Source organism: Arachis ipaensis, chromosome B6 (genome assembly GCF_059453495.1).
Source record: "Arachis ipaensis isolate K30076 ecotype BB chromosome B6, ASM5945349v1, whole genome shotgun sequence".
Taxonomy (NCBI): Eukaryota; Viridiplantae; Streptophyta; class Magnoliopsida; order Fabales; family Fabaceae; genus Arachis; species Arachis ipaensis.
In genome coordinates this window covers 73,792,806-73,864,894 of record NC_142441.1, presented here as the reverse complement: position 1 = coordinate 73,864,894, position 72,089 = coordinate 73,792,806, and the positions used below count along the sequence as shown (strand labels likewise).

The following is a 72,089-nucleotide window of genomic DNA, read 5'->3' as shown; positions in this document are numbered from 1 at the left end:
CGGGCTGAAATTGAGGAGCTGGAGCAAAAGTCTGATTCAGAGACAGAGAAAGCACTGCAGATGCTGTCCAGATCTGACCTACTTGCATTCGAAAGAGCTTTTCTAGAGCTACAGATGTTAAAATGGAGTGTTCTCAGTGGCTATGGAAAGCTGACTTTCAGAGCTTTCCAGCAATGTGTAATAGTCCATACTTTACTTCAGATTTAAAGGCCCAAAATGGGCGTCTAACACAGCCTTTTGCCTCTTTTCAGGCATCCAACGCCCAAGGAGAAGAGACCAGCGTCCAAATGCCCAAAGAGGACCATCTAGCCAGTGTTCAACACCCTAGAGGCCTCATAGCACGTGGATATCATCAAAGCTTAGCCCACACACTCACCAAGTGGGCCCCAAAAGTGGATTTTAGCACTAAAAAGACTATTTTACCCTTACTTGTCATTTGTTTAGTATTTAAGGGATTAGATTCATGTTATTCGTACACTTTTTACAATCATACACATTATTTTTGTTTACTACCATTGTATTTTCTTTCAGTATGAGTTTTTAAACCTCCTAAGTTGAGGGGAGGAGCCCTACTGAGTCCTATGAATTAATAAAAGTATTACTGTTTCTTCTTCGATCCGTGTTTGATTTATTTCTAAGATGAATACTCGTTCTTCAACATGGCGAATAGGATGACCAGTGACAATCAGCTCTGTTCATCATACTAGGACCGCGTGCTTGACAACCACCAGTGTCTACTTGGGTTCGTGTGAATGTGGCTAGAAAGCGCGAACCGCCAGCTTGATTATGCATCTCTCAAACGGCTAATCCACGACTTCGTTGGAAATTTCTCGAGACACTAGTTCAGCCAATTTCCGGGGAGATTAGGGTCTCTGTGGTAGAGGCTAGAACCCACATAAGCAATATTCTCTGATCCGGAAGATTCGACCTTGTCTGTGACGTTTTGAGTAGAATCACCAGGAGAATAAACTGCTAGAGCTTCACCCTCCGTCAGATTGGATGACCACGACCAATGGCGTTTGATCAGCAGAGGAGATTGATGACCACAGCCCATGGCATTGATCACATATAGCCTGCCATAGAAGAAATCACTCACAAACAAAGAAGACAGTAATACCAGAATTAATTCAGAAAGACAAAGTAACTCCAATCCTTAACCATATTCCTATTTCTAATTCCATTCAATTTACAGAGTATTTTATTTTATTTACATGTCAACTTAGTTTAGATCCCACAAATACAAATTAAGCTAACAACTCTTCTGATTCACCTGACTAAGACCTTCAAGATAACCATAGCTTGCTTCAAACCACAATCCTCGTGGGATCGACCTTGACTTGCTCAGGTATTACTTGGACAACCCAGTGCACTTGCTAGTACAGCTGTACAAAGGTGTGGGGATTCGTGTACCAAGTTTTTGGCACCGTTGCCGGGGATTGTTCGAGTTTGGACAAACTGATGGATTGTCTTGCTCCCTAGATCAGGTAATTTATTTTATTTTGTTGAGTCTTTTATTTTTATTTTCTTCTTCTCTATCTTTCGAAAACTTTAAAAACTTTTTCAAAAATATTTTTCTTTTCTTTGTTTAATCTTTATTCTTAATTTGAGTCTTTTGTGTTTGTTCTTAGTTAAATTTTCGTTATCTTTGAGTCTTTCTTTCTAAAAATTTTTTAAAAATATTTTCTTTGGTTAAATTTTGTGTCAATTTTTAAGTTTAGTGTTTTCTTGTTGTTTTTCTTTTAATTTTCAAAAATTGTGTTTGGTTTTTCAAAAATTTTAAGTTTGGTGTCCTTTATATGTTCTTGTGTTCTTTGAGTTTTTGAATTTTGTTCTTAGTGTTCTTTTTAATCTTCAAGGTGTTCTTGCTTTTCTTTTTGTTTTGATCTTAAAAACTTTTAAGTTTAGTGTTCCTTGGTGTTTTTCTTTAAATTTTCGCATAATAGGGTGTCTTAGATCTAAAAATTTTAAGTTTTGTGTCTTTTACTTGTTTTTTTCTCTCCTCATTAAATTCAAAAATAAAAAATATCTTATTTATCTTTATTTTAATCATATTTTTGAAAACCATAATAAAAAATTCAGATTTTAATTTCAAAATTTTTATCTTATCTTTACTTAGCTTTAAATTTCAAAAATCAAATCTTTTCAAAATCATATCTTTTTTAAAAATCATATCTTTTTTCAAAATCTTATCTTATCTTTTTCAAAATTCAAAATTAAAAATAAAAAATTCAAAATTCAAAGTCCAAATTTCAAATTTCAAAATTCAATTTTTAAATTAAAATTTCAAATTTATGTTTCAAATTTCAAAATTAAATCTTTTTCAAAATCAAATTTCAAATTTGATCTTTCTTTTAAATCTTTTTCAAATCTTTATCTTATCTTGTTTCAATTTCAAAAATTCAAAGTTTAAAATTTCAAAATTTAAAATTCAAATTTCAATTTCAAATTTCAAAATTCAAAAATTTAATTTTCAAATTTTAAATGTTAAATTCAAATCTTTTCTTAATTAATTACTTATTTTCTCTCTCTTCTTTTTCAAAACTTCCTAACTAATTCCCCTTTCTTTTATCTTCGAAAATTCTTCTTCTCTTTCTCTATCTTCTTTTTTCGAATTTCAATAATTAATTTTCAATTCCTTTTAATTAATTAACTTTAATTTTTGAAATTAATAAATAAATAAAATAAAAAAAACAAAAATATTATAATTCTTGTTTATCTCTTCTACTTATATTTCTTCTTCTATGCTCTTTTTCCTTTCTCTTCTTCTACCTTTCTTCATCATGAACCCAAATGGGAATGTTCAGAAGAACTCTGGGATCTTTTACAAATCCCACTGCTGACTTCTATGGAAGAAGTATTAGCATACCTCACATCAGAGCAAGTGGTTTTGAACTCAACTCTCAACTTATTACTCTAGTGCAGTAAAACTGCCAGTATTCTGAGCTTCCTCAAGAAGAACCTACAGAATTCCTGGCAGATTTCTTAAAGATTGCTGACACAGTATACAATAAGGGAGTAGACCAAGATGTCTATAGACTATTGATCTTTCCTTTTGCTGTAAAGGACCAAGCAAAGAAGTGGTTGGATAACCAGCCTAAAGCCAGCTTGAAAACTTGGAAACAATTAGTAGACAGGTTTTAAATCAATATTTCCCTCCAAGAAAGATGACCTAGCTGAGACTGGACTTCCAAGGCTTCAAACAAGGAGATAATGAATCTCTTTATGATGCCTGGGAGGCGTATAGAAGGATGCTAAAGAAATGTCCTACTGAAATGTTTTCAGAATGGGTACAGTTAGACATCTTCTATTATGGACTTTCAGACATAGCTAGAATGACTTTGGACCACTCTGCTAGTGGTTCCATATACATGAGAAAGACCATTGAAGAAGCTCAAGAGCATATTGAGACAGTTGCCATTAATCAACATCTGTACTCATCTGTTGAGACTTCCATAAAAGGAGAGGTTAAGGCAGTGTATACTGAACCTAACCGTCTTGAACAGGATGGCCCATTGACTCAGCAACTGCACGCCCTTGCCCAGCAACTACTGGAATTGCAAGAGGCTTTGTGAGAAACTCAAACTTTGATAAACCCCATTTTTAGGGTTTATCTTGTGTTGAATTTAGAGTGTTTTGTCAACTTTTCTCCCATTTATTCACTAAAATAGCATGGTTTTGTAAATTCTCCTTTAATTGTGTTTAAGAGTGAAAACATGCTTTTTAGGTCTTAAAATAGCTAAATTTAATTCACCTTGATTCCATTAGATGCCTTGATTTGTTTGTTAAGTGATTTCAGGTTTAGGAGGCAAAGATTGGATTGAGGGAATGGAGAAAAAGCATGTAGAAATGGAGAACTCATGAAGAAAGGAAGGAATCGCAAAGTTGTCAATCCTGACCTCTTCGCACTTAATCGATTATTACTTGAGCTACAGAGGTCCAAATACGGCGGTTCTAGTTGCGTTGGAAAGCTAACATCCGGGGCTTCAAAATGATGTAAAATTTGCTATATTTTCCTGGCATTTAGGGATGCGTACGCATGATATACGCATACGCGTGGAATGTTGCACGTGACTCACTAAAGGCAACTCGTGGCCAGCAATTTCTGAAGCATTTTGGGCCAAATCCAACTCATTTCTGATGCTATTTAACCCAAGGATTGAAGAGGGATGAACCAATTAGTTACCAATTAGTTTAGTTTAGTTTTCAAGAGGCTTTAGTTAGTTTCTAGAGAGAGAAGCTCTCTCTTCTCTCTAGAATTAGGATTAGGTTAAGATTAGGATTTCTTAGATCTAGGTTAATTTCATGCTTTGATTTACTTTTTGTTTTTCTACCTCTCCTCTCTCTAGTTTAGCATTTAGTTCTTGTAATTCTCTACTTTTATGTTGATGCACTTTTGTTCTTCTATTTTCTCTTTAATGCAATTCATGTTTTGATTTCCTTTATTGTTGATTTGCTTTATTGTTGTTAATTCCTTTCAATTGAGTAGTGTAGATTTACTTTCCTTGCAATTTACTATGCTTTCCTTTTATGCCTCTCAAGTATTTGATGAAATGCTTGGTTGGATTTTAGTATAGATTTTTCTCCTCTTGTCCTAGGTAGAGTAATTAGTGACTCTTGAGTTATCAAACTCCTTTGTTGATTGATAATTAGAAGTTGCTAATTGACTTGAATGCCACTAAAGCTAGTTTTTTTTTATCATGATTAGGCTAGGACTTGTGGAATCAAGTTAATTCATCCACTTGACTTTCCTTCATAGTTAGAGGTTAACTAAGTGGGAGCAATGGACAATTCTCATCACAATTGAGGAGGATAACTAGGATAGGACTTCTAGTTCTTATACCTTGCCAAGAGCTTTTCTAGTTGTTTGTTTATTTCCTTTGCCATTTACATTTCTTGTCTCTTAACTCAAAAACCCCAAAACATACTTCATAGCCAATAACAAGAACACTTTACTACAATTTCTAGGGAGAACGACCCGATGTTTGAATACTTCAGTTATTTTTATAGGGGTTTGTTACTTGTGACAACCAAATGTTTGTATGAAAGGATTATTTGTTGGTTTAGAAACTATACTTACAACAAGATTTCATTTGTGAAATTCTATACCATCAAAAATCCGTTCATCAAAATGGCGCCGTTGCCGGGGAACTGCAATGGTGTTATGTTATTGGTTATTGTTTATATATGAATATTGTGAATAGCTTTATTCTTGGATTGCTTGTTAGTTTTTGCTAGTTTTAGGACTTTGTTTCATTATTTCTTATTAGCTTTTGTTTTTATTTTCTCTTTTCATTATGAATTCTCACCTTGGCTATGAGTTTGGTTCTAACCATGTTGTAGGAAATGGAAGCAACAATGAGGATGTATATCAAGGATGGGATAATCGAAGGTGGGAGGAGCCATATGCATATGATCAATCTTCATGGCAACAACCTCCCCCAATGTACTATGAACAATAGCCATTCGATGATGCATATCAATCCAATGGCTATGGTGAATCTCCTTGTGACTCTCAAGAACCGCCACCATATGCCTATGAGCCATATCCTCAACATAACCCGCAACCATACTCACAAGCCCCTTTTCACCAACCACCTTTCGAGCCATATGAGCCACATATTGAACCACCACCATCTCAACCTCAATACTTCCAAGAACCACCTCCTCCATACTATTACCAAGATGAACCACCACATCCTTATTACGATGAACCACCTTCCTACTATGAGTCCTTCTTCCAAAATGATGAACCCTTCCATCCACCCCAACCTCCAATGGATGATGTCGTTAATGTTCTTGTTCAAGGACAAGAGGAGATAAAAAGGGAGGTACTAGAATTTACGGCCGTCTTGGCCGAGGTAGTAAACCGATTAGCCTCCCAATGCTTGGACACTCAAGGAACTCCCATGGCAACATGTGGAGAATCAAATGAAGAGCATAGCATGCAGGAGAGATTAGAAAATCTGGTGGAAAATGAGGATTGTTGCTTTGTATTGGAACATTTGGAGGAAGCTTTAATTGTTAATAAAAAGGGAGAAGTGGTTGAAGACTTAGGAGATGCGGAACCCCCATGGGAACACAGCGTTGAAGAAAATCCCTCCAACAAGATTGAAGTTTTTGTTGAGGAGAAATGTGCACAACCTCTAAGGCATATCCCATATGAAGACTTGGACGGGATAGAGCAAGAATCGAGTTCCCTTGACAATGAAGATCAAGCATCAAATCTTAGTGGTGAAGAATCCTTTGAGCTTAAGGAACCTTCTCCTGGTGCATTTGAAAGTGTTGAGGAGGTAAATTTCTCTCATCCCTCTAACTATAATCTTAGTAAGGGAAAAGGCTTAGATAAAATTGTTGGACAAAAGGATTCCATCTGAGGAATCTTGTGAAGAGGTGAAAGTCCCTAGAAATAGAAGGACGGGCATTGAATATGCTTTGTCAAGATCCTTGGAAGCGTCTTTGCCTAGGTTGTCATCTACTCCTTCCTTTGAGTGGGTAAAATTCATTTCTATTAGCTTCATTATCCCACTTGAATATGGCTTGCTTGAAATGAATGGTCAACTTAGGATGCTTTGCGGGATGAAGCGTAAGAGAAAGATGTTTCGTGGTTGGCATTGTAAATCAAGGCTCATTATGGTTGATACATCAAAAATGAAATATAAAGGTTGGAATAGTGCTTAACTCGATGGGTCTAGGAGGATTGTTGGGCATTTCATTGAGAATTCATCTTGCTTGCCACCCGGATGGACTAATAATGATCAACTTCAAGCCGGGTGTGAAAATAAAATGTGGGATCTCAGATTAAAAGAAGAGGATCGCCTTTGGGAGCCCCAAGCTTATGAAGAACTCCATCAAAACATGGTGCAACTCATGAGAAATCTTGGGGCACAATGGAGAACTAAGCATTGGTGGATGTTCAAAGATAGCTTCAGGCACAAGCCACCTTAATGAGGAGCTCCCCATAAGTCCAACTTAAGGACAATAAACAAAAGTACTAGGTGGGAGACACCCCACCATGGTACAACCTTTCCTTTTTTCTCTTTTGAACTTATTGGTAAAATTAGTTTAATTTCATGTTTTGATTGATTTGTTGAGTTTATTTGGCAATTTGTTATGTTAAATAAGTTTTCAAGGTGTTTTGGTAGCTGTTTGGAGGTCTGGAAGGCTTGGTTTGGTGCAAAAACTTAGAAAAATTTTTGAAAAACAGAGCACCATCCACGCGTACGCGTGCTCCAAGCATTTTTGAGCACTGGTGCACGATATTGTGATACATATCCATGGTTTCAAAGGCCTGGTGCTCTGATCTAGTTTTATTGTCTGTCACAACTTCACACAACTAACCAGCAAGTGCACTGGGTCGTCCAAGTAATACCTTACGTGAGTAAGGGTCGAATCCCACGGAGATTGTTGGCTTGAAGCAAGCTATGGTCATCTTGTAAATCTCAGTCAGGCAGATAATAATTGATTATGGAGTTTTCGAAAATAGATAATAAACTAAGGATAGAAATACTTATGTAATTCATTGGCGAGAATTTCAGATAAGCGTGTAGAGATGCTTTCGTTCCTCTGAATCTCTACTTTCCTGCTGTCTTCATCCAATCAGTCTTACTCCTTTCTATGGCTGGCTTTATGCAAGGGCATCACTGTTGTCAGTGGCTACATCCCTTCCTCTTGTGAAAATGGTCCAAGATGCCCTGTCACGGCACGGCGAATCATCTGAGGTTCCCGATCATGCTGGAATAGGATTCACCCTCCTTTTGCGTCTGTCACTACGCCCAGCACTCGCGAGTTTGAAGCTCGTCACAGTCATTCAATCATTGAATCCTACTCGGAATACCACAGACAAGGTTTAGACTTTCCGGATTCTCTTGAATGCCACCATCATTCTAGCTTACACCACGAAGATTCTGATTAAGAGATCTAAGAGATACTCATTCAATCTAATGTAGAACAGAAGTGGTTGTCAGGCACACGTTCATAAGGAATGATGATGATTGTCACGTTCATCACATTCTGGTTGGAGTGCGAATGAATATCTTAGAAGCGAAATAAGATGAATTGAATAGAAAACAGTAGTACTTTGCATTAATCTTTGAGGAACAGCAGAGCTCCACACCTTAATCTATGGAGTGTAGAAACTCTACCGTTGAAAATACATAAGTAATGAAGGAGTTCATTGGTCTCGGCGCCAGAGGGGGACCAGAGTAACCAAGACTTGATCACAGGATCAAAATACAATCCAGGATGTCTAATACAATAGTAAAAAGTTCTATTTATAATAAACTAGCTACTAGGGTTTACAGAAGTAAGTAATTGATGCATAAATCCACTTCCGGGGCCCACTTGGTGTGTGCTTGGGCTGAGCTTGAATGTTACACGTGTAGAGGCTCTTTCTGGAGTTGAACGCCAGGTTGTAACGTATTTCTGGCGTTCAACTCTGGTTTGTGACTTGTTTCTGGCGTTTAACTCCAGACAGCAGCGTAGAACTGGCGTTCAATGCCCTTTTACGTCATCTAAACTCGACCAAAGTATAGACTATTATACATTGCTGGAAAGCCCTGGATGTCTACTTTCCAACGCAATTGGAAGCGCGCCATTTTGAGTTCTGTATCTCCAGAAAATCCATTTTGAGTGCAGGAAGGTCAGAATCCAACAACATCAGCAGTCCTTCTTCAACCTCTGAATCTGATTTTTGCTCAAGTCCCTCAATTTCAGCCAGAAAATACCTGAAATCACAGAAAAATACACAAACTCATAGTAAAGTCCAGAAATGTGAATTTAACATAAAAACTAATGAAAGCATCCCTAAAAGTAACTAGATCCTACTAAAAACATACTAAAACCAATGCCAAAAAGCGTATAAATTATCCGCTCATCACAACACCAAACTTAAATTGTTGCTTGTCCCCAAGCAACTGAAAATCAAATAGGATAAAAAGAAGAGAATATACTATAAATTCCAAACTATCAATGAAACATAGCTTCAATCAGATGAGCGGGACTTGTAGCTTTTTGCCTCTTGAATAGTTTTGGCATCTCACTTTATCCATTGAGGTTCAGAATGATTGGCATCTATAGGAACTCAGAGTTCAGATAGTGTTATTGATTCTCCTAGTTCAGTATGATGATTCTTGAACACAACTTCTTTATGAGTCTTGGCCGTGGCCCTAAGCACTTTGTTTTCCAGTATTACCACCGGATACATAAATGCCACAGACACATAATTGGGTGAACCTTTTCAAATTGTGACTCAGCTTTGCTAAAGTCCCTAATTAGAGGTGTCTAGGGTTCTTAAGCACACTCTTCTTTTGCTTTGGACCTTGACTTTAACCGCTCAGTCTCAAGTTTTCACTTGACACCTACACGCCACAAGCACATGGTTAGGGACAGCTTGGTTTAGCCGCTTAGGCCAGGATTTTATTCCTTTGGGCCCTCCTATCCACTGATGCTCAAAGCCTTGGGATCCTTTTTATTTGCCCTTGCCTTTTGGTTTTAAGGATTATTGGCTTTTTGCTCTTGCCTCTTGGTTTTAAGAGCTTTTGGCTTTTTCTGCTTGCTTTTGCTCGTTTTTTTTTTGCCTATTTTTTTCTCTTTTTTTTCCTACAAGCTTTGTTCTTTGCTGCTTTTTCTTGCTTCCAGAATCATTTTTATGATTTTTCAGATTATCAAATAACATGTCTCCTAATCATCATTCTTTCAAGAGCCAACATATTTAACATTCTTAAACAACAACTTCAAAAGACATATGCACTGTTCAAGCATACATTCAGAAAACAAGAAGCATTGTCACCACATCAATATAATTAAGTTAAGTTCAAGGATAAATTCAAAACTCATGTACTTCTTGTTCTTTTGAATTAAAACATTTTTCATTTAAGAGAGGTGATGGATTCATAGGACATTCATAACTTTAAGGCATAGTTACTAACTACTAATGATCATGTAATGAAGACACAAACATAGATAAGCACATAACATAGAAAACGAAAAACAGAAGAAATAAGAACAAGGAATGAATCCACCTTAGTGATGGTGGCGTTTCCTTCTTGAGGAACCAATGATGTCCTTGAGCTCTTCTATGTCTCTTCCTTGTCTTTGTTGCTCCTCCCTCATTGCTTTTTGATCTTCTCTTATTTCATGAAGGATGATGGAGTGCTCTTGATGTTCCACCCTTAGTTGTCCCATGTTGGAGCTTAATTCTCCTAGGGAGGTGTTGATTTGCTCCCAATAGTTTTGTGGAGGAAAATGCATTTGAGGCATCTCCGGGATCTCATGGTGATGAGCTTCATGCGCCTCTTGAGCTCCATGAATGGGCTCTCTTGCTTGCTCCATCTTTTTCTTAGTGATGGGCTTCTCTTCCTTAATGGAAGTGCCTCCTTCTATGAAAGCTCCAGCTGAGTAACATAGATGGCAAATAAGATGAGGAAAAGCTAGCCTTGACCCAGGAGAGGGCTTTTCGGCTTTTTTGTAGAGTTCATTAGAGATGACTTCATGAACTTTTATTTCCTCTCCAATCATGATGCTATGAATCATGATGGCCCGATCCACAGTAACTTCAGATCGGTTGCTAGTGGAGATGATGGAGCATTGGATGAATTCCAACCATCCTCTAGCCACAGGCCTGAGGTCCAATCTTCTTAGTTGAACCGGCTTGCCTTTGGAGTCAATCTTCCATTGAGCTCCTTCCACACATATGTCCATAAGGACTTGGTCCAACCTTTGATCAAAGTTGACTCTCCTTGTGTAGGGGCGTGCGTTCTCTTCCATGTTTGGCAAGTTGAACGCCAACCTCACATTCTCCGGACTAAAATCTAAGTATTTCCCCCGAACCATTGTAACATAGTTCTTTGGATCCGGGTTCTTACTTTGATCATGGTTCTTGGTGATCCATGCATTGGTATAGAACTCTTGAACCATTAGGATGCCGACTTGTTGGATGGGATTTGTTAGAACTTCCCAACCTCTTCTTTGAATTTCATGTCGGATCTCCGGATACTCATTTCTTTTGAGTTTGAAAGGGACCTCGGGGATCACCTTCTTCTTGGCCACAACATCATAGAAGTGGTCTTGATGGGCTTTGGAGATGAACCTTTCCATCTCCTATGACTCAGAGGTGGAAGCTTTTGTCTTCCCTTTTCCTTTTCTAGAGGATTCTCCGGTCTTAGGTGCCATCAATGGTAATGGAAAAATAAAAAGCTTATGCTTTTACCACACCAAACTTAGAATTTTGCTCGCCCTCGAGCAAGAGAAGAAAGAATTAGATGATGAAGAAGAAGAAAATATGGAAAAGAGGGGGGAGGTGTGTTTCGGCCAAGAAGGGAAAGAGAGGGTTGTGTTGTGTGAAAATGAAGAAGAATGGAAGGCTTTATATAGGGAAGGGAGGGGGGTAAGCTCGGCCATTTAGGGTGGGTTTGGGTGGGAAATTGATTTTGAATTTTGAAGGTAGGTGGAGTTTATGAGGTAGGTTTATGGGGAAGAGTGGATGGATGTGAGTGGTGAAGAGGTGATGGGGAAGAGAGATTGAGGTGATTGGTGAAGGGTTTTGGGGAAGAGTGTTTATAGGATTGTGTGAAAGAGGGGTGAGAAGAAGTGAGTGGAGGTAGGTGGGGATCCTGTGGGGTCCACAGATCCTGAGGTGTTCAAGGATTTACAACCTTGCACCAAATTAGGCATGTAAAATGCCCTTGCACACAACTCTGGGCGTTCAGCGCCAGGTTGGTGCTTGTTATGGGCGTTGAACGCCCATTTGTAGCTTATTTCTGGCGTTGAACGCCAGAACCATGCTTGTTCTCGGTGTTCAGTGCCAGCTCTCCTCCAGGGTGCATTTCTGGCGTTCAAACACCCAGATGCTGCCCATTTCTGGCGTTCAGCGCCAGAAACATGCTCTGTTCTGGCGTTGAACGCCCAAAACATGCTTCTTACTGGCGTTTAAATACCAGTAAGGCCTTCCTCCAGGGTGTGATTTTTTTCTGCTGTTTTTGATTCCATTTTCAATTTTTTTGATTATTTTGTGACTCCACATGATCATGAACCTAAGAAAACATGAAAAACAAAAATAAAATTAGATAAATAAACATTGGGTTGCCTCCCAACAAGCGCTTCTTTAATGTCATTAGCTTGACAGTGGGCTCTCATGGAGCCTCACAGATGTGCAGAGCTTTGTTGAGACCTCCCAACACTAAACTTAGAGTTGGATATGGGGGTTTGACACCAAACTTAGAGTTTGGTTGTGGCCTCCCAACACCAAACTTAGAGTTTGATTGTGGGGGCTTTGGTTGACTCTGCTTTGAGAGAAGATTTTTCTGCTTCCTCTCCATGGATGCAGAGAGAGATCCTTGAGTTGTAAACACAAGGTTGTCCTCATTTAATTGAAGGATCAATTCTCCTCTGTCCACATCAATCACAACTCTTGCTGTGGCTAGGAAAGGTTTTCCTAGGATGATGGATTCATCCTCTTCCTTTCCAGTATCCAGGACTATGAAATCAGCAGGGATGTAAAGGCCTTCAACCTTTACTAACACGTCCTCTACTTGTCCATAAGCCTGTTTTCTTGAATTGTCTGCCATCTCTAATGAGATTTTAGCAGCTTGTACCCCATAGATTCCCCGTTTCTCTATTACAGAGAGGGGCATGAGGTTTATTCCTGAACCAAGGTCACACAGAGCCTTAAAGATCATGGTGCCTATGGTACAAGGTATTAAGAACTTTCCAGGATCCTGTTTCTTCTGAGGCAATGTCAGTTGATCCAGATCCTTTAGTTCATTGGTGAACAAGGGAGGTTCATCTTTCCAAGTCTCAATACCAAATAATTTGGCATTTAGCTTCATGATTGCACCAAGGAACTTGGCAGCTTGCTCTTCAGTAACATCCTCATTCTCTTCAGAAGAGGAATACTCATCAGAGCTCATGAATAGCATAAGGAGGTTCAATGGAATTTCTATGGTCTCTAGATGAGCCTCAGAGTCCTTTGGTTCCTCAGAGGGAAGCTCCTTATTGATCACTGGACGTCCCAGGAGGTCTTCTTCCTTGGGATTCACGTCCTTCTCCTCTCTTGTGGGTTCAGCCATGGTAATTAATTCAATGGCCTTGCACTCTCCTTTTGGATTCTCTTCTGTATTGCTTGGGAGAGTACTAGGAGGGATTTCAGTGATCCTTTTACTCAGCTGGCCCACTTGTGCTTCCAAATTTCTAATGGAAGACCTTGTTTCATTCATGAAACTCACAGTGGCCTTAGATAGATCAGAGACTAAATTTGCTAAGCTAGATGGATTCTGCTCAGAATTCTCTGTCTGTTGCTGAGTGGATGATGGAAAAGGCTTGCTATTGCTAAACCTGTTTCTTCCACCATTATTAAAGCCTTGTTGAGGCCTTTGTTGATCCTTCCATGAGAGATTTGGATGATTTCTCCATGATGGATTATAGGTGTTTCCATAAGGTTCACCTAAGTAATTCACCTCTGCTATTGTAGGGTTCTCAGGATCATAGGCTTCTTCTTCAGAAGTTGCCTCTTGAGTACTGTTGGATGCAGCCTGCATTCCATTCAGACTCTGAGAAATCATATTGACTTGCTGAGTCAATATTTTGTTCTGAGCCAATATGGCATTCAGAGTATCAATTTCAAGAACTCCCTTCTTCATAGGCGTCCCATTACTCACAGGATTCCTCTCAGAAGTGTACATGAACTGGTTATTGGCAACCATGTCAATGAGTTCTTGAGCTTCTGCAGGCGTTTTCTTTAGGTGAATGGATCCACCTGCAGAAGTGTCCAATGACATCTTTGATAGCTCAGATAAACCATCATAGAATATATCCAGGATGGTCCATTCTGAAAGCATGTCAGAGGGACACTTTTTGGTCAGCTGCTTGTATCTTTCCCAAGCTTCATAGAGGGATTCACCTTCTTTCTGTCTGAAAGTTTGAACATCAGCTCTAAGCTTGCTCAGCTTTTGAGGAGGAAAGAACTTGGCTAAGAAAGCCGTGAGCAGCTTATCCCAAGAGTTCAGGCTATCTTTGGGTTGAGAGTCCAACCATATTCTAGCTTTGTCTCTTACAGCAAAAGGGAAAAGCATGAGCCTGTAGACTTCAGGATCTACTCCATTAGTCTTAACAGTATCACAGATATGCAAGAATTCAGTTAAGAACGGAAAAGGATCTTCAGATGGAAGTCCATGAAACTTGCAGTTCTGCTGCATCAGAGAAACTAGCTGAGGTTTCAGCTCAAAATTGTTTGCTCCAATGGTAAGAATGGAGATGCTTCTTCCATGTAAATTGGAATTAGGTGCAGTGAAGTCACCAAGCATTCTCCTTGCATTATTGTTGTTGGGTTCGACTGCCATCTCCTTTACTTGTTCGAAATTTTCAATAAGGTTGTCTCTGGATTATTGTAATTTATCTTCTCTTAGTTTCCTCTTCAGAGTCCCTTCAGGTTCTGGATCAGCTTCAACAAGAATGCCTTTTTCTTTGTCCCTGCTCATAAGAAAGAGAAGAGAAAAAGAAAAGAAGAGGAATCCTCTATGTCACAGTAAAGAGGTTCCTTATTGTTAGTAGAAGAAGAAAAGGAATAGGGGTGAAGATGAGGAGATGTTAGTAGATAAAAAATTAGAAGGAGATGAGAGAGATGGAGAATTTTCGAAAATAATTTTTGAAAAAGAGTTAGTGATTTTCGAAAATAGTTTTTGAAAAAGGTTAGTAGTTTTTTGAAAATTGAAATCAAAAATTAAAATAATTAGTAAATTAAAAGGAAATTTTGAAAAAGAGGGAAGATATTTTCGAAAATTATAGAGAGAGAGTTAGTTAGGTAGTTTTGAAAAAGGTAAGAAACAAACAAACAGTTAGTTAGTTAGTTGAAACAATTTTGAAAAGATAAGAAGTTAGGAAGTTAGAAAAGATATTTTGAAATCAAATTTTTGAAAAAGATAAGATAAGAAGATATTTTTGAAAAGATATGATAGAAATTAGTTTTGAAAAAGATTTGATTTTTAAAATCTCAATTAATGACTTGATTCACAAGAAATCACAAGATATGATTCTAGAACTTAAAGTTTGAATCTTTCTTAACAAGTAAGTAACAAACTTGAAATTTTTGAATCAAAACATTAATTGATGATGTTATTTTCGAAAATAAGATGTAAAATTAAGAAAAAGATTTTTGAAATTTTTTTTTTAAAATTTTCGAAAATAACTAAAAAAAATAAAAAAGAATTGATTTTTGAAAAAGATTTTTGAAAAAGATGGGGGATTTTTAAATTGAAAATTTGATTTGACTCATAAAACAACTAAATTTTAAAATTTTTTGAAAAAGTCAAATCTAATTTTCGAAATTTTAAGGGAGAAAAAGGGAAAGATATTTTTTTTATTTTTGAATTTTTATGATGAAAGAGAAAAATTAAAACATCATTTTCATGTTTTTCTCTTTTATTTTTGAATCAAAACAAGGAATGCATGCAAGAACACTATGAACGTCAAGATGAACACCAAGAACACTATGAAGATCATGATGAACATCAAGAACACATTTTTGAAAATTTTTTTTTATGCAAAGAAAACATGCAAGACACCAAACTTAGAAATCTTTGATGCTTAGACTCTATGGATGCAAAAATGCACATGAGAAACAAGAAAAGACACAAAATAAGAAGACATCAAGATCAAACAAGAAGACTTACCAAGAACAACTTGAAGATCATGAAGAACACTATGAATGCATGAATTTTTTTCGAAAAATGCAAGATGCACATGCAATTGACACCAAACTTATAACATGACTTAAGACTCAAACAAGAAACACAAAAATATTTTTGATTTTTATGATTTTCAAATTTTTTTGTATTTTTTTTTCAAAAATTATTTGAAAAACAAAAATAAGGATTCCAAAAATTTTTAATATGAATTCCAGGAATCTTATACTTTTTAGTCTAAAGCTCCAATCAAAGGATCAGGCATGGCTTAATAGCCAGCCAAGCTTTAGTATGTAACTCAGACATGACACGCCTGACATACCCTATCCAGAAGGATTGGGCATGGCTCCATTGAGGTGATTAGTTGAAGACCAATCCCAAAGCAGTTTGGGTATGGCTTTACAGCCAGATAGGCTTCAACATGCTTCATGAAACACTAGAATTCATTCTTAAAAATTCTGAAGAAAAATATATTTTTGAAAACATTTTTATTTTAAATTTTTTTTTTTCGAAAACAAAGGAGAAATTTTTGAAAATTTTTTTGAAAACAAAATAAGAAGAAAATTACCTAATCTGAGCAACAGGATGAACCGTCAGTTGTCCAAACTCGAACAATCCCCGGCAACGGCGCCAAAAACTTGGTGCACGAAATTGTGATACATATCCATGGCTTCAAAGGCCTGGTGCTCTGATCTAGTTTTATTGTCTATCACAACTTCGCACAACTAACCAGCAAGTGCACTGGGTCGTCCAAGTAATACTTTACGTGAGTAAGGGTCGAATCCCACGGAGATTGTTGGCTTGAAGCAAGCTATGGTCATCTTGTAAATCTCAGTCAGGCGGATAATAATTGATTATGGAGTTTTCGAAAATAGATAATAAACTAAGGATAGAAATACTTATGTAATTCATTGGTGAGAATTTCAGATAAGCGTGTAGAGATGCTTTCGTTCCTCTGAATCTCTACTTTCCCGCTGTCTTCATCCAATCAGTCTTACTCCTTTCTATGGCTGGCTTTATGCAAGGGCATCACTGTTGTCAGTGGCTACATCCCTTCCTCTTGTGAAAATGGTCCAAGATGCCCTGTCACGGCACGGCTAATCATCTGAGGTTCCCGATCATGCTGGAATAGGATTCACCCTCCTTTTGCGTCTGTCACTACGCCCAGCACTCGCGAGTTTGAAGCTCGTCACAGTCATTCAATCATTGAATCCTACTCGGAATACCACAGACAAGGTTTAGAATTTCCGGATTCTCTTGAATGCCGCCATCATTTTAGCTTACACCACGAAGATTCTGATTAAGAGATCTAAGAGATACTCATTCAATCTAATGTAGAACAGAAGTGGTTGTCAGGCACGCGTTCATAAGGAATGATGATGATTGTCACGTTCATCACATTCAGGTTGGAGTGTGAATGAATATCTTAGAAGTGAAATAAGATGAATTGAATAGAAAACAGTAGTACTTTGCATTAATCTTTGAGGAACAGCAGAGCTCCACACCTTAATCTATGGAGTGTAGAAACTCTACCATTGAAAATACATAAGTAATGAAGGAGTTCATTGGTCTCAGCCCCAGAGGGGGACCGGAGTAACCAAGACTTGATCACAGGATCAAAATACAATCCAGGATGTCTAATACAATAGTAAAAAGTTCTATTTATAATAAACTAGCTACTAGGGTTTACAGAAGTAAGTAATTGATGCATAAATCCACTTCCGGGGCCCACTTGGTGTGTGCTTGGGCTGAGCTTGAATGTTACACATGCAGAGGCTCTTTCTGGAGTTGAACGCCAGGTTGTAACGTATTTCTGGCGTTCAACTCTGGTTTGTGACTTGTTTCTGGCGTTTAACTCCAGATAGCAGCGTAGAACTGGCGTTCAACGCCCTTTTATGTCATCTAAACTCGGCCAAAGTATAGACTATTATACATTGCTGGAAAGCCCTGGATGTCTACTTTCCAACGCAATTGGAAGCGCGCCATTTGGAGTTCTGTATCTCCAGAAAATCCATTTTGAGTGCAGGAAGGTCAGAATCCAACAGCATCAGCAGTCCTTCTTCAACCTCTGAATCTGATTTTTGCTCAAGTCCCTCAATTTCAGCCAGAAAATACCTAAAATCACAGAAAAATACACAAACTCATAGTAAAGTCCAGAAATGTGAATTTAACATAAAAACTAATGAAAACATCCCTAAAAGTAACTAGATCATACTAAAAACATACTAAAAACAATGCCAAAAAGCGTATAAATTATCCGCTCATCAAGCACCCACGCACACGTGTCACCCACGCATACGCGTCACCCACGCGTACGCGTGGAGTGCAAATTTTTACCTCCCAGCCAAAAACCCGAGAGTTGCGCCTACATCGCGCGAATATTGTGCCTTTGGCAAGAAGCTACTCACGCGTACGCGTACGCGTCGCTCTCGTAATAAGCCACCCAAGCGTACGCGTGACATACGCGTACGCGTCGCGCCCTATTTCACCATCCACGCATCCGCGTACATGACGCGCACGTGGATGCCCTTCCTTAACTACACTTCTTTTCTCCTCTTCTTTCCATTTCTTTCCATCTTCTTTCTCTCTACCTTTCTTCTTCTCTACTCTTCCTTTCTTACTTTATTCTTTTCCCTCCCTTAAAAAAATGAGTTTTTTCTCATCTTTCATTTTCTTTTGTTTATTGCATTCGCATACCTTTATTCATTGCATTTTAATTTTGTTTTTATACCTTATTCTTATTTTCTTTTTTAAGTTTCTTTTTTTTTAATAATGGTGTTGCATTTTTCTACTCAACTATTGAGAATTTCTTGCATTATTTTGGTGCTTCTTGACTTGTTTGGTATTGATGGGTGATGAAACTTTTAAATCAATGCTTCATCTTTTATGACTCTTGTATCCCTTGTGCATTGATATGAGCTCATATTGTTGTTCATGATCCACTTTTTCTTATTTGAATTTGATGCTCAATATGCTCTTCATGCTTTGATTTTACTCTTGCATCAAGTGTAGTGATATGCCTCAGCTTATATTGTTCTCTCACTCACATGTGTAGCTACCATGTAGATGAGAACCATACTCTTATTTGGTATTAGCCCCCGCCTATGTTCTATTGCTTTGATATCTTTGTTGTAGGCTTAATTTTCTTTCTTTTTCTCTCCTTTTAGGCTGGCCACCCAGAAGGAAAAAGGAAAAAGAAAAAGTTTCTAAATGGGACAACAAACAAGTCGTCCGCATAACCTTTTGAAGAAGCTCATCAGTTGTTTCAACCCGTTGAAATCTCTTAACACACATATCAAGGCATCTAATGGTAATAAGAGAGGATTTAAACATAGGAAACTTAAGGCCAAAGAAGCATGTTTTCAATCAAAGCACATAATTAGGAAGACAAATGTAAAACCATGCAAATAGTATGAATAAGTGGGTAAAGAGTTGATAAAAACCACTCAATTGAGCACAAGATAAACCATAAAATAGTGGTTTATCACCCGTCCACCTTGCTCTTCTTTGCATGCACCGAGAACGGTGCAATCTTCAAGTATGGGGAGGTCGTTCGACCGATCCCCATGGGTAACAATTTCCTTTTCAACACCAATTTTTCAATTTTTGTCTTTGTTAAATTAGTGGTTACATTGCATGATAGGTTGCATGTTAGTTAGAATTTGTACATATTTTTACCACTTCTTTCTTATTAGGACTACTTGGTTAGGGTGATGATTTCTTTTCCAAGAAACTGTTTTAGGGCACCCTACCAATTTGAAAAAAATTTTTGTTGAACTTGCTTGAAAGAATTTATTTTGGAACATGGTTTTTGAGCTAAGAACACAAGCTTGTGAGTTTTGAGCCTAATGGCGTGGTTACATCTTATAACCACTTATTTTCCTTCTTGTGTGTATTATTCTCTTTCTATAATTGTAATCCTTGATTTGTTTGATCCTTTATGTCCATTATTTTGTGTATTCATGCATTTATATGATTGAGGCCATCATTTTATTTAGCTCACTCACCCAAATAGCCTACCTTTTATCAACCTTTGTTAGCCAACTTTGAGCTTACGATTGACCCACTTTGTTCTTAATTTTAGCACATTACAAGCCTTGAAGCGAAAAACAATAAATGTCCTTAATTTGGATCTTTGATTAGCTTAGGCTAGTGTATGTGTGTGTGTCATTCAAGTGTGGGGAAACTTGGGACATTGGTTGAGAGAAAATGGTGTTTTTGTTTTGTATTTCTATATTCGGAAATTTGGTACATACTCATGTGTTAATTAAATGTAAAACCATATGCATTGATGTTCTTGTATATATTTTAGTTTGAAAAGAAAAAAAAAGAGAAAAAATAAATGATAAAGAAAAAAATATATATGAATAAAAAGAAAAAAATATAGAAAAAGAAAAAAAAGCAATAAAGGGGGACAAAATGCCCCAAAGTAAAGATTAATGAAGATCAATGCATATGTGTGGTAATCAAAAGAAAATGCATGAGTATGTGAAAAAGTGAAGAATGGGTAGTTAGGTTTGTTTAGAATTGTATAGGTTGCTATATAAGTTAGATGGGAAGTTTAAGTTAATCAAAGATTCAAATTCTAGTCCATTTAACCATATACAATCCTACCTTGACCCTAGCCCCATTACAACCTATGAAAAGACCTCAGGATGAATGTATGCATGCATGAAATAATTGTTGATTGTTAGATGAAAAATAAATCTTGGAAAGCATGATTAGGGGGAAAATTGAGAGAATCGACCCTATACACTTGAGCGACTAGAGTGCAAACACTTCCGGTGAGGGTTTGATGCTCAATTCCGTGATTTCCGGCTTTCATGAGCGTTCTTCTTGCAAGTTTATTTGAACTTCATTTTTATACTTGAATTGGTAGGATTCATGAATTGTCATATGACCTTAGCCCTACCCGTTTATACATGCTCTTGGAGATTGATTTACTTTTAACCAAGTAGGTAGAATCATTTTGCATTTAGTTACATTCATTTAGATAGGATGCATATAGTTTCTTTGCATTGAATAAATGTTCATACCCCTTTTCTTATCCTTCTTGGTTTAGCATGAGGACATGCTATTGTTTAAGTGTGGGGAGGTTGATAAACCCCATTTTTAGGGTTTATCTTGTGTTGAATTTAGAGGGTTTTGTCAACTTTTCTCCCATTTATTCACTAAAATAGCATGGTTTTGTAGATTCTCCTTCAATTGTGCTTAAGAGTGAAATCATGCTTTTTAGGTCTTAAAATAGCTCAATTGAATTCAGCTTGATTCCATTAGATGCCTTGATTTGTTTGTTAAGTGATTTCAGGTTTAGAAGGCAAAGATTGGATTGAGGAAATGGAGAAAAAGCATGTAGAAATGGAGAACTCATAAAGAAAGGAAGGAATCACAAAGCTATCAATCCTGACCTCTTCGCACTTAATCGATCATTACTTGAGCTACAGAGGTCCAAATGAGGCGGTTCTAGTTGCGTTGGAAAGCTAACATTTGGGGTTTTAAAATGACATAAAATTTTTCATATTTGCCTGGCATTTAAGGATGTGTATGCGTGATGTACGCGTACGCATGGAATGCTGCACGTGACTCACTAAAGGCAACTCGTGGCCAGCAATTTCTGAAGCATTTTGGGTCCAATCCAACTTATTTCTGATGCTATTTAACCCAAGGATTGAAGATGGATGAACCAATTAGTTACCAATTAGTTTATTTTAGTTTTCAAGAGGATTTAGTTAGTTTTTAGAGAGAGAAGATCTCTCTTCTCTCTAGAATTAGGATTAGGTTAAGATTAGAATTTCTTAAATCTAGGTTAATTTCATGCTTTGATTTACTTTTCCTTTATCAATTCTTGTTCCTCTACCTCTCCTCTCTCTAGTTTAGTATTTAGTTCTTGTAATTCTCTACTTTTATGTTGATGCAATTTTGTTCTTCTATTTTCTCTTTAATGCAATTCATGTTTTGATTTCCTTTATTGTTGATTTGCTTTATTGTTGTTAATTCCTTGCAATTGAGTAGTGTAGATTTACTTTCCTTGCAATTTACTATGCTTTCTTTTTATGCCTCTCAAGTATTTGATGAAATGCTTGGTTGGATTTTAGTATAGATTTTTCTCCTCTTGGCCTAGGTAGAGTAATTAGTGACTCTTGAGTTATCAAACTCCTTTGTTGATTGATAATTAGAAGTTGCTAATTGACTTGAATGCCACTAAAGCTAGTTTTTCATCATGATTAGGCTAGGTCTTTTGGAATTAAGTTAATTCATCCACTTGACTTTCCTTCATAGTTAGAGGTTAACTAAGTGGGAGCAATGGATAATTCTCATCACAATTAAGGAGGATAACTAGGATAGGACTTCTAGTTCTCATACCTTGCCAAGAGCTTTTCTAGTTGTTAGTTTATTTCCTTTGCCATTTATATTTCTTGTCTCTTAACTAAAAAACCCCAAAACATACTTCATAGCCAATAACAAGAACACTTTATTGCAATTCCTAGGAAGAATGACCCGAGGTTTGAATACTTCGGTTATTTTTATAGGGGTTTGTTACTTGTGACAACCAAATGTTTGTATGAAAGGATTATTTGTTGGTTTAGAAACTATACTTGCAACGAGATTTCATTTGTGAAATTCTATACCATAAAAAATCCATTCATCAAGCTTCTAACAGGAATGTAGAGGCACAACTGAGTCAAACAAGGCAGCAGTTATCTAAGCAGATAACAAATAAATGCCAGAAAATTCAACTAAGGATTGAGAAAACCTTGAATACCTAACCTCGGAACAACACGAGGTTAGGGAAAGAGCAACTGGCAGAGGATAACCAGGTCTCTGCACAAGATAACTCTGGGAGTTTAAACGCTCAGGGAGGTATCACTCCTGGTGTTGAACGCTAGGAAAGGGCAGAGATTGGGCATTCAAACGCCCAAGGAGGCAGCACCCTTGAGGGGGCAGTGTCCCTGGCATTGAACGCCAGAGAGGGGGCAGCAGGATGGGCGTTGAACGCCCAAGCAAAGGAGGTCAGCCACAGACTGATAATAACCCTCCTAAACAAGCTACTAACCCCCCTTCCAACACACATGGCACTCAGCCTTCATCAACCAAAGTTGATGAGTATAAGGCTAAAATGCCATTTCTTCAGAAGCTCCATCAAGAGGAAAAAGATAAACAATTTGTCCGCTTTGCGGATTATCTCAGAACATTAGAGATCAAGATCCCTTTTGTGGAGGATCTTGAACAGATACCTTCTTATGCTGAGTTTATGAAGGATATTTTGAGTCATAAGAAGGATTGGAGAGAGATAGAGACAGTAGCTCTTACGAAGGAGTACAATGCAGTCATTCAGAGGAACCTTCCTCAAAAATTGCAGAGACACCCTAACACTTTTCTCAGAGGCATAGAAGCGAATCCACAAGAAGAGTGTTTGTCCCTCATTAGTACCAAGGAGGCTGAGCCTCAGATGGTACACACTGTTGAGGAACTAAATAAAGAAAGTACTCAAGAAAAGGCTGGAAGCACATTGTTGCACGCCCCTATAGAGGAGAAGGAACCTCAAGTTTCTTCTCTAGGCGTGCAAGGGAAGCCTATGACTCCCACAGAGCACGTCCTTGCAGAGGTGAAAGAGCCTCAAAAGCCATCTTTCCTAGGCGTGCAAAAAGAACCGGCAGATGAGCAGTTGGCTCATTTCCTAGTAGCCCTTAAGGAGCTGCAAGTCAATATCTCTGTTGCAAAGGTATTGGAAAAAACGAACCCCCTATACGGCCTGTCTAAAAGATATTCCTTTTGAAAAGAAGGACCTAAGGGGAGATGAAATAGAGGTACTTACTGAGAAGTACAGTATCCTAATTCAGAATGAGCTACCAAGGAAGATGCCAGATCCAGGGAACTTTCAGATCCTATGGACTACTGGAAAGATCATTTTTGACAAACCCCTGTATGATCTTGGCTTAAGTTTAAATCTGATACCTTCCACTGAGGTAGAGGCCGAATCTAGAGAGACTGGGAAGGCATTGAACGCCAGTGAGGATGATCTCACTGGGCGTTCAACGCCCAACCTGGCAGCAAGCCTGGCGCTGAATGCCAGTGAGGAAGCCATCACTGGGCGTTCAACGCCCATCCTGGCAGCAGAGCTGGCGTTGAATGCCAGCCAGGGAGCACTGGCTGGGTGTTCAATGCCCAAACAGGTAGGAACTCTGGTGTTGAACGCCAGTGAGGAACCCCTCACTGGGCGTTCAATGCCCAGACAGCCAGGGGAGCTAGCATTGAATGCTAGCAAGGATACCTGATGAGCAGATATTTTATACGCTTTCTAGCATCATTTTCATATAGTTTTTAGTATGTTTTGTTTAGTTTTTATTAAGTTTTTATAGGTTTTAGTGTTAAATTCATATTTTTGGATTCTACTATGAGATTTTATATTTTTGTGTAATTTTAGGTATTTTCTGGATGAAATTGAGGAGCTGGAGTAGAAGTCTGATTCAGAGACAGAGAAAGCACTGCAGATGTTATCCGGATCTGACCTCCTTAAATTCGGAAGAGCTTTTCTGGAGCTAAAGAAGTCCAAATGGAGCGCTCTCAATGGCTATAGAAATCTGACTTCCAGATCTTTCTAGCAATATATAATAGTTCATACTTTACTTCGAATTAGAAAGCCCAAAACTGGCGTCCAACGCCAGCTTCTTGCCCCTTCCAGGCATCCAGCGCCCAAAGAGCAGAGACCAGCATACAAACGCCCAAAGAGGACCCCCTAGCTGGCATTCCATGCCCCAGAGACCTCATAGCACGTGGATCTCATCAAAGCTTAGCCCAAACACTCACTAAGTAGGCCCCAGAAGTGTATTTTAGCACTAAAAAGACTGTTTTACCCTTACTAGTCATCTGTTTAGTATTTAAAGTGTATTTTACATAATCATTCGAACAACATTCTATCATTCAACATATTTTTTAGTTTTACTTTGTGTTTTACATCAGTATGAGTTTCTAAACCTCCTAGGTTGAGAGGAGGAGCCCTGCTAAGTCCTATGAATTAATAAAAGTATTACTGTTTCTTCTTCGATCCGTGTTTGATTAATTCTAAGATGTATATTCGATCTTCATCGTGGTGAATAGGATGATCAGACAATCAGCTCTGATCATCATATTAAGAAGAACGTGCCTGACAAACACCCGCATCTACTTGGGTTTGTGTGAATATATGGCCGAAAAGCACGAGCCAACAACTATGTTTATACATCTCTCGGATGGCTAATCCACGACTTCGTTGGGAACTTCTCGAGACACCAGTTCAGCCAATTTTCGGGGAGATTAGGGTCTCCATGGTATAGGCTAGAATCCATAGAAGCAGCACTCTCTGATTCGGAAGATTCGACCTTATTTGTGGCGTTTTGAGTAGGATCGCCAAGAGAATGAACTGCTAGAGCTTCACCCTCCGTCAGATTAAATGACCACGGACAATGGCATTTGATCTAGAGCAGAGGAGATCAATGACTGTGGGCAATGGCTTTAATCACATATAGCCTGCCATAGAAGAAGATCATTCACAAGCAAAGAAGACAGTAGTACCAGAGTTAATTCAGAAAGACAACGCAACACCAATCCTTAACCCTATTCCTATTACTGACTCTATTTAATTTATAAAGTATTTTCTACCCCTTTTGCTTTCATAGTTTCATGATCATCAAAGTTCAACAACCTTCTAATCTTCCTGACTAAGACCTGCAAGATAACCATAGCTTACTTCAAACCACAATCCTCGTGGGATCGACCCTAACTTGCTCAGATATTACTTAGACGACCTAGTGTACTTTCTGGTACAATAGTACGAAGTTGTAGGGATACGTGCTACCAATACCCCTGCTGGGGGTTCAATGCCCGAAAGGATAGAGGAACTGGCATTTAACATCAGTAAGGGTGTGATAAACCCTATTTGTAGGGTTTATCTTGTGTTGAATTTAGAGCATTTTGATAACCTTTCCTCACATTTATTCAATGAAATAGCATGGTTTTATAACTTCTCCTTTAATTTTGCTTAAGAGTGAAAACATGCTTTCTAGGTCTTAAAATAGCTAAATTTAATTCACCTTGATTCCATTAGGTGCATTGATATGTTTGTTAAGTGATTTCAGGTTTAGGGGGCAAAGATTGGATCAAGAGAATGAAGAAAAAGCATGTAAAAATGGAGAACTCATGAAGAAACGAAGGAATCGCAAAAGCTGTTAAGCCGACCTCTTTGCACTTAATCGACCATAACTTGAGCTACAGAGGTCCAAATGATGCGGTTCTAGTTGCGTTGGAAAGCTATTAGTTTATTTCCTTTGCCATTTACATTTCATGTCTTTTATCTCAAAAACCCCAAAACATACCTCATAACCAATAACAAGAACACTTTATTGCAATTCCTAGGGAGAACGACCCGAGGTTTAAATACTTCGGTTTATAGATTTTAGAAGTTTGTACTTGTGACAAACAAATTTTTGTATGAAAGGATTATTGTTTGGTTTAGAAACTATACTTGCAACGAGACTTCATTTGTGAATTCTAAACCGTCAAGAATACCGTTCATCAAAATGGCGCCATTGCCGGGGATTGCAATGGTGTTATGTTATTGGTTAGTGTATATATGTGAATATTGTGAATAGCTTTATTTTTGGATTTCTTGTTAGTTTTTGCTAGTTTTAAGACTTTGTTTCATTCCTTCTTATTAGCTTTTATCACTTATTTTCTCCTTTCATTATGAATTCTCACTTTGGCTATGAGTGTGATTATAACTATGTTGTAGGAAATGGGAGCTACAATGAGGATGTGTATCAAGGATGGGATAAATCTAAGGTGGGAGGAGTCATATGCATATGATCAATCTTCATGGCAACAACCTCCCCCAGTACAATATGAACAAGAGCCATTCTATGATGCACATCAATCCAATGGCTATGGTGAATCTCCTTGTGACTTTTAAGAACCACCACCATATGCCTATGAACCATATCCACAACATAACCCTCAACCATACTCACAAGCCTCTTCTTACCAACCACCTTCATATGACCCTAATCCATATCCACCACTCCAATAACCATATGAGCCATATGAGCCACCACCACTCCAACATCAATGTTTTCAAGAGCCACTCCCTCCATGCTATTACCAAGATGAACCACCTCCAATGTGTACAAATTTTCAACCACAACATGAATACCACTTTCCACCATAACCTCCCATGGGAGAATATTCATGTCCTTCAATCCAAGAGTGAATATTGTAAATATGTTTGTTTTTTGCTTGTTTGTTAGTTTTTGTTAGTTTTAGGACTCTATTAGTTTTGTTTTTATTTGTTACTATGAATTCTCGTCCTTGTGGTTTTGGATATGGTTATGACTATGTTGTAGGTGATGAAAACTTGAATGATGGCTGACATTATGGGAGAGATAAATACTTGAGAAGGGAGCCACATCCATATGAGCAATCACCATGGCAACCTCCTCATTCAAGCTACTATGATGGTAATCCCTCCTATAATGCATATCATTCCAATGGATATGATGGTTCTTATCATGATTATTCCACTCAACCACCATAATTCTATGCACCATACTCTCAATATAGTCCTCAAATACCATCATTCCAACTACCATTTCCCAATCCACATCCTATTTCCACCAATTGCCTCCACAAAATCCTAATCTATACTCCCCCTATGCATATCCTTGTGATAATTATGAACAAGCAACCATTGAATCACCACCACTCTAATATCTTTACCCTTCAAACCAAGTTCCCATGGATGATACACTTGGTATCATTCCTCAAGAGCAAGAAGAGCTCCAAACCGCACTAACTAGTTTCACCTCTACCATCCAAGAACTTATGTTCCGTATACTTCCACCTTCTACCAACAACTAAAACACCTTCCAAACTCCAAGCTTTGGTGAACCTCCTTTCCAACCACATGATAAATTTACCTTTCCATCACAACACTCCATGGAAGAATATCCATGTCCATCAATCCAAGAGCCATATGATCCTACTTATGTTAGTGAAGAGGAACAAGAGTCAAAGGATCATCTCAAGGAAGCAATGGATCGGCTCCAAGCAACCATCCATCAAAAGTTGGACTCGTGGGATTCATGCCTCAAGCAAAATATGTCCATGGATGATTCTGAAAAAGCAACTGATGAGCGGATAATTTATACCCTTTTGGCATTGTTTTTACATAGTTTTTAGTATGTTTTAGTTACTTTTTATTATATTTTTATTAGTTTTTATTCAAAAATCACATTTCTAGATTTTGCTACTAGTTTGTGTGTTTTTCTGTGATTTCAGGTATTTTCTGGCTGAAATTGAGGGACCTGAGCAAAAATCTGATTCAGAGGCTGAAAAAGGACTGCAGATGCTGTTGGATTCTGACCCTCCTGCACTCGAAATGGATTTTCTGGAGATAAAGAAGCCCAATTAGCGTGCTCTCAATTGCGTTTGAAATTAGACATCTTGGGCTTTTCATCAATGTATAATAGTCCATACTTTGCCCGAGATTTAATGGCCCAAACTGGCGTTCAAACGCCCACCAAAGACCCTTTTATGGTGTAAAACGCCAGAACTGGCACCAGAACTGGAATTAAACGCCCAAGCTGGCACCCAAGCTGGCGTTTAACTCCAAGAATTGCCTATGCATGTGAAAGCTTCAATGCTCAGTCCAAGCACACACCAAGTGGGTCCCGGAAGTGGATTTCTACACTATCTGCACTTAGTTACTTATTTTCTGTAATCCTTAGTAACTAGTTTAGTATAAATAGCACTTATGTATTTTCTATGGTGAAGTTTCTATTCCTCATAAATTAAGGTGCGGAGCTCTGCTGTTCTTCATGAATTAATGCAAATACTATTGTTTCTCTTTCAATTAACACGTACTTCTTCTCCAAAATATACTCTTGTACTTAATTCAGTTAAGTCAGAATGAAGGGGTGACCCGTGACAATCACCCACTATCTTCGTTACTCGCTTAGCCAAGATCCGCGTGCCTGACAACCATAAGCGGTTTACATGATGTTCAACGTAGTCATTGGACGACAGCCAGAGTATATTCTCTTTGGTATCTAATACACGGACCGAGTCCGTGAGATTAGGATCTTCGTGGCATAGGCTAGAACCATTGGCAGCATTCCTGAGATCCAAAAATTTTTGAAAAAGAAGTAGAGATGGCAGCTGAAAATAACAACAATGGTGGAGATGTAAGGAAGATGCTTGGTGACTTTACTGTACCAACTTTTGACTTCTATGGAAGAAGCATCTCAATTCTTGTAATTGGAGCAAACAACTTTGAGCTTAAGCCTCAATTAGTTTCTCTAAAGCAGTAGAATTGCAAGTTTCATGGACTTCCATTGGAAGATCCTCATCAGTTCTTAGTTGAATTCTTACAAATCTGTGACACTGTTAAGACCAATAGGGTTAATCCCGAGGTCTACAGACTTATGCTTTTTCCCTTTGTTGTAAGAGACAGAGCTAGGATATGGTTGGACTCACAGCCTAAAGAAAGCCTGAACTCTTGGGAAAAGTTGGTCAATGCTTTCTTGGCCAAATTCTTTCCACCTCAAAAGTTGAGCAAGCTTAGAGTGGAAGTCCAAACCTTCAGACAGAAGGAAGGTGAATCCCTCTATGAAGCTTGGGAAAGATATAAGCAATTGATCAGAAAGTGTCCTTCTGACATGCTTTCAGAATGGAGCATCTTATGTATATTCTATGATGGTCTGTCTGAATTGTCCAAGATGTCATTGGATCACTCTACTGGTGGATCTCTTCATCTGAAGAAAATGCCTGTAGAAGCCCAGGAACTCATTGAAATGGTTACAAATAACCAATTCATGTACACTTCTGAAAGAAATCCTGTGAATAATGGGATGACTCAAAAGAAAGGAGTTCTTGAGATTGATACTCTGAATGCCATATTGGCTCAGAATAAAATATTGACTCAGCAAGTCAATATGATTTCTCAGAATCTGATTGGATTGCAAGCTGCATCCAGCAGTACTAAAGAAGCTTCCTCTGAAGGAGAAGCTTATGACCCTGAGAATCCTGGAATGGAAGAAGTGAATTACATGGGAGAATCCTATGGAAACACTTACAATCCTTCATGGAGGAATCATCCTAATTTCTCATGGAAGGATCAGCAGAAGCCTAATCAAGGCTTCAATAATAATAATGGTGGGAGAAATAATTTTGGCAATAGCAAACTTTTTCCATCATCGTCTCAGCAACAGACATAGAATTCTAGGCAGAGCCTCTCTGAATTAGGAACCATAGTCTCTGATCTAACTAAGACCACTCTCAGTTTCATGACTGAAATAAGGTCCTCCATCAGAAATTTGGAGGTAGAAGTGGGTCAGCTGAGTAAAAAAGTTACTGAAATCCCTCCTAGTACTCTCCCAAGCAATACATAAGAGAATCTAAAGAGAGAGTGCAAGGCCATAAATATAACCAATAGGGCCGAACCTATAGAGGAGGAAGAGGCAGTGATTTCCAGTGAGAAAGACCTCAATGGACGTTCACTGACCACTAAGGAGTTCCCTAATGAGGAACCAAAGGAATCTGAGGCTCATACAGAGACCATAGAGATTCCACTGAACTTACTGTTGCCATTCATGAGCTCTGATGAGTGTTTCTCCTCTGAAGAGGATGAAGATATTGTTGAAGAGCAAGTTGCTCAGTACCTAGGAGCAATCATGAAGCTGAATGGCAAGTTATTTGGTAATGAGACTTGGGAGGATGAACCTCCATTGCTCATCAATGAACTGAATGCTTTGGTTCAACTGAAATTACCTCAGAAGAAACCGGATCCCGGAAAGTTCTTAATACCCTGTATCATAGGCACCATGACCTTTGAGAAGGCTCTGTGTGACCTGGGGTCAGGAATAAACCTCATGCCACTCTATGCAATGGAGAAACTAGGGATCTTTGAGGTACAAGCTGCAAGAATCTCATTAGAGATGGTAGACAAATCAATGAAACAGGCTTATAGACTTGTAGAGGATGTCTTAGTGAAGGTTGAAGGCCTGTATATCCCTACTGACTTCATAATCCTAGACACTGGGAAGGATGAGGATGAATCCATTATCCTTGGAAGACCCTTTCTAGCCACAGCAAGGGCTGTGATTGATGTGGACAGAGGAGAGTTAGTCCTTCAATTGATTGAGGACTACCTTGTGTTTAAGGCTCAATGATCTTCTTCTGTAACCATGGAGAGGAAGAATGAAAAGCTTATCTCAATACAGAGTCAACCAGAGCCCCCACATTCAAATTGTAAGTTTGGTGTTGGGAGGCCACCATTAAGCTCTGAGTCTCTGTGTAGCTCTCTAAGAGCTCACTGTCAAGCTATTGACATTAAAGAAGTGCTTATTGGGAGGCAACCCAATGTTATTTAATTATATTTATTTATATTCCATTGTCATTTTATGTTTTCTTTAGGTTGATGATCATGTGAAGTCATAAAAATAGCTACAGAATTAAAACAGCATCAAAAATAGCACACCCTGGAGGACAGGCTTACTGGCATTTAAACGCCAGTAAGAATAGCAGAATGGGCGTTTAACGCCCAGTCTGGCAACATTCTGGGCGTTTAATGCCAGAAAAGGGTGTCTGGTGTCTGGCTGGTGTTAAATGCCAGAATTGGCAGACAGATTGGCGTTTAACGCCAGAAAAGGGTGTCTGATGGGCGTTAAACGCCAGAAATGGGCATCAGCCTGGCGTTTAACGCTAGAAAAGTTAGTAGAGTTGGCGTTAAATGCCGGAAATGGCATACATAGGGCGTTTAAATGCCAGAAGGGTGCAGGGACCAGAATTCCTTGACACCTTAGGATCTGTGGACCCCACAGGATCCCCACCTACCCCAACTCACTCTCTCTCCTCTTCACACCTCTCCATAACACTCTTCCCCAAATATCGTTGACCAATCCCATCAATTCCTCTTCCCCAAATACCATTCACCTATCAAATCCTACCCTCTTCCCTACAACCTCTTCACCACTCACATCCATCCATCATAAAACCCCACCTACCTCACCATTTAAATTCAAAATATTTCCCTCCCAAACCCCACCCCTAATACACGAATTCCCCCTCTCTCTTACCCTATAAATACCCCTCCTTACCACCTTCAATTTCACACATCATACACACTTAAACACCCCTTGGCCGAAACCAACACTCCCCTCCATCTCCTTCATTTCTTCTTCTTCTACTCTTTTCTTTCTTCTTTTTCTCGAGGACGAGCAAACCTTTTAAGTTTGGTGTGGGAAAAAGCTCTGCTTTTTGTTTTTCCATAACCATTAATGGCACTTAAGACTGGAGAAACCTCTAAAAAGAGGAAAGGAAAGGCAATTGCTTCCACCTCTGAGTCATGGGAGATGGAGAGATTCATCTCAAAGGTCCATCAAGACCACTTCTATGAAGTTGTGGCCAAGAAAAAGGTGATCCCCGAGGTCCCCTTCATGCTCAAAAAGAGTGAATATCCAGAGATCCGACGTGAGACTCGAAGAAGAGGTTGGCAAGCTCTCACCAACCCCATCCAACAAGTCGGAATCTTAATGGTTCAAGAGTTCTATGCTAATGCATGGATCACTAAGAACTATGATCAAAGTATGAACCCGAACCCAAAGAATTGGCTCACAATGGTTCGGGGGAATTACTTGGATTTCAGTCCGAAAAATGTGAGGTTGGCATTTAACTTACCAATGATGTAAGGAGATCCTTACCCTTTCACTAGAAGGGTCAACTTTGATCAAAGGTTAGACCAAGTCCTTATGGACATTTGTGTGGAAGGAGCTTAATGGAAGAGAGACTCCAAAGGCAAGCCGGTTCAACTAAGAAGGCTTGACCTCAAACCCGTGGCTAGGGGATGGTTGGAGTTCATCCAACGCTCTATCATTCTTACTAGAAACCGGTCTGAAGTTACAATAGACCGGGCTATCATGATCCATAGTATCATGAATAAAGAGGAAGTAGAAGTTCATGAGATTATACCTCTAGAACTCTACAAGGTGGCGGACAAGCCCTCCACTTTGGCATGGTTAGCCTTCCCTCATTTCATCTGTTACCTATGCAATTTAGCTAGAATTGTCATAGAGGAAGGCATCCTCATTGAAGGAGACAAGCCCATCACTAAGAAGAGGATGGAGCAAACAAGAGAGCCCACTCATGGACCTCAACAAGAGCATGAGGAAATTCCTCATCAGGAAATCTCTGAGATGCCTCAAGGGATGCACTTTCCTCCACACAACTATTGGGAGCAACTCAACATCTCCTTAGGAGATTTGAGTTCTAACATGGGAAAATTAAGGATGGAGCACCAAGAGCACTCCATTATCCTCAACGAAATCAGAGAAGACCAAAAGGCCATGAGGAGAAGCAACAAAGGCAAGGAAGAGACAAAGAGGAGCTCAAGCACTCAATAAGATCTTCAAGAGGAAGAACTAGCCGCCATCACTAAGGTGGACCCGTTCTTTAAATTCCTTGTTCTTACTTTTCTGTTTTTCGGTTTTTATGCTTTATGTTTTGTCTATGTTTGTGTCTTTATTACATGATTATTAGTGTTTAGAGTCTATGTCTTAAAGCTATGAATGATTCCATGAATCCTTCACCTTTCTTAAATAAGAAAAATATTTTCTGAAAAAGAAAAAGAACTACATGAATTTTGAATTCTATCTTGAAAATAGTTTAATTATTTTGATGTGGTGGCAATACTTTTTGTTTTCTGAATGAATGCTTGAACATTGCATATTTTTGATATTGTTGTTTATGAATGTTAAAATTGTTGGCTCTTGAAAGAATAATAAAAAAGGAGAAATGTTATTGATAATTTGAAAAATCATAAAATTGATTCTTGAAGCAAGAAAAAGCAGTGAAAAACAAAAGCTTGCGAAAAAAAAGAGAAAAAAGAAAAAATTGGCGAAAAAAAATAAAAAGAAAAAGAAAGAAAAAGAAAAAGCAAGTAGAAAAAGCCAATAACCTTTTAAACCAAAAGGCAAGGGTAAAAAGGATCCAAGGCTTTGAGAATTAATGGATAGGAGGGCCCAAAGGAATAAAATCCTGGCCTAAGCGGCTAAATCAAGCTGTCCCTAACCATGTGCTTGTGGCGTGAAGTTGTCAAGTGAAAAGCTTGAGAATGAGCGGTTAAAGTCGTGGTCCAAAGCAAAAAGAGTGTGCTTAAGAGCTCTGGGCACCTCTAACTGGGGACTCTAGCAAAGCTGAGTCACAATCTGAAAAGGTTCACCCAGTTATGTGTCTGTGGCATTTATGTATCCGGTGGTAATACTGGAAAACAAAATGCTTAGGGTCACGGCCAAGACTCATAAAGTAGCTATGTTCAAGAATCAACATACTGAACTAAGAGAATCAATAACACTATCTGAATTTTGAGTTCCTATGGATGCCAATCATTCTGAACTTCAAAGGATAAAGTGAGATGCCAAAACCGTTCAGAAGCAAAAAGCTACTAGCCCCGCTCATCTAATTGAAACTAATCTTTATTGATGTTTTTGGAATTTATTGTATTTTCTCTTCTTTTTATCCTATTTTATTTTTAGTTTCTTGGGGACAAGCAACAATTTAAGTTTGGTGTTGTGATGAGCGGATAATTTATACCCTTTTTGGCATTATTTTTACATAGTTTTTAGTATGTTTTAGTTACTTTTTATTATATTTTTATTAGTTTTTATTCAAAAATCATATTTCTAGACTTTACTATGAGTTTTTGTGTTTTTCTGTGATTTCAGGTATTTTCTGGCTGAAATTGAGGGACCTGAGCAAAAATCTGATTCAGAGGCTGAAAAAGGACTGCAGATGCTGTTGGATTCTGACCCTCCTGCACTCGAAAAGGATTTTCTGGAGCTACAGAAGCCCAATTGCCGCGCTCTCAATTGCGTTGGAAAGTAGACATCTTGGGCTTTCCAGAAATGTATAATAGTTCATACGTTTCCTGAGATTTGATGGCCCAAACTGGCATTCGATTGCCCACCAAAGACTCTTTTCTGGAGTAAAACGCCAGAACTGGCACTAGAACTGGTGTTAAACGCCCAAACTGGCACCCAAGATGGCGTTTAACTCCAAGAATGGCCTATGCATGTGAAAGCTTCAATTCTCAGCCCAAGCACACACCAAATGGGCCCTAGAAGTAGATTTCTGCACTATCTGCACTTAGTTACTTATTTTCTGTAATCCCTAGTAACTAGTTTAGTATAAATAGCACTTTTTACTATTGTATTTGCATCTTTGATCATACTTTGGAACTTTTATGTTACACTGGGAGGCTGGCCTCACGGCCATGCCTAGACCTCTTTTCACTTATGTATTTTCTACGGTGAAGTTTCTACACCTCATAGATTAAGGTGGGGAGCTCTGCTGTTCTTCATGAATTAATGCAAATACTATTGTTTCTCTTTCAATTCACGCCTACTTCTTCCCCAAGAGATACTCTTGTACTTAATTCAGTTAAGTCAGAATGAAGGGGTGACTCGTGACAATCACCCACTATCTTCGTTACTCGCTTAGCCAAGATCCGCATGCTTGACATCCACAAGCGGTCTACATGATGTTCAACGTAGTCATTAGATGACAGCCAGAGTATATTCTCTTGGGTATCTAATACACGGACCGAGTCCGTGAGATTAGGATCTTCGTGGTATAGGCTAGAACCATTGGCAGCATTCCTGAGATCCGGAAAGTCTAAACCTTGTCTGTGGTATTCCGAGTAGGATCTGGGAAGGGATGACTGTGACGAGCTTCAAACTTGTGAATGTTGGGCGCAGTGACAGTGTGAAAAAGGACAAGGGTCCTATTCCGACGCTAGTGAGAACCAACAGATGATTAGCTGTGCGATAGTTGTACCTGATATTTTTCATCCGAGACGAGAAATCCGACAGTTGATTAGCTGTGCAGAGATCCTACCTGGTATTTTTCATCCGAGAGGATCATACAGCTTGCCATGGAAAGGAGCACGCATGATTAGAAGAAGACAATGGGAACGCAGAGGTTCAGAGGCAACAAAGCATCTCTAAACGCTTATCTGAAATTCCCACCAATGAATTACATAAGTATCTTTATTTTATTTTATGTTTTATTTATCTTTTAATTATCAAAACCTCATAACCATTTGAATCCGCCTGACTAAGATTTACAAGATGACCATAGCTTGCTTCAAGCCGACAATCTCCATGGGATCGACCCTTACTCACGTAAGGTATTACTTGGACGACCTAGTGCACTTGTTGGTTAGTTGTGCGGAGTTGTGAAAAGTGTGAATCACAATTTCGTGCACCAGCGACCGAAGAAGGAAGTATGAGGGAGATTTTAGAGTCTCAAGTTGAAAACAAGAAAATGGAGTGTATTTTTCAACAAGTGGAAGAGATGGAGATTATTGAAGAAGAAGAAGTGGAAGAAGACCTAGGGGAGGTTGAACAAGAAGGACATTCCATCATTGAAGACAACTCTACATCAAGTGACAATAGTGATCTTGTTGAAGCTTCTTCCATGGGATGTGAAACCAATGTTGAGGAGGCATGTGCGCAACCTCCAATGCATGTTTTGATCAATGAGGAAGAGTTGGAAGAAGTTATCAAACAAGAGGAAATTGAAGAAAGTTTTCGAAAGATGGAAGTCATCAAGGAGGAGCCAAAGGAAGTGGAGCCTACAATGTCAGGACCATTGGATATCTTCCTTGCTAAGCCACCATTCAAATCACAAATTGAGTGGGTAATTATCTCATCCTTTAATTTCCTTAGCCCATATCAATATGCATTGTTAGAAATGGATGGTCAACTTAGAACTATTTGTGGGTTAGAAAGTAGAAAAGAGTTGGATGTTGGTTGGCAACAAGAATCAAGGTACATAGTGGATGGAAACTCAAATCTTAGGATTCAAAGGTGGAGTGGTACTCAAGTCAATGGAATTAGGATGATGAGAAGGAGTTACAAAGAGAATTCAATAAGTTTGTCATCCTATTGGAAGCATGAAGATAAAGAAGAAAGGGGGTTGACAAACAAAGTATGGGACCCCGGAATATACATAGACAATCATCAACTTTGGGGCCTTGTCACTTGCTTAAGCCTCTTTGAAGGCCTTGTGCACTTAATTTGGGATCCCGGTGGTCATTGGAAATGCAAACATTGGTGGGGATTCAAGGATGAACTCAAGCATAAGCCACCATAGCAAGGCCCCCACCAAATGTCCAACTTAAGGACTTTAAATAAAAGTGCTAGGTGGGAGACACCCCACCATGGTAAACTCTTTCCACTCCTTTGTAGCTTTGATTAATAAGTGATTTGAGTTACCATTACAGGTAGTTTTTTTCTTCTCATATAGTTGTCTTAATAATTTGGTTGTTAGTTACCTTTGATGCAAGTTTCCTTGTTTATATTTGAAAACTCTTCAACAACCAAAGAGAATTTTTTATTTTTGTATTTGTAGTTGATTCTGGAGTTGTAGGTAGTGTTAGGGAGATTTTAGGCTGTTTTTAGTATTTCTTAAAAAAAAGGAGGGGGCGCGCGTGCGCGCACTATGCACGTACGCGCCCATAGGCCACTCGCAACTCCTGGGTTATTTTCCAGAGAGTTGTGCCAATTTTGGGCCAACACTGAGCCCCAGGCACAACGCTGCTCACGCGTGCGCGCACCTGGCGCGTACGCGTCCATGGCCTCAGTCGCACAAAGCGCGCATACGCGCACTAGCCGTGTGCGCGCCGATAGGGATATCTGCAATCCTGGGCTATTTTCCCGAGAGTTGTGCTAATTTTGTGCCAATATTATGCCTATAGCCTGACTCACGCGTACGCGCACCTGGCGTGTATGCGTCCCTCAGACGGTACGCACATCTTCCATTTTCTTTTGTTTATTGCATTTGCATGCTTCTATTCTTTACGTTTCAATTTTGATTTTTTAGCCTGTTTTCATTTTTTTTCTAAGTTTCTCATTTTAATAATGGTGTTGAATTCTTTTACTCAATTGTTGAGAATCTCTTGTATTATTTTGGTGCTTCGTAACTTGTAGCATTAATTGTAATGTTTGTTCTATACACGAGATTAGTCCTTTAGTCCTTCCTAACTCATTATCCTTTGTTCTTGTGCCTCATTATCATTGAGTAAGGATGAGACCCATTGCTCTCATGCTTATCACTAATCTTTTTTGTGTCAATTCTTATTTGATCTTGATGCTCAATATGCTCTTCATGCTTTGATTTTCTTCTTGCATCAAGTTTTAATATATCTTAGCTTATATTGTTTTCTCACTCACATGTTGTAGCTACCATGTAGTAGAGAACCATACTCTTACTTGGCATTAGTCCCCACCTATGTTCTTTTTGCTTTGATATCTTTATTGTAGGCTTAATTTTCTTTCTTTTTCGCTCTTTTTAGGCTGGCCACCAAGAAGGGAAAAAGGGAAAGTTTCTAAATGGTGCAACAAATAATTCCATCCGCACAATCTTTTGAGGAAGCTCATCAATTGTAGCAACCCGTCCACATTGCTCTTCTTTGCATGCACCGAGGACGGTGCAATCTTCTAGTGTGGGGAGGTCGTCCGACCGATCTCCATGGGTAACAATTTCCTTTTTCAACACCAATGTTAGATTAGTTTTTGCATTGTATGATAGGTTGCATGTTAGTTAGAATTTGTACATATTTTTATCACTTCTTTCTTATTAGGACTACTTGGTTAGGGTGATGATTCCTTTTCCAAGAATTTGTTTTTAGGGCAACCTACCAATTTGAAAAATTTTTGTTGAACTTGCTTGAAAGAAATTATTTTGGAACATGGCTTTTGAGCTAAGAACACAAGCTTGTGAGATTTGAGCCTAATGAGGTGGTTACATCTTATAACCACTTATTTTCCCTTCTTGTGTGCAATTGTTCTCTTTCTATGATTGTGATCTTTGATTTGTTTGAATCTATATGTCCATTATTTTGTGTATTCATGCATTTATATGATTGAGGCCATTATTTCATTAGCTCACTTACCCAAATAGCCTACCTTTTACTCCCCATTGTTAACTAATTTTGAGCCTATACTTAACTCAATTGTTCTTTATTTTAGCACATTACAAGCCTAAAGCGAAAAATAATAAAAGTCCCTTGTTTGGATCTTTGATTGGCTTAGGCTAGTGTGAGTGTGTATCATTCAAGTGTGGGAAAACATGGGACATTGGTTGGGATAAAAGGGTAGTTTTGTGTTTTTGTTGAAAATATTGGGAATTGGGTACATGCTCATGTGTTAATCAAATGTAAAACGATATGCATTGATACTCTTGTATATACTTTATTTCAAAAAAAAAAAGAAAAAAATGAGAAAATAAAAAGAAAGAAAAAAATATATGTAGATATCAAAAAAAAAAAAGAAAAAAAATAGAAAAAGAAAGAAAAAGAAAAGAAAATCAATAAAAAGGGGACAAAATGCCCTAAAGTTCAAGTTCAATAATAATCAATGCATATAGAATGTGAATCAAAAGAAAATGCATGAGTATGTGAAAAGGTGAAGAATGGGTAGTTAGGTTTGTTTAGAATTGTATAGGTTGCTATATAGGTTAGGTGGGAAGTTTAAGGTAATCAAAGATTCAAATTTCAAGTCCACTTGACCAAATACCCATCCTTACCTTGACCCTAGCCCCATTACAACCTATGAAAAGTCCTCATGATGAATGTATGCATGCATGAAATAAATGTTGATTGTTAGATGAAAAACAAATCTTAGAAAGCATGATTAGAGGAGAATTGAGAGAATCGACCCTACACACTTGAGCAACTAGAGTGCAAACACTTCCGATGAGGGTTCGACGCTCAATTCCTTAATTCCCGGCTTTCATGAGCGTTCTTCTTGCAAGTCTACTTGAACTTCATTTTTATACTTGAATTGGTAGGATTCATGAATTATTATATGATCTTGGCCCTACTTGTGCATGTATGTCTTGGAGATTGATTTATTTTTAACCAAGTAGGTAGAATCATTTTGTATTTAGTTGCATTCATATAGATAGATGCATTTAGGTTATTTGCATTGAATAAATGTCCATACCCTTTACTTTATTCTTGGTTCAAGCATGAGGACATGCTTGGTTTAAGTGTGGGGAGGTTGATAAACCCCATTTGTAGGGTTTATCTTGTGTTGAAATTAGAGTATTTTGATAACCTTTCCTCACATTTATTCAATGAAATAGCATGGTTTTATAACTTCTCCTTTAATTGTGCTTAAGAGTGAAAACATGCTTTCTAGGTCTTAAAATAGCTAAATTTAATTCACCTTGATTCCATTAGGTGCCTTGATATGTTTCTTAAGTGATTTCAGGTTTAGGGGGCAAATATTGGATCAAGGGAATGAAGGAAAAGCATGTAAAAATGGAGAACTCATGAAGAAATGAAGGAATCGCAAAAGATGTCAAGCCGACCTCTTTGTACTTAATCGACCATAACTTGAGCTACAGAGGTCCAAATGATGCGGTTCTAGTTGCATTGGAAAGCTAATATCCAGGGCTTCGAAATGATATAAGATTTGCCATTGTTGCACAGTACATAGGGCGCGCACGCGTACGGTACGCGTATGCGCTGATGGTTGCACATGGTTCACTTAATGCAACTCATGGCCAGCGAATTCTAAGGCATTTTGGGCCCAATCTAACTCATTTTTTATGCTATTTAACCCAAGGATTGAAGAGGGATGAGACATCTAGTTAGTTAGTGAGTTTTATTTTAGTTTTTTCATGCTTTAGTTAGTTTCTAGAGAGAGAAGCTCTCTCTTCTCTCTAGAATTGGGAGTAGGCTAGATCTAGATTAGGATTTCTTAGATCTAGGTTAATTTCATGCTTTGATTTACTTTTCTCTTTGAAATTCTTCTTCTTCTACCTTTCCTCTTTCTAGTTTTGCATTTAATTCATGTAATTCTTTACTTTTATGTTCATGCACTTTTGTTTCTTCTATTTCTCTTTAATGCAATTTATGATTCATGATTCCTTTATTGTTGATTTGATTTGTTGTTGTTTAATTCTTTGCAATTGAGTAGTGTAGATTTACTTTCCTTGTAATTTTACTATGCTTTCCTTTTATGCTTTCCAAGTGTTTGATAAAATGCTTGGTTGGATTTTAGAGTAGAATTTTATGCTCTTGGCTTGGGAAGGTAACTTAGGAACTCTTGAGTTACTAATGTCCAGGTGATTGACGATTGGGAGCCATTAACACTAGATCTCACTAATTGATTTGGTGTAGAAATAGGACTTATGGACTTGGATTGACATAGCTCATTTGACTTTTCTTTATTAGTTAGAGGATGACTTAATGGGGTTGATCCTTGTCAATTCTCATGTTGTGGTTAGTGATAAGGATAGAGATCCTTGACCACCAACCCTTGCCAAGACCTTTTTAGCAATTAGTTTATTTTCTTTGCCATTTATATTTCATGTCTTTTATCTTAAAAACCCCAAAACATACCTCATAACCAATAACAAGAACACTTTATTACAATTCCTAGGGAGAACGACTCGAGGTTTAAATACTTCGGTTTATAATTTTAGGAGTTTGTACCTGTGACAAAAAAAAATTTTTTATGAAAAGATTAGTGTTGGTTTAGAAACTATATTGCAATGAGAATTTATTGTGAATTCTAAACCACACGAAAGTCAGTTCATCAGGGTGCACAGCATGAGTGTTCAATGCCATAAGAGCTAACAGAGCTGGCGTTGAACGCCAGTAAAAGCACACCCTCTGAGTGCTCAATGCTCACTTAAGAAACCCGTATCCCAGAACTAAAGGAAGCCAAGGCTCATGTAGAGACCATAGAGGTTCCTTTGCATACACTTCTACAATGCATGAGTTCTGATGATTGCTCATCCTCTGATGAGGATGAAGATACTAGGGAAGAGCAAGTTGCTCGGTACTTAGGAGCTCTCATAAAGCTGAATGCCAAGCTATCTGGTACAAAGCCTTTGGAGGAAGAACCTCTATTGCTTTCTAAAGAACTCAATGCTTTGGTTTAGCAGAAGCTACCTCAGAAGCTTCCAGATCTTAGATGCTTCCTGATTCCTTGCACCATAGGCACCATGACCTTTGAGAAGGCTCTGTGTGACCTAGGGTCAAGCATCAACCTCATGCCACTCTTTGTGATGGAGAAGCTGAGAATCCAAGAAGCACAAGAAATAAGGATTACCTTGCATAAGGACTGGATGGTGTTCAAGGTTCTTGACCCTCCATTACCCCCTGATAAGGGAGGCACTTACATAAAGGATTCAGCATTCAAGCCTCCTCCCTTGAATGGAACTCATTCAATCTCTCCTAAGACCAAACATAATTTTAGTGTTGGATGTACACTATCCACCAAGGAGGAAGGCCCCAAAAGGAAGATACTTAGGGGCTGGAAAAACAAAAATATCCCTACTAAAGGATTTTCACCATGGAAGATGGTAGTATTCACTTATCTCATCATGGTATTCACCATGGAAGAGAGAAGTGACAAAAAGGGACACCAGCATATTGCTGCAAGCCCAACCCTGCCTCAGGCAATGAACAAGATCCTGACTCTTGAGCGTATTATGGTATTCCATGAGAGCATAGGAAGGAAGCTCCCAGTAAGAAGTAAGGATTTATTCCTCTATGACTATCTTCCTCCTTGAAAAGAGCTGTCCGTCAAGCTAATGACATTAAAGAAGCGCTTCTTGGGAGGCAACCCAACCTTAATTAGTTATTTTTATTTCTTTTAATTTGTTTCTTTAAGTTATTTCTTTAGGTTCATAATCATGTGCAGCAGTCAGAACAGAGACCAAAATGTTCAGCAGTGAAAACAGAACACTCTGGATGGAGTGTTGCTGGCGTTAAACACCAACCAGGGAACAAAGGCTAGGTGTTCAATGCCCGAAATGGTAGAAGACCTGGCATTGAACGCCAAGAAGGAGGTCCCTCCTGGTCGTTCAACGCCCTAAAGGGAGGAGGCAGTGATGCCAGGGCATTTTGTCCAGTTTCATTGACCTTTTCTTTACTGTTTTAGGGTAGTTTCATGCATTTTCTTATTTAATAAGCAAGTTTTGGGTAGATAATCACTTACATCTTGATTCAAGCAAACATTGTGAATTTCATGTGATTTTATGAGAATTATGCATGAATTGAATGACAAATTGGATAATGCATGTCTCATAACTTGGATTAGAGCTTTGATGCACTTTATTTGCTTGATTTCAGGACAAAGGAAGCAAGGAAGAGCCACATTAGCAGCCACGTTAATCTAATTAATGTGACCACTAACGTGGAATGGGAATAAACTTGCAACGTTAATGAGAAAAGTGATTGCCAATAACGCCTTCAAAACCATCATGGCCCACGTTAATTGCCACGTTAACTACATTAACGTGGTAGTTAACGTGGAGAGAAAGGAAGCTCCAGCGTTAGTGGTAAAAGTGAATACCACTAACGCTCCAAATTGGCAATTAGCCACGTTAAGAGTCACGTTAACTCAGTTAACATGAACTCTAACGTGAAAAGGAAAGACAATGCCAACGTTAGTGACACTCACCTTTGTCACTAACGTTGGACTAAGCCCAATTGGTCACGTTAAGAGTCACGTTAACTACATTAATGTGAACTCTAACGTGGGAGGAGCAAGGAATCGCCAACGTTAGTGACACTCACCTTTGTCACTAACGTTGGACCAAGCCACTATGAGCCACGTTAGTTGCCACGTTAATTGCATTAACGTGGAAGCTAACGTGGAGGAAAGAAATGATGAGCCAACGTTAGTGACACTCACCTTTGTTACTAACGTTGGAAATGGCAATCACCACCACGTTAGTGGCCACGTTAAGACAATTAATGTGAGGCACTAACATTAGAAGGGGCGTTTGGAGCATTAGTGACAAAGGTAAGTGTCACTAATGCTCTCAAGGCTAAGGCATGCCCACGTTAAGAGCCACGTTAGTTATACTAACGTGAGAAAAGGGGGGGCTAAGAGCAACGTTATTGGCAAAGGTGAATGCCAATAATGCTTGCGATGGACCAAGAGGCAACGTTAGTGGTCACGTTAGTGCCACTAACGTTGAAGTTAACGTGAACCATCTTGGGCTAGGAACGTTAGTGAAAAAGGTGATTGTCACTAACGTTCTCAAACCCACATTTTCACTTAACGTTAACGCCACTAACGTCCTAGCTAAAGTCCATGCCTACTTCACACTTTCTCTGCAAGTAAAGCTGAGCCCACTGAAGATTCCAAACTGCTTCAACTCAAGATCCAACGGCCCATATCCAAAGACTTGAAGAGCCAACTAGAAGATCAGAAGAGTAGTATATATAGGAGTAGTTTTGAACTACAGAGGAGAGCTTTTGGGCACTGAGAGAACTACTCTCTGTATAATTTTACTTTCTTTGCACTTTTAGTTTTACTTTGAGAATGTATTTTCCATCTTTGTTTTCCATTCCCAGAGCTATGAACAACTAAACCCCTTTCATTGGGTTAGGGAGCTCTGTTGTAATTTGATGGATCAATAATAGTTTTCATTATTCTACTTCTTTCTTTTCTCTTGATTTTACTAGAAAGCTTTCAATCTTCATCCAATTGGCTAGTTGTCTTGGAAAAGAAGCTATTCATACTTGGATCTCTTCGGAACCTTGGAAGAGGAATGAAGAAATCATGCTAGAAATGCTTTCTCATGTTGGACCAAATTGGGGTTTGGATGGATATAGTGACATATAATCCTACCAACATTTTGATTTGGAAATACATGTGGTATAATCAGTGACCACACTTCATCTCTTCTCATGAGCAATTAGACCAAGGAATTGGCTATTGATCAAGATTTGAGAGATTAAATTACTAAGGAATTGGAATTCAATCACTTAAGATTGCCAAGGAGATCAATGAATGCATTGATTGAGGAAGAGATGAAAATGAACTTGATCCGGAGAATACAACATCTCCTGAGCCCAATGAACTCTCCATTTCTGATCTTTCCCATTCTCTTTACTTTATGCCATTTACTTTTATGTTCATCTTTCCCATTCCTCATTTAAGATTCTGCAATTTACTTTCCGTCATTTACATTCAGTCCTTTATTTCCAGTAATTACATTTCCTGCCATTTACTTTCCGCCATTTAAATTCCTGCAATTCTCCAATCAAATTCTGCTTAGCTCAACTAGAACATTCCTCCAATTAAAGTTGCTTGACCAATCAATCCCTGTGGGATTCGACCTCACTCTATTGTGAGTTTTTACTTGACGACAATTCGGTATACTTGCCAAGGGAAAATTGTTGAGAGACAAGTTTCCGTGCATCAAGTTTATGGCGCCATTGCCGGGGATTGATTTTGTATCAACAATGATTAAATTGGTGGATAACTAGATTGAGCATTTTTCTTTTGTTTGATTTAAATTCTGTTTGAGTAATTTACTTTCAGTTTTAGTTATTTTCTTCCCTTTACCCCTACCCGTTTGTGGTGTTCTCGTATTTGTTACAATTCAGTTCACTAATCCACTAACTGTTTGATATATTGCATCGCTCACACTAACAGCATTTTTAACAAGAATATTCTCTATCTCCCTTTTGCTTTGGCCTTATTGGTTGTATGACAGGTAGAAGAAGCGAGGCTTCAACTTCTGTTGATTCTGAACCTGAGAGGACCTTCCTTAGATTAAGGAGGAAAGCAAGAAGAAAGAGAGTTGTTGGTGCTGAGGAAGAGGAAGAGTACTTTGAACCAGACATGGATAAGAATATGGAGATCCATCATGAAGAAGAGGCTCACAACCATGGCAGAGAAGGTCCAGTGCATCATGCTGGACAAGAAAGAAAAATTCTAGGCTCTTATATCAATCCAAACCCAGGAAACTGTGGAAGTAGCATTCAAAAGCCAACCATACATGCCAATAACTTTGAACTAAATCCACAACTCATCACCCTCGTTCAGAACAATTGTTCATTCGGAGGAAGTGTCTAAGAAGACCCCAATCAACATCTAACCACTTTTCTGAGGATATGTGATACTGTGAAGTCTAATGGTGTTCATCTTGACACCTATAGACTGCTTCTGTTTCCCTTCTCACTCAAGGACATAGCATCTAAATGGATGGAATCCTTCTTGAAGGAGAGTTTAACAACCTGGGAAGATGTGGTGAACAAATTCTTGGCGAGATTCTATCCTCCTTAAAGAATCAACAGGTTGAGAGCTGAGGTACAAACCTTTAGGCAACAAGATGGTGAAACTCTCTATAAAGCATGGGAGAGGTTTAAGGACTTGACAAGAAGGTGCCCGCCAGATATGTTCAATGAATGGGTGCAGTTACACATCTTCTATGAAGGTCTCTCTTATGAATCAAAGAAGGCAGTAGACCACTCATCTGGGGGATCTCTGAACAAGAAAAAGACCATTGAAGAAGCCATAGATGTCATTGAGACTGTAGTTGAGAATGACTACTTCTATACTTCTGAAAGAGGCAACACTAGAGGAGTAATGGAGCTAAATAACATGGATGCATTGCTGGCCCAGAACAAGCTGATTACCAAGCAGTTGGCTGAAGGTATGCGAAATCGTTACTCTGAGGTTGTAAAATTAGTTGTTCGTTCTCTCCCTGGCAATGGTGCCAACAAGTGGTGCACAATACCATGGTCCAGACATAACTTCACAACCTCGCACAACTAACCAGCAAGTGCACTGGGTCGTCCAAGTAATAAAACCTTACGTGAGTAAGGGTCGATCCCACGGAAATTGTTGGTATGAAGCAAGCTATGGTCATCTTGTAAATCTCAGTCTGGCAGATATCAAATAGTTATGGAGTTTTCGAAAAATAATAGTAAATAAATAGAAAATAAAGATAGAAATACTTATGTAATTCATTGGTTAGAATTTCAGATAAGCGTATAGAGATGCTTTCGTTCCTCTGAATCTCTGCTTTCCTGCTGTCTTCATCCAATCAGTCTTACTCCTTTCCATGGCAAGCTTTCTGTAAGGGGCATCACCATTGTCAATGGCTACATCCCATCCTCTCTGTGAAAATGGTCCAAATGCTCTGTCACGGCATGGCTAATCATCTGGAGGTTCTCGATCATACTAGAATAGGATTTACTATCCTTTTGCGTTTGTCACTACGCCCAGCACTCGCGAGTTTGAAGTTCGTCATAGCCATCCCTTCCCAGATCCTACTCGGAATACCACAGACAAGATTTAGACTTTCCGGATCTTAGGAATGGCCATCCATGGGTTCTAACTTATACCACGAAGATTCTGATTAAGGAATCCAAGAGATACTCATTCAATCCAAGGTAGAACAGAAGTGGTTGTCAGGCACGTGTTCATGGGGAATGATGATGACTGTCACGATCATCACATTCATATTGAAGCGCAAATGGATATCTTAGAAGCGGAATAAGTTGAATTGAATAGAAAAACAGTAGTACTTTGTATTAATTCATGAGGAACAGCAGAGCTCCACACCTTAATCTATGGAGTGCAGAAACTCTACCGTTGAAAATACATAAGTGATGAAGGTCCAGGCATGGCCGAATGGCCAGCCCCCATGATCTAAGAACTAAACGTCCCAAGATGTGAATACAATAGTAAAAAGTCCTATTTATACTAAACTAGCTACTAGGGTTTACAAAAGTAAGTAATTGATGCATAAATCCACTTCCGGGGCCCACTTGGTGTGTGCTTGGGCTGAGCTTGAAGTTTACACGTGCAGAGGCTTCTTCTGGAGTTGAACGCCAAGTTGTAACGTGTTTTTGGCGTTCAACTCTGGTTCGTGACGTGTTTCTGGCGTTTAACTCCAGACTGCATCGTAGAACTGGCGTTCAACGCCCTTTTGTGTCATCTAAACTCGGCGAAAGTATGGACTATTACTATTGCTGGAAAGCTCTAGATGTCTACTTTCCAACGCAATTAGAAGCGTGCCATTTTGAGTTCTGTAGCTGCAGAAAATCCACTTTGAGTGCAGGGAGGTCAGAATCCAACAGCATCAGCAGTCCTTCTTCAACCTCTTAATCTGATTTTTGCTCGATCCCCTCAATTTCAGCCAGAAAATACCTGAAATCACAGAAAAACACACAAACTCATAGTAAAGTCCAGAAATGTGAATTTAACATAAAAACTAATAAAAACATCCCTAAAAGTAACTAGATCCTACTAAAAACAATGCCAAAAAGCGTATAAATTATCCGCTCATCACAACACCAAACTTAAATTGTTGCTTGTCCCCAAGCAACTGAAAATCAAATAGGATAAAAAGAAGAGAATATACTATAAATTCCAAATCATCAATGAAACATAGCTCCAAGCAGATGAGCGGGACTTGTAGCTTTTTGCCTCTTGAATAGTTTTGGCATCTCACTCTATCCATTGAAGTTCAGAATGATTGGCATCTATAGGAACTCAGAGTTCAGATAGTGTTATTGATTCTCCTAGTTCAGTATGTTGATTCTTGAACACAGCTACTTTATGAGTCTTGGCCGTGGCCCTAAGCACTTTGTTTTCCAGTATTACCACCGGATATATAAATGCCACAGACACATAACTGGGTGAACCTTTTCAGATTGTGACTTAGCTTTGCTAAAGTCCCCAATTAGAGGTGTCCAGGGTTCTTAAGCACACTCTTTTTTTTTTGCTTTGGACCTTGACTTTAACCGCTCAGTCTCAAGTTTTCACTTGACACCTTCACGCCACAAGCACATGGTTAGGGACAGCTTGGTTTAGCCGCTTAGGCCAGGATTTTATTCCTTTAGGCCCTCCTATCCACTGATGCTCAAATCCTTGGGATCCTTTTTATTTACCCTTGCCTTTTGGTTTTAAGGGTTATTGGCCTTTTCCTCTTGCCTTTTGGTTTTAAGAGCTTTTGGCTTTTTCTGCTTGCTTTTTCTCTTTTTTTTTTTTTATTTTTTTCGCCATTTTTTTTCTTTCTTTTTTTTTTCTGCAAGCTTTTGTATTCACTGCTTTTTCTTGCTTCAAGAATCATTTTTATGATTTTTCAGATTATCAAATAACATGTCTCCTTGTCATCATTCTTTCAAGAGCCAACATATTTAACATTCTTAAACAATAACTTCAAAAGACATATGCACTGTTCAAGCATTCATTCAGAAAACAAGAAGCATTGTCACCACATCAATATAATCAAACTAAGTTCAAGGATAAATTTGAAACTCATATACTTCTTGTTCTTTTGAATTAAAACATTTTTCATTTAAGAGAGGTGATGGATTCATATTCACTACTTTAAGGCATAGACACTTAAATACTAATGATCATGTAATGAAGACACAAACATGGATAAACATTTAACATAGAAAACGAAAAACAGAGAATGTAAGAACATGGAATGAGTCCACCTTAGTGATGGTGGCGTTTTCTTCTTGAGGAACCAATGATGTCCTTGATCTCTTCTATGTCTCTTCCTTGTCTCTGTTGCTCCTCCCTCATAGCTCTTTGATCTTCTCTAATTTCATGAAGGATGATGGAGTGCTTTTGATGTTCCACCCTTAGTTGTCCCATGTTAGAACTTAGTTCTCCTAGGGAGGTGTTGATTTGCTCCCAATAGTTCTGTGGAGGAAAGTGCATCCCCTGAGGTATCTCAGGGATCTTTTGATTTGCAGTCAAATGTTCTACCACTGAGCTATAGACCCTTGATGGAAGCTTTTGTCTTCCCTTTCCTCTTTCTAGAGCTTTCTTTGGCCTTAGGTGCCATCAATGGTTATGAAAAATAAAAAAAGCTATGCTTTTACCACACCAAACTTAGAATATTGCTCACCCTCGAGCAAAAGAAGAAAGAATAGTAGAAGAAGAAGAAGAGATAGAGGTGAGTTGATGGTTTGAATTTGAGTGGATGGGTGTAGGTGGGTTGTATGATGGTTTTAGGGGAGTAATGGATGTGAGTGGTGAATGGAAAACAGAAGGGATGACTGTGAATGGAGAGAGAGAGAGAGGGTAATATAGGATTATGTGGAGGTAAGGTGAGTGGAGGTATGCGGGGATCCTGTGGGGTCCACAGATCCTGAGGTGTCAAGGATTTACATCCCTGCACCAATTAGGCATGTAAAATGCCTTTGCATGCAATTCTGGTGTTTAAACGCCGAATTGATGCTTGTTCTGGGCGTTCAGCGCCCAGATGCAGCATGTTTCTGGCGTTGAACGCCAGTTCTATGCTTGTTTCTGGCGTTCAGCACCAGCTTTCCTCAGTGTGCATTCCTGGCTTCTAAACGCCAGGATGCTGCTTGTTTTGGGCGTTCAACACCAGATCCATGCTCTGTTTTGGCGTTGAACGCCAGCCAGATGCTCCTTACTGGCGTTTAAACGCCAGTAAGATCCTCCTCCAGGGCGTGATTTTTCTTCTGCTGTTTTTGATTCCATTTTCAATTTTTATATTTATTTTGTGACTCCACATGATCATGAACCTAATAAAACATGAAATAACAATAAAATTAAATTAAAATTAGATAAATAAAAATTAGGTTGCCTCCCAACAAGCGCTTCTTTAATGTCAATAGCTTGACATTGGGCTCTCATAGAGCCACAATGTGATCAGGTCAATTTTATAGACTCCCAACACCAAACTTAGAGTTTGGATATGGGAGTTCAACACCAAACTTAGAGTTTGGCTGTGGCCTCCCAACACCAAACTTAGAGTTTGGCTGTGGCCTCCCAACACCAAACTTAGAGTTCGACTGTGGGGGCCCTAGTTGACTCTGTTTTGAGAGAAGCTTACTGTGCCTCTTTTTCATGTTTACAGAAGGATGTCCTTGAGTTTTAAACTCAAGGGAGTCCCCATTCAATTGAAGGACTAGTTCACCTCTGTTAACATCAATCACAGCTCTTGCTGTGGCTAGGAAGGGTCTTCCAAGGATGATGGATTCATCCTCATCCTCCCCAGTATCTAGGATTATGAAATCAGCAGGGATGTAAAGGCCTGAAACCTTTACTAACACGTCCTCTACTTGTCCATAAGCCTGTTTTCTGGAATTGTCTGCCATCTCTAATGAGATTTTAGCAGCTTGTACCTCAAAGATTCCCAGTTTCTCCATTACAGAAAGTGGCATGAGGTTTATTCCTGACCGAAGGTCACATAGAGCCTTCTCAAAGGTCATGGTGCCTATGGTACAGGGTATTAGGAACTTTCCAGGATCCTGTTTCTTCTGAGGCAATCTCAGTTGATCCAATGCATTTAGTTCATTGGTGAACATGGGAGGTTCATCTCCCCAAGTCTCTTTACCAAATAGATTGGCATTCAGCTTCATGATTGCACCAAGGTACTTGGTAACTTGCTCTTCAGTGACATCCTCATTCTCTTCAGAAGAAGAATATTCATCAGAGCTCATGAATGGCATAAGGAGGTTTAATGGAATCTCTATGGTCTCTAGATGAGCCTCAGATTCCTTTGGTTCCTCAGAGGGAAACTCCTTGTTGATCACTGGACGTCCCAGGAGGTCTTCCTCCTTGGGATTCACGTCCTCCCCTTCCTCCTTGGATTCGGCCATGATGGTCATTTCAATGGCCTTGCACTCTCCTTTTGGATTTTCTTCTGTATTGCTTGGGAGAGTACTAGGAGGGATTTCAATGATCCTTTTACTCAGCTGGCCCACTTGTGCCTCCAAATTTCTAATTGAGGACCTTGTTTCATTCATGAAACTTACAGTGGCCTTGGATAGATCAGAGACTAAGTTTGCTACATTAGAGGTATTTTGTTCAGAGTTCTCTGTCTGTTGCTGAGAAGATGATGGAAAAGATTTACTGCTGTTAAACCTGTTTCTTCCACCATTATTAAAGCCTTGTTGAGGCTTTTGTTGATCCTTCCATGAGAGATTTGGGTGATTTCTCCATGAGGGATTATAGGTGTTTCCATATGGTTCACCCATGTAATTCACCTCTGCTATTGCAGGGTTTTCAGGATCATAAGCTTCTTCTTCAGAAGATGCCTCTTGAGTACTGTTGGATGCAACTTGCATTCCATTCAGACTCTGAGAAATCACATTGACTTGCTGAGTCAATATTTTATTCTGAGCCAATATGGCATTAAGAGTATCAATTTCAAGAACTCCCTTCTTCATAGGCGTCCCATTATTCACAGGATTCCTTTCAGAAGTGTATATGAACTGGTTATTAGCAACCATGTCAATGAGTTCTTGAGCTTCTGCAAGCATTTTCTTTAGGTGAATGGATCCACCTGCAGAAGTATCCAATGACATCTTAGCTAATTCAGACAGACCATCATAGAATATATCTAGGATGGTCCATTCTGAAAGCATGTCAGAAGGACACTTTTTGGTCAGTTCTTTGTATCTCTCCCAAGCTTCATAGAGGGATTCACCTTCTTTCTGTCTGAAGGTTTGAACATCCACTCTAAGCTTACTCAGCTTTTGGGGAGGAAAGAACTTGGCTAAGAAAGCCTTGACCAGCTTATCCCAAGAGTTCAGGCTATCCTTAGGTTGAGAGTCCAACCGTATTCTAGCTCTGTCTCTTACAGCAAAAGAGAAAAGCATGAGCCTGTAGACTTCAAGATCTACTCCATTAGTCTTAACAGTATCACAGATATGCAAGAATTCAGTTAAGAATTGAAAAGGATCTTCAGATGGAAGTCCATGAAACTTGTAGTTTTGTTGCATTAGAGAAACTAATTGAGGTTTCAGCTCAAAATTGTTTGCTCCAATGGTAGGGATGGAGATGCTTCTTCCATGTAAATTGGAATTAGGTGCAGTAAAGTCACCAAGCATCCTCCTTGCATTATTATTATTTTCAGCTGCCATCTCCTCTTCTTGTTCGAAAATTTCTGTAAGGTTATCTCTGGATTATTGTATTTTAGCTTCTCTTAGTTTCTTCTTCAGAGTCCTTTCAGGTTTAGGGTCTGCTTCAACAAGAATGTTCTTGTCCTTGCTCCTGCTCATATGAAAAAGAGGGAACAGAAAAATAATAATAATAGGGATCCTTTTTACCCAAGTATAGAGGTTCCCCTGTGTGAGTAGAAGAAGAAAAGAATGTAATGTAAAGAAGGGAAGAAGAGAAAATTCGAACACAGATGGAAGAGGGGGTTCGAATTTGGGTGAGATGAAGTGTTAGTAGATGAATAAATAAATAGAAGGAGATGAGAGAGAAAGAGGATTTTCGAAAATAAAATTTTGAAAAGGGGTTAGTGATTTTCGAAAATTAGGAATAAAATAAAATTAAAATTAAAAATTGAAACAATTAGTTAATTAAAAAGAATTTTTGAAAAAGAGGGAAGATATTTTCGAAAATTAGAGAGAGAGAGTTAGTTAGGTAGTTTTGAAAAAGATAAGAAACAAACAAAAGTCAATTAGTTAGTTGAAACAAATTTTGAAAATCAATTTTGAAAAGATAAGAAGATAAGAAGTTAGAAAAGATATTTGAAAATCAAATTTTTGAAAAAGATAAGATTTTTTTAAAAAATATGATAGACAGATATGATTAGAATTAGTTTTGAAAAAGATTTAATTTTTAAAATCACAATTAATGACTTGATTCACAAGAAATCACAAGATATGATTCTAGAATTTAAGGTTTGAATCTTTCTTAACAAGCAAGTAACAAACTTGAAATTTTTGAATCAAAATATTAATTGTTGATGATATTTTCGAAAATATAATATAGAATTAAGAAAAAGATTTTTTTGAAAAATATTTTTAAAATTTTCAAAAATAAATAAGAAAAATGAAAAAGATTTGATTTTTGAAAAAGATTTTGAAAAAGATAAGATTTTTAAATTGAAAATTTGATTTGACTCATAAGAAACAATTGAATTTTAAAATTTTTGAAAAAGTCAATCCAAATTTTTGAAATTTAAAAGTGAAAAAGGGAAAGATATTTTTTTGATTTTTGAATTTTTAATGATGAAAGAGAAAAACATGAAAATGATGCAATGCATGAAAATTTTGGATCAAAACAATGAATGCATGCAAGAATGCTATGAATGTCAAGATGAACACCAAGAACACTTTGAAGATCATGATGAACATCAAGAGCTTATTTTTGAAAATTTTATATGCAAAGAAAACATGCAAGACACCAAACTTAGAAATCTTTAATGCTTAGACACCATGAATGCAAGAATGCACATGAAAAACAAGAAAAGACACAAAACAAGAAAACATCAAGATCAAACAAGAAGACTTACTAAGAACAACTTGAAGATCATGAAGAACACTATGAATGCATGATTTTTTTTTTGAAAAATGCAAGATGAACATGCAATTGACACCAAACTTAAAATCTGACTCAAGACTCAAACAAGAAACACAAAATACTTTTGATTTTTTTTTGATTTTCTAATTTTTTTGGTATTTTTTTCGAAAATTAATTTGAAAAAGAAAAATAAGGATTCCAAATTTTTTAATATGAATTCCAGGAATCTTCAATGTTAGTCTAAAGCTCCGGTCCAGGAATTAGACATGGCTTACTAGCCAGCCAAGCTTTCAGTGAAAGCTTCGGTCCAAGACACTAGACATGACCAATGGCTAGACAAGCTTCAGCAGTACAAGCAATTTCCTAACATGTGGAGGCCTCAGTCCAAAAGAATTTAGACATGGCTCTACAGCCAGCCAGGCTCCAACATTTTTCATGAAACGCTAGAATTCATTCTTAAAAATTCTGAAGAAAAAATATTTTTTTGAAAATAATTTTTTTCGAATATTAATTGGGAAAAATGAAAAAGAAGAAAATATTTTTGAAAAATTTTTGAAAACTTTTTGAAAACAAAATAAGAAGAAAATTACCCAATCTGAGCAACACGATGAACCGTCAGTTGTCCAAACTCGAACAATCCACGGCAACGGCGCCAAAAACTTGGTACGCGAAATTGTTACTCTGAGGTTGTAAAATTTGTTGTTCGTTCTCTCCCTAGCAATGGCACCAACAACTGGTGCACAATACCATGGTCCAGACATAACTTCACAACTTCGCACAACTAACCAGCAAGTGCACTGGGTCGTCCAAGTAATAAAACCTTACATGAGTAAGGGTCGATCCTACGGAGATTGTTGGTATGAAGCAAGCTATGGTCATCTTGTAAATCTCAGTCAGGCGGATATCAAATAGTTATGGAGTTTTCAAAAAATAATAATAAATAAATAGAAAATAAAGATAGAAATACTTATGTAATTCATTGGTTAGAATTTCAGATAAGCGTATAGAGATGCTTTCGTTCCTCTGAATCTCTGATTTCCTACTGTCTTCATCCAATCAGTCTTACTCCTTTCCATGGCAAGCTTTCTGTAAGGGGCATCACCGTTGTCAATGGCTACATCCCATCCTCTCTGTGAAAATGGTCCAAATGCTCTGTCACGGCATGGCTAATCATCTGGAGGTTCTCGATCATACTGGAATAGGATTTACTATCCTTTTGCGTCTGTCACTACGCCCAGCACTCGTGAGTTTAAAGTTCGTCACAGCCATCCCTTCCCAGATCCTACTCGGAATACCACAGACAAGGTTTAGACTTTCCGGATCTCAGGAATGGCCATCCATGGGTTCTAACTTATACCACGAAGATTCTGATTAAGGAATCCAAGAGATACTCATTCAATCCAAGGTAGAACGGAAGTGGTTGTCAGGCACGTGTTCATGGGGAATGATGATGACTGTCACGATCATCACATTCATATTGAAGCGTGAATGGATATCTTAGAAGCGGAATAAGTTGAATTGAATAGAAAAACAGTAGTACTTTGTATTAATTCATGAGGAACAGCAGAGCTCCACACCTTAATCTATGGAGTGCAGAAACTCTACCGTTGAAAATACATAAGTGATGAAGGTCCAGGCATGGCCGTGGCCAGCCCCCATGATCTAAGAACTAAACGTCCCAAGATGTGAATACAATAGTAAAAAGTCCTATTTATACTGAACTAGCTACTAGGGTTTACAGAAGTAAGTAATTGATGCATAAATCCACTTCCGGGGCCCACTTGGTGTGTGCTTGGGCTGAGCTTGAAGTTTAAACGTGCAGAGGCTTCTTCTGGAGTTGAACACCAAGTTGTAACATGTTTTTAGCGTTCAACTCTGGTTCGTGACGTGTTTCTGGCGTTTAACTCCAGACTGCAGCATAGAACTGGCGTTCAATACCCTTTTGCGTCATCTAAACTCGGTCAAAGTATGAACTATTATATATTGCTGGAAAACCCTGGATGTCTACTTTCCAACGCAATTGAAAGCGTGCCATTTTGAGTTCTGTAGCTCCAGAAAATTCACTTTGAGTGCAGAAAGATCAGAATCCAACAGCATCACCAGTCTTTCTTCAACCTCTGAATCTGATTTTTGCTCAAGCCCCTCAATTTCAGCCAGAAAATACCTGAAATCACAGAAAAATACACAAACTCATAGTAAAGTCCAGAAATGTGAATTTAACATAAAAACTAATAAAAACATCCCTAAAAGTAACTAGATCCTACTAAAAACATACTAAAAACAATGCCAAAAAGCGTATAAATTATTCGCTCATCAGCTGACCTTACCAAGATGATGGAGAGGAACCAAGTAGCAGTAATCACCACCTCATCAGCAACCCAAGAAGGAGTGAATGCAGAAGCAGAGGGTGAGCAGGAACAAGCCAACTACATTGGAAACTCACCTAGGCAGACCCATGATCCATACTCTAAAACTTACAATCCTGGTTGGAGGAACCACCCAAACTTTGGGTGGGGAAATCAACAAGATCAAGGCCAAGATCAGAGACATCACAACCTCAACAATAATGCAGCTCACCAATATTCCACACAGAGATCATATCAGCACCCACCTAACAACACCTCTCAACATCCATATCAAAACCAAAATGGCCATTCTCATCCCTCCAACAGAAACTCACCATCATCCGAAGATAGACTCTCAAGGATTGAGACCCTACTTGAAGGCATATGTAAGGAACTCCAAGAGAACAAGGTGTTCAAGGAGGAGGTGTGACGAGCAGATAATTTATACGCTTTTTGACATTATTTTTACATAGTTTTTTGTATATTTTTATTAGTTTTTAATAAAAAATCACATTTCTGGACTTTACTATGAGTTTGTGTGTTTTTCTGTGATTTCAGGTATTTTCTGGCTGAAATTGAGGGACTTGAGCAAAAATCAGATTCAGAGGTTGAAGAAGGAATGCAGATGCTGCTGGATTCTGACCTTCCTGCACTCAAAGTAGATTTTCTGGAGCTACAGAACTCCAAATGGCGCGCTCTCAATTGCGTTGAAAGGTAGACATCCAGGGCTTTCCAGCAATATATAACAGTCCAAACTTTTTCCGAGTTTAGACGACGCAAACGGGTGTTCAACGCCAGTTCCATGTTGCATTCTGGAGTTAAACGCCAGAAACAGGTTGCAGAGTGGAGTTAAATGCCAGAGACAGGTTACAAACTAGTGTTCAACTCCAAGAGAAGCCTCTACACGTGTAAAGCTCAATGCTCAGCCCAAGCACACACCAAGTGGTCCCCAGAAGTAGATTTCTGTATCATTTACTCATTTCTGTAAACCCTAGTAACTAGTCTGATATAAATAGGACCTTTTACTATTGTATTAGACATCTTTGATCATTTTTATGCTATCTTAGACCTTTATGAGGGCTGGCCACTCGGCCATGCCTGGACCTTGTTCTTATGTATTTTCAATGGTAGAGTTTCTACACACCATAGATTAAGGTGTGGAGCTCTGCTGTTCCTCATGAATTAATACAAAGTACTATTGTTTTTCTATTCAATTAAAGCTTATTCTGATTCTAAGATATTCATTCGCACTTCAATATGAATGTGATGATCATGATAGTCATCATCATTCCCAACCTATGAACGCATGCCTGACAACCACTTCTGTTCTACCTTAGATTGAATGAATATCTCTGGGATTCCTTAACCAGAGTCTTCGTGGTATAAGTTAGAATCCATGGATGGCCATTCTTGAGATCCGAAAAGTCTAAACCTTGTCTGTGGTATTCCAAGTAGGATCTGGGAAGGGATGGCTGCGACGAGCTTCAAACTCGCGAGTGCTAGGCGTAGTGACAGACGCAAAAGGATCAATGGATCCTATTCCAGTATGATCGAGAACCGACAGATGATTAGCCATGCATTGACAGCGCATTGGACCATTTTTACTGAGAGGACAGGATGTAGCCATTGACAACGGTGACGCCTAACATACAGCTTGCCATAGAAAGGAGTATGAATGATTGGATGAAGACAATAGGAAAGCAGAGGTTCAGGAGGAACAAGCATCTTCATACGCTTATCTGAAACTCTCACCAATGAATTACATAAGTACCTCTATCTTTAATTTACGTTTTATTTATATTTTAATTATATTTTAATTATCAAATATCCATAACCATATGAATCTGCCTGACTGAGATTTGCAAGATGACCATAGCTTGCTTCAAGCCGACAATCTCCATGGGATCGACCCTTACTCACGTAAGGTTTATTACTTGGATGACCCAGTGCACTTGCTGATTAGTTGTGCGAAGTTGTGACATAGAACTAAGATTATGAACGTGCGTATTAAGTTTTTAGCACCGTTACCAAGGAATGAACCGTCACGATTTTCGCGCACCAAGTTTTTGGCGCCGTTGCCGGGGATTGTTCGAGTTTGGACAACTGACGGTTCATCTTGTTGCTCAGATTAGGTAATTTTATTTTATTTTTAAGATTTTTAATTTTATTTATTTTCGAAAAAAATAAAATAAATATTTTCAAAAATATATTTTTCTTCGGAATTTTTAAGAATGAATTCTAGTGTTTCATGATGATTTGTTGAATCCTGGCTGGCTGTAAGCCATGTCTAATCTTTTGGACCAGGGTTTCAACTTATCATCACAAGAGCTTGTTGATCTTCACCCATTTGGCAGGTACACACATAGTTGTTGTATACATGGGAGGTATCAATATCTGCTGAAGCTTGGCTGGCCATTGGCCATGTCTAGTGTTTTGGACCGGAGCTTTCAATGAAAGCTTGGCTGGCTACTAAGCCATGTCTAATTCCTGGATTGGAGCTTTAGACTAATATTGCAAGATTCCTAGAATTCCTATTAAAAATTTTGAAATCCTTATTTTTCTTTTTCCAATTAATTTTTGAAAAATTACAAAAAAGAAAAAAATTTAATAAAATCATAAAACCAAAAATAATTTTGTGTTTCTTGTTTGAGTCTTGTGTCAATTTTTAAGTTTGGTGTCAATTGCATGTTTTTATAATTTTCTTGCATTTTTCAAAAATTCATCATGCATTCTTCATGATCTTCAAGTTGTTCTTGATGAATCCTCTTGTTTGATCTTCATGTTTTCTTGTTTTGCATCTTTTCTTATTTTCCATATGCAATTTTAATTTGTTAGTGTCTAATTATTGAAAATTTCTAAGTTTGGTGTCTTGCATGTTTTTCTTTTCTTAAAAATTTTCAAAAATAAGTTCTTGGTGTTCATCTTGACATTCAAAGTGTTCTTGGTGTTCATCTTGACATTCATAGTGTTCTTGCATGCATTGTGTGTTTTGATTCATAATTTTTATGTCTTGTGTCCTTTTTGTGTTTTTCTCTTTCTTCATTAAAAATTCAAAAATAAAAAAAAATATCTTTCCCTTATTTCACTCATAATTTTCGAAAATTTGAGTTGACTTTTTCAAAACTTTTTAAAATTTAGTTGTTTCTTATGAGTCAAATCAAATTTTCAATTTAAAAATTCTATCTTTTTCAAAAATCAAATCTTTTTCATTTTTTCTTTCATAATTTCGAAAATTTCAAATAGATTTTCAAAATCTTTTTCTTATTTTTATTTTATATTTTCGAAATTAATGCTAACAATTAATGTGATTGATTCAAAATTTTTAAGTTTGTTACTTGCCTAGTAAGAAAGGTTCAATCTTTAAACTCTAGACTCATATCTTTTTAGTTTCTTGTTAGTCAAGTAATCAACTTTAATTTCAAAATCAAATCTTTTTAAATTGCTTTTTCAAATCTTTTTCAATTTAAGTTTCAATCACATCTTTTCAAAATTTAAATTCAAAATATTTTCTATTTTCTTATCTCTACAAAATTTGATTTTCAAATCTTTTTCAATTAACCACTTAACTTTTTGTTTGATTCTTATATTTTTCAAAACTACCTAACTAACTCTCTCTCTCTAATTTTCGAAAATCCCTTCCCTCTTTTTCAAAACTCCTTTTTAAATTAACTAATTATTTTAAATTAAATTTAATTTGATTCAATTATCCTTTCTTAATTTATGAACTTTAATTTTTATTTTTATTTTAAATTCAATGTAAAAACAAAAATACTTTTATTTTAATTTATTTAATTTTTGAATTTCTCTTCTCATCTCTTTCTAATTATTTATTCATCTACTAACACCCCTCTTTCACCCAAGAATTCGAACTCATTCCTCTCCCCTGTGTTTGGATTCTTATGTTTTTCTTCCTCCATTATTTTCTTCGTATACTTACATAAGGAATCTTTATACTGTGATATAGAGGATTCCTCTTCTTTTCTGTTTTCTTCTTTTTCATATGAGCAGGAACAAGGATAAGAACATTCTTGTTGAAACTGACCCTGAACCTGAAAGGACTCTGAAGAGGAAGCTAAGGGAAGCTATAGCACAACTCTCTGGAGAAAATCTGACAGAAATTTTCGAAAAAGAAGGAGACATGGCCGAAAATAATAACAATGCAAGGAAGATGCCTGGTGACTTTACTGCACCTAATTCCAATTTACATGGAAGAAGCATCTCAATCCCTGCCATTGGAGCAAACAATTTTGAGCTGAAACCTCAATTAGTTTCTCTGATGCAACAGAATTGCAAGTTTTATGGACTTCCATCCGAAGATCCCTTTCAGTTCTTAACTGAATTCTTGCAGATCTATGATACTGTTAAGACCAATGGGGTTGATCCCGAGGTCTACAGGCTTATGCTTTTCCCATTTGCTGTAAGAGACAGAGCTAGAATATGGTTTGACTCTCAACCTAAAGACAGCCTGAACTCTTGGGATAAGCTGGTCACAGCTTTCTTAGCCAAGTTCTTTCCTCCTCAAAAGCTTAGCAAGCTTAGAGTGGATTTTCAAACCTTCAGACAGAAGGAAGGTGAATCCCTCTATGAAGCTTGGGAAAGATATAAGGAACTGACCAAAAAGTGTCCTTCTGATATGTTTTCAGAATGGACCATCCTGGATATATTCTATGATGGTCTGTCTGAATTATCAAAGATGTCATTGGACCATTCTGTAGGTGTATCCATTCACCTAAAGAAAACGCCTGCAGAAGCTCAGGAACTCATTGACATGGTTGCAAATAACCAGTTCATGTACACTTCTGAAAGGAATCCTGTGAGTAATAGGACGCCTCAGAGGAAGGGAGTTCTTGAAATTGATACTCTGAATGCCATATTGGCTTAGAATAAAATATTGACTCAGCAAGTCAATATGATCTCTCAGAGTCTGAATGGATTGAAGGAATCATCCAACAGTACTAAAGAGGCATCTTCTGAAGAAGAAGCTTATGATCCTGAGAACCCTGCAATAACAGAGGTGAATTACATAGGTGAACCCTATGGAAACACCTATAATCCCTCATGGAGAAATCATCCAAATTTTTCATGGAAGGATCAACAAAAGCCTCAACAAGGCTTTAATAATGGTGGAAGAAACAAGTTTAGCAATAGCAAGCCTTTTCCATCATCCACTCAGCAACAGACAGAGAATTCTGAGCAGAATCCATCTAGCTTAGGAAATATAGTCTCTGATCTATCTAAGGCCACTGTAAGTTTGATGGATGAAACAAGGTCCTCCATTAGAAATTTGGAGGCACAAGTAGGCCAGCTAAGTAAAAGAGTTACTGAAACTCCTCCTAGTACTCTCCCAAGCAATACAGAAGAAAATCCAAAGAGAGAGTGCAAGGCCATTGATTTAACTATATGACCGAACCTACAAGGGAAGAGGAGGACGTGAATCCTAGTGAGGAAGACCTCCTGGGACGTCCAGTGACCAATAAGGAGTCCCCCTTTGAGGAACCAAAGGAATCTTAGGCTCATCTAGAGACCATAGAGATTCCATTGAACCTCCTTCTGCCCTTCATGAGCTCTGATGAGTATTCTTCCTCTAAAGGGGATGAAGAAATTACTGAAGAGCAAGTTGCTAAGTACCTTGGTGCAATCATGAAGCTGAATGCCAAATTATTTGGTAATGAGACTTGGAAAGATGAACCTCCCTTGCTCACCAATGAACTGAATGCATTGGATAGGCAGAAATTACCTCAAAAGAAACAGGATCCTGGAAAATTCTTAATACCCTGTACCATAGGCACCATGACCTTTGAGAAGGCTCTGTGTGACCTGGGGAAAGGAATAAACTTAATGCCACTCTCTGTAATGGAGAAACTTGGGATCTTTGAGGTGCAAGCTGCCAGAATCTCATTAGAGATGGCAGACAACTCAAGAAAACAGGCTTATGGACGAGTAGATGACGTGTTAGTAAAGGTTGAAGGCCTTTACATCCCTGTTGATTTCATAATCCTAGACACTGGGAAGGAAGAGGATGAATCCATCATCCTTGGAAGACCCTTCCTAGCCACAGCAAGAGTTGTGATTGATGTGGACAGAGGAGAATTAGTCCTTCAACTGAATGAGGAAAACCTTGTGTTTAAAACTCAAGGATCTCTTTCTGTAACCATGGAGAGGAAGCATGAAAAGCTTCTCTCACTGTAGAGTCAACCAAAGCCCCCACAGTCAAACTCTAAGTTTAGTGTTGGGAGGCCACAACCAAACTCTAAGTTTGGTGTTGAACCCCCACATCCAAACTCTAAGTTTGGTGTTGGGAGGTCCCAACAATGCTCTGCACATCTGTGAGGCTCCATGAGAGCTCACTGTCAAGCTATTGACATTAAAGAAGCGCTTGTTGGGAGGCAACCCAATGTTCTCTAATTATATTTATTTATTTTCTATTGTTATTTTATGTTTTCTTTAGGTTGATGATCATGTGAAGTCACAAAAACTACTGAAAAATAAAAAACAGAATGAAAAATAGAATGAAAAACAGCACACCCTAGAGGAAGAGTAGTCTGGCGTTAAACGCCAGAAACAGGCATCTATCTGGCGTTTAACGCCAGAAACAAGCATCTGCCTGGTGTTAAACGCCAGAAACAGGTTACATTTGGGTGTTTAACGCCAGAAACAAGTAGCAATCTGGCGTTAAACGCCAGGATTGCACAGCAAGGGCATTTTACACACCTAATTGGTGTAGGGATGTTAAGTCCTTGACCCCACTTGATCTGTGGACCCCACAGGATCCCTCAAGATCTGTAGACCCACAGGATCCCTCAGAATCTGTGGACCCCACAGGATCCCCACATCTTCTTCTCTCCTCTTCACACCTTTTTATAACTCTCTTCCCCAAATACCCTTCACCAATCACCTCAATCACTCTTTCCCATCACCTCTTCACCACTCATATCCATACTCTCTTCCCCATAAACCCCACCTACCTTCAAAATTCAAACTATTTTCCCTCCCAAACCCAACCCTAATGGCCGAACCCTAAATCCCATCCCACCCCTATATAAACCCCTCATTCCTTCTTCATTTTCACACAACACAACCCTTTCTTCTTCCCTTGGCCGACTACACACCTCTCTCCCTCTCCTCCATTCTTTTTCTTCTTCTCCTTCTTTCTTTCTCCTTTTGCTCGGGGACGAGCAAAAATTTTAAGTTTGGTGTGGTAAAAGCATAGATTTTTGTTTTTTCATAACCATTTATGGCACCTAAGGCCAGAGAAACCTCTAGAAAGAGGAAAGGGAAGGAAATTGCTTCCACCTCTGAGTCATGAGAGATGGAGAGATTCATCTCAAAGGTCCATCAAGACCACTTCTATGAAGTTGTGGCCAAGAAGAAAGTGATCCCTGAGGTTCCTTTCAAGCTCAAAAAAGAATGAGTATCCGGAGATCCGACATGAGATCCAAAGAAGAGGTTGGGAAGTTCTCACCAACCCCATTCAACAAGTCGGGATCTTAATGGTTCAAGAGTTCTATGCAAACGCATGGATCAATAGGAACCATGATCAAAGTGTGAACCTGAATCCAAAGCATTGGCTTACCATGGTTCGGGGGAAATACTTAGATTTCAGTCCGGAAAATGTAAGCCTGGCGTTCAACTTGCCAATGATGGAAGAAAACGCACGCCCCTACACAAGAAGGGTCAACTTTGATCAAAGGTTGGACCAAGTCCTCATAGACATATGTGAGGAAGGAGCTCAATGCAAAATTGACTCAAGAGGCAAGCCGGTTCAATTAAGAAGGCATGACCTCAAACCAGTGGCTAGGGGATGGCTAGAGTTCATTCAACGCTCAATCATTCCTACTAGCAACCAGTTTGAAGTTACTATAGACCGGGCCATCATGATCCATAGTATCATGATTGGAGAGGAAGTGGAAGTTCATGAGATTATACCTCAAGAACTTTACAAGGTGGCTGACAAGTCCTCCACTTGGGCAAGGTTAGCCTTTCCTCACCTCATATGTCACCTCTGCTATTCGGCTGGAATTGACATAGAGGGAGACATCCTTATTGAAGAGGACAAGCCCATCACTAAGAAAAGGATGGAGCAAATAAGAGATCATGGACTTCAACAAGAGCATGAGGAAATTCCTCACCATGAAATCCCTGAGATGCCTCAAGGGATACATTTTCCTCCACACAACTATTGGGAGCAACTAAGGATAGGAGCACCAAAATCACTAGGGATGAAGCAACAAAGACAAGGAAGAGACATAGAGGAGCTCAAGAGCACCATTGGTTCTTCAAGAAGAACCAGACGCCACCCTCACTAAGGTGGACCCGTTCCTTAATCTCCTTGTTCTTATTTTACTATTTTTCGTTTACTATGCTTTATGTTTATGTTTGTGTCTTACTATAGGATCATTAGTGTCTAAGTGTCTATGCCTTAAAGCTATGAATGTCCTATGAATCCATCACCTCTCTTAAATGAAAACTGTTTTAATTACAAAAGAACAAGAAGTACATGGTTTCGAATTCATCCTTGAAACTGGTTTAATTATTTTGATGTGGTAACAATACTTTTTATTTTCTGAATGAATGTTTGAACAGTGCATATGTCTTTTGAAATTGTTGTTTATGAATGTTAAATATGTTGGCTCTTGAAAGAATGATGAAAAAGGAGAAATGTTATTGATAATCTAAAAAATCATAAAATTGATTCTTGAAGCAAGAAAAAGCAGTGAATACAAAATCTTGCGAAAAAAAGAGAAGAAAAAAAAAGAAAAAGAAAAAGCAAGCAGAAAAAGCCAAAATCTCTTTAAACCAAAAGGCAAGAACAAAAAGCCAATAGCCCTTAAAACCAAAAGGCAAGGGTAATAAAAAGGATCCAAGCCTTTGAGCATCAGTGGATAGGAGGGCCTAAAGGAATAAAATCCTGGCCTAAGTGGCTAAACCAACCTGTCCCTAACCATGTGCTTGTGGCGTGAAGGTGTCAAGTGAAAACTTGAGACTGAGTGGTTAAAGTCGAGGTCCAAAGCAAAAAGAAGAGTGTGCTTAAGAACCATGGACACCTCTAATTGGGGACTCTAGCAAAGCTGAGTCACAATCTGAAAAGGTTCACCCAGTTATGTGTCTGTGGCATTTATGTATCCGGTGGTAATACTAGAAAACAAAGTGCTTAGGGCAACGGCCAAGACTCATAAAGTAGCTGTGTTCAAGAAGCAACATACTGAACTAGGAGAATCAATAACACTATCTGAATTCTAAGTTCCTATAGATGCCAATCATTCTGAACTTCAAAGGATAAAGTGAGATGCCAAAGCTATTCAAGAGGCAAAAAGCTACAAGTCCCGCTCATCTGATTGGAGCTAAGTTTCATTGATATTTTGGAATTCATAGTATATTCTCTTCTTTTTATCCTATTTTATTTTCGGTTGCTTGGGGACAAGCAACAATTTAAGTTTGGTGTTGTGATGAGCGGATAATTTACACGCTTTTTGGCATTATTTTTACATAGTTTTTAGTATATTTTTATTAGTTTTTAATAAAAAAATCACATTTCTGGACTTTACTATGAGTTTGTGTATTTTTCTGTGATTTCAGGTATTTTCTAGCTGAAATTGAGGGACTTGAGCAAAAATCAGATTCAGAGGTTGAAGAAAGACTGCAGATGCTGCTGGATTCTGACCTTCCTGCACTCAAAATGGATTTTCTGGAGCTACAGAACTCCAAATGGCGCACTCTTAGTTGCGTTGGAATGTAGACATCAAGGGCTTTCCAGAAATATATAATAGTCCATACTTTGCCCGAGTTTAAATGACGCAAATTGGTGTTCAACGCCAGTTCCATGTTGCATTCTGGAGTTAAATGCCAGAAACAGGTTGCAAAGTAGAGTTAAACGCCAGAAACAGGTTACAAACTGGCGTTCAACTCCAAGAGAAGCCTCTACACGTGTAAAGCTCAATGCTCAGCCCAAGCACACACCAAGTGGGCCCCAAAAGTAGATTTCTGCATCATTTACTCATTTCTGTAAACCCTAGTAAATAGTCTGCTATAAATAGGACCTTTTACTATTGTATTAGACGTCTTTGATCAGTTTTATGCTATCTTAGACCTTTATGAGGGCTGGCCACTCGGCCATGCCTGGACCTTGTTCTTATGTATTTTCAACGGTAGAGTTTCTACACACCATAGATTAAGGTGTGGAGCTCTGCTGTTCCTTATGAATTAATACAAAGTACTATTGTTTTTCTATTCAATTCAAGCTTATTCTGATTCTAAGATATTCTTTCGCACTTCAATATGAATGTGATGATCGTGACAGTCATCATCATTCGCAACCTATGAACGCGTGCCTGACAACCACTTCCGTTCTACCTTAGATTGAATGAATATCTCTGGGATTCCTTAATCAGAGTCTTCGTGGTATAAGTTAGAATCCATGGACGGCCATTCTTGAGATCCGGAAAGTCTAAACCTTGTTTGTGGTATTCTGAGTAGGATCTGGGAAGGGATGGCTGCGACGAGCTTCAAACTCGCGAGTGCCGGGCATAGTGACAGACGCAAAAGGATCAATGGATCCTATTCCAGTATGATCGAGAACCAACAGATGATTAGCCATGCAGTGACAGTGCATTGGACCATTTTCACTGAGAGGACAGGATGTAGCCATTGACAACAGTGACGCCTAACATACAGCTTGCCATAGAAAGGAGTATGAATGATTGGATGAAGACAATAGGAAAGCAGAGGTTCAAGAGGAACAAGCATCTTCATACGCTTAATTTATGTTTTATTTATATTTTAATTATATTTTAATTATCAAATATCCATAACCATATGAATCTGCCTAACTGAGATTTGCAAGATGACCATAGCTTGCTTCAAGCCGACAATCTCCGTGGGATCGACCCTTACTCACATAAGGTTTATTACTTGGACGACCCAGTGCACTTGCTAGTTAGTTGTGCGAAGTTGTGACAAAGAACTAAGATTATGAACGTGCGTATTAAGTTTTTAGCACCGTTACCAAGGAATGAACCGTCACGATTTCCGTGCACCAAGGTGCGAGCTAATATAAAAAACCAGGGAGACACCATTAAGAGGCTAGAATTTCAAGTGGGATACCTCTCTGAGAAGATTCCCAAACCTACTGACAGCTTCCCAAGTGACACAGAGAAAAACCCGAGAGGTAGAGAAAAGAAAGTAAGATGGGAAGACTGCAAGATGGTCAGTATAAGTGATAAAGGGACTGAGGAAGAGCTGAACAAACCCTTCGAACACTCTGGAGATACTTCAGCAGAGAAGCAGGAAAAGGGTCACCAAGAAACCAAAATTACACAGAAGGAGATGCTGAAACTCTATGCACCTTTTCCCCAAAGACTCAAGGGTGGTGTGGAAAAGAGAATATACTCAAAGTTCCTTGATATGTTTGCATCTCTCCATGTAAACATACCATTCATCAAGGCTCTCCAACAAATGACCTCGTACATTAAGTATATGAAAGAGTTGCTGACCAGGAAAAGCTCACTCAAAGGAGGGCAAACAATAGTGATGAATAAGGAGTGCAGTGCTCTCATTCAACAGAGTTGCCTACAAAAAGGAAGGACCCAGGGAGTTTTCACATCCCCTGTGCCATAGGAGAAACAATGTTTGACAAAGGACTCTGTGACCTGGGAGCAAGCATCAACTTAATGCCTTTATCCCTTATGAAGAAGCTGCAGATCAATGACCTAATGCCCACAGACGTAGTCATCAGGCTGGCTGACAAAACTCAAAAACAAGTAGTAGGAGTGGTTGAAAACGTGTTGGTAAAGGTTAGGAACTACTTCCTTCCCACAAACTTTGTCATATTGGAAATAGAAGAGAGTCACCTTCACCCAATCATATTGGGAAGACCATTCCTAGCTACAGCCAGAGCGCTCATAGATGTGGAGCGAGGAGAGCTAATACTGAGGATACATGACGAACAACTCGCATTCAATGTCTTCAAACCCTCACAAGAAGCAGATCAGGAAAGCAAGGAACCAAAGGGAGAGCACGACAAAGCACTGGTGGAAGAAACAAGCATTAAAGCATATGTTGTACACCTGGGAATCCCTTTGGTTAATGAACAAGACAGTCAGCAGTTGTCACAGCAAAAGGAAAACCAAGAGGAACCTAAACCACCAGAGTCATATGAGACCAGCAACAAAATTTCCTTGGAAAAAGAGGTCACAAAGAGCAGGGCAACATCAAAAGGAACAAAGAAGAAGGAACCAAGGAGGTGGAAGAACAAGAAGATCCCTATAGAGGACTTCTCTTCAGGGGATAAAGTGATCTCAACTTATTTTCCAGTTATCCCATCTCATCTCCCCACCATCCCATCTCAGTTACGTAAAGTTTTCACCATCAATAGGATTCTCTCCTTAGAACATGTGGAGATCCTTGATGAAGCCAATGGAGATAGATTTACTGCGGGGGGGGGGGGGGAAGATTTGAAGCATTACCAACCACCCTAACAAAGTCAGAACATCAAGCTAGTGACGCTAAAGAAGCGCTTCATGGGAGGCAACCCATGTTTTATATGCTTTTAAGTAGTTAATAATGCAAGGTTCATGAATTCCAATTCAACTCTGACATATACTTGAATGAATCCTTTTATGCAGCACATAGTGAAGAACAAGTTTGGTGTTCAAGGCATACTAAGAGAGCATAAATGTAATTCATATCATGTCACTCTTAGAGCCTTGAACAAAACTTTGTACACCACATGACCACAAACTAAGTTTGGTGTCACCAATGTTGCATACATGGACAATTAAATAGTCAGTTGGTTTGCATTCATGAATAGCACTTAGTTAGTTAGAAACAAAAACTTTAAAAAGTAGTTATCCCATTTTTAAATTTTGCCGCCACTATCCATAAATTCATTAATCACATTTCTTTTGTTTTGTAGGAAAATTGATGGGACAATTGAAGGAGGAAGGGTTCAGCCACTTCAAAAGAAGAGGACTATACACGTGTCTTCAAGGGGAATGCATTGGAAAATATTGCCATGCAACATTGAAAAAAATGACACGCTTGGAAATCAAACCAACCCCATCATAAAGTTGATGATCCTTGTGCTCATCCCATGCTAAACCCCATCCGTTCATCACACACCCACTCCATCAATCCACACCTTTCATTCACTCACCACTTCCCTATATAAGTGGTTCTTATTCTATACTCCCTTTCACATTCCAATTTCCATCCTTTACACTTCCCACTTTCGGCACCCAACTCCTTTTACCCCATCAAAGACACACTCCCCACCTTCACATATCAACTCCTACTCATGGCATCATCGAGCTCCAAGAGGCAAAAGATGAAGGAACCGGTGGAGAGCATCCCTTTCGATGAAGGGAGATTCAAAACTGCATTCCATGAACTCGAATTTGAATGGATAAAGCTCAAAAAGATATTGCCTGAGTTAACATTCCAGTTCAACGAGGATGAGTGCCCACAAATTCGAGAGAAGATTGAACAAACGGGTTGGCAAAGGCTCACGAACCCAGAAGCAAAGATAAATGCAAACCTCATCAAAGAGTTCTATGCAAATGTGGTCAGAGAAGACAAAACCAAGGCCCCCACCTTCAAAAGTTATGTGAGAGGAACAGAGGTGGACTTCAGCCCCAATGCCATAACAAGGACTCTTCAGCTAAAATCGCCACATTTTGATGAGCCCAGTTATCATGTAAGAATAAGTAATGGCCCCGACAATGATGAACTTGAAGAAATTGTGAACGACATGCGTGTTATAGGATCTGACTGGGAAAGGTATTCGGATAGGAGACCCCGGTTCATTAGGAGAGGAGACTGATAAACCTATATTTTATGATATATTTTGTGCTCAAATTGAGTGATTTATTTAATCCTTCACCCACTTATTCATATTAATTGCATGGTTTTACTTTCCCTTCCTTATTATGTGATGTATGTGAAAAACATGTTTCCTATGCTTAAAAATAATTATTTTAATTACCCTTTATTTCCATTCGATGCCGTGATTAGTGTGTTGAGTAGTTTCAGATTTTCTAAGGCAGGAATGACTTAAAGGATGGAAAGAAAACATACAAAAATGGAAGGAAAGCACAAAATGGAGTTTTTGAAGAAACTGGCATCCACGCGATCGCATGGGCGACGCGGCCGCATGCCAGCGCGAATCAACAGAAACGCGACCGCGTGACTGACGCGATCGCGTGCCACAAGCAGAACGCACATGACGCGGCCGCATGACTGACGCGACTGCGTGATAAGGAAAACTCCAAATGACACGACCGCGTGACCCACGTGGACACGTGACAGAGGCCACACACCAGAAATTGCAGAAAACGCTCATAGCAAATTCTGAAGCCCTTTTTGGCCCAAATCCAAGTCCAGAAGGCATAGACCAGAGGTTATGAAGTGGGAGAATGCATCCATTCAGGAAGAGAGTTTCCAATTAGTTAGTTTTCCATGATTTAGATTTAGTTTTGAGAGAGGTTCTCTCCTCTCTCTTTAGGATTAAGATTTAGAATTAAGATTTTATTCGCTTTCAGGATTATCTCTTTACCAGGTTCAATATTCCTTTTTATTATGTTCTCAATTTAATTATGAATTCTTCTATGTTACAGATTACTCTTTGAATTAATGTTATTTGAGGTATTTCAGTTTAATATTGCTTTATTTTATTTATGTTACTTTTATCCCCAATCTGAAGACATTTTTATTCCAGTAGATTTACTTTTCCCCTTTCAGTCTTAGTTAAGAAATCAGTAACTCAGGAGTTATCAAACTCAAACATGATTGATAATCGTTATCTTTTCTAATTGAATTGAACTTCAATAATCCCAATATTTCCTTAGGGATTAACTAGGATTTGAGGATCTAACTAATTAGTCACTTGACCTTCCCTTGCTCTAGCAAAGGTTAACTAAGTGGAATTAAGATTCAATTTTCATCATCATTGATAAGGATAACTAGGATAGGACTTCTAATTTCTCATACCTTGCCAAAAGTGTGTTTTACAGTTATTTATTTAATTTACAATCTTTTACTTATTTTAATTGTAATTTAAATTACTTGTTCCTCACCTTCGAAACCCCAATTTACAATCTTCATAACCAATAATAAGAACATACTTCCCTGCAGTTCCTTGAGAAGATGACCCGAGGTTTAAATACTCGGTTATCAATTTTAAAGGGGTTTGTTACTTGTGACAACCAAAACGTTTGTATGAAAGGACTTTTGTTGGTTTAGAAACTATACTTGCAACGAGGATTTATCTGCGAATTTCTAGACCACGCAAAAGTTCTCTCATCAAAATGGCGTCGTTGCCGGGGATCTGCAACTGTGTGCCTTATTATTGGTTATTGTAAATATTTTTCTTTTACTTGTCTATTTGTTTTTATTTTTCCCTTTTATTTTTATTAGTCACTATGAATTCTTACCCCTCTCGCTTTGAGTTTGGTTCTAATATTGTTGAAAGGAATGAAAGTTATAATAGGAACATGCATCAAGGTCAGAGCAATCAAAGATGGATGGAGCCAAGAGGATCTGATCAACCCTTTAGGTAGCAACACCCTCCAAGATATCATGGACAAAGACCATTCTACAATGCATACCAAGGCAATAGACATGGTGGACAACCTTGTAGTTACCAACAAGCCCCACCCTATGCTTATAGGCCATCCTCTCAACACAACCTTGAACCACCACACTCACAAGCTCCTTTTCACCATTTGCCACCATATGATCCTCATTTACCCCGATTCCAATCCAATTACTCCCAAACACCACCACTTCCCAATGTACCACATCCAAATCCATCACCCCGAGAATCAGAAGTTCGCCGCAAGGGAACAGTAGATCAACTTCAAACAACCCTTCATCAACTGGAGCAAGTAATAAGTCAATTATCTTCTAGACGTTCGAACATTCAAGGGCCTCCCAGAGCCCCATGTCAAAAATCTAATAAAGGGCGTAGCATAAAGGAG

General features: G+C 38.5%; 5 non-coding genes across 5 annotated transcripts; 2 read left to right on the top strand and 3 right to left on the bottom strand.

Moving 5' to 3' along the window:
- The first annotated feature begins 13,826 nt into the window (after positions 1–13,826).
- On the top strand, positions 13,827–13,934 carry LOC148561354 (small nucleolar RNA R71). The gene has a single exon (XR_015887680.1). It is a non-coding gene; the product is annotated as a small nucleolar RNA R71 (small nucleolar RNA).
- A 15,326-nt stretch (positions 13,935–29,260) lies between these two features.
- LOC148561353 (small nucleolar RNA R71) lies at positions 29,261–29,368 on the bottom strand. Its single transcript, XR_015887652.1, has one exon. It is a non-coding gene; the product is annotated as a small nucleolar RNA R71 (small nucleolar RNA).
- Positions 29,369–45,814: 16,446 nt separating this feature from the next.
- Positions 45,815–45,921, bottom strand: LOC148561352 (small nucleolar RNA R71). Its single transcript, XR_015888156.1, has one exon. It is a non-coding gene; the product is annotated as a small nucleolar RNA R71 (small nucleolar RNA).
- Positions 45,922–51,879: 5,958 nt separating this feature from the next.
- LOC148561351 (small nucleolar RNA R71) lies at positions 51,880–51,987 on the top strand. Its single transcript, XR_015886752.1, has one exon. It is a non-coding gene; the product is annotated as a small nucleolar RNA R71 (small nucleolar RNA).
- An 8,662-nt stretch (positions 51,988–60,649) lies between these two features.
- LOC148561350 (small nucleolar RNA R71) lies at positions 60,650–60,756 on the bottom strand. The gene has a single exon (XR_015886855.1). It is a non-coding gene; the product is annotated as a small nucleolar RNA R71 (small nucleolar RNA).
- Positions 60,757–72,089: the final 11,333 nt, after the last annotated feature.